The 60,948-nt window shown below is 45.3% G+C and overlaps 1 protein-coding gene across 1 annotated transcript; it reads right to left on the bottom strand.

Moving 5' to 3' along the window:
- Positions 1–31,746: 31,746 nt before the first annotated feature.
- LOC121006107 (40S ribosomal protein SA) lies at positions 31,747–53,888 on the bottom strand. The gene is made up of 8 exons (XM_040439033.1): positions 53,739–53,888; positions 53,425–53,590; positions 49,630–49,748; positions 48,043–48,288; positions 40,048–40,176; positions 34,709–34,865; positions 34,586–34,636; positions 31,747–31,903 (listed from the first exon to the last, which is right to left on the bottom strand). Exons 1-8 carry the CDS (start codon positions 53,856–53,858, stop codon positions 31,803–31,805), a joined length of 1,089 nt encoding a protein of 362 aa, XP_040294967.1. The 5' UTR covers positions 53,859–53,888; the 3' UTR covers positions 31,747–31,802.
- Between the last annotated feature and the right edge of the window lie 7,060 nt (positions 53,889–60,948).

The following is a 60,948-nucleotide window of genomic DNA, read 5'->3' on the forward strand; positions in this document are numbered from 1 at the left end:
TTTTTCTGGATAGTATTTGGGGGTATTGGGGAGCACAGAGAGCAGCAGTATAATACTTGTGGGACTTGAGGATGGGGAGAATGATAGAAAAGTGAGGAACCTAAGATGTCTATGTGTTAATCTCTGCAGAGATGAGGCATGGCTGAAATAAGTTGTCTAGGAGAAGATGAAAGAAAACATCTACATCAGAGTAGACGTCACCTGGGAGGCTCTGGATATGAGAAGTATGTGCTGCTGTATAGTCCTGTATGTTTGATAGTGTCTATGCAGCAAGTAAAGCAATTAAGGCTACTTTCACACTTGCGGTAGCAGGGTCCAGCAGGCTGTTCCAGCGGGGGAACAGCCTGCCGGATCCGTGCTAACGCTAGCCCACCATGCCACCGGAAGTCTACTCCGGCCCCAATCACTATAATGCCTGCTGGACCCTGCTACCGCAAGTGTGAAAGTAGCCTAAAATGTCTTTAGTGCTAGTGCGAGCGGTAGGGTGTCGACTGGAGCCATATGAATTGGGGCTTGGGCCCTGGATCTTTGGGACCCCTGCAATGGCCCTGATTGGTGGTGTTTTATAATTCTTATACATTTTTACATTTATTTTTTAACATTTATTTTAATTGCTGATTTCTCCTGTAACAGAGGCCAACCTATTAGCCCCAGCTAAGGGGGAATACTGCTTCTGCAGCTGCATGATGTCCTTGCAACTGCTAAGGCTACTTTCACATCTGCATTTTTGCTGGATCCGTCATGGATCAGGAAAAAACGCTTCCGTCATGATAATACAACCTTCTGCATCCATTACGAACGGATCTCTAAAATAGCCATGACAGAATATTTTTTTTTGTGTCAGAGAAAGCGAATCTGTCACAATTGTGAGTCATGACGGATCCGTTTTGCTCTGCATCCCAGGACGCACTCAAAAGCTCTGCTTGCAGCGTTTTTGTGTGCGTCATTGGAACACAATGAAATGGAACGGAATGCATTTTGGTGCACTCTGTTCCCTTCAGTTAAGTTTTGTCCCCGTTGACAAAAAAAAATGGGGACAAAACTGAAGCGTTTTCCCCACTTTTGAGATCCTATGACGGATATCAATAGCTGAAAGTGAAAGCGCAGATGGGAAAGTATCCTAACTCTGCAAGGACACTCAGAAATCTCCTTGTGGAGTTAAATGCAACACCCCCCCAGATGTATATAAATGGGCAGTCAACAACTGGTTAACATTGCCCACTTTAATGAAGGCATTCTTCATAAGATAATTAACGCGATCATCTAGTTCAAGTAGAATTGCCTCTCCACTCATTTTAAGGGTCCCCGCAGGGGATTACAATAAAGTTATATGACAATATATTGTAAGATTACAATATAGTCACATACAGCATGCAAAGAGCATGTAGTATTGAACATGGTAAAGAACTAATTAGAATGCGAGCAGTCATATTCCAGAGATATGTGTCCTTGTCTTCTGTCTTCTGTCTTCTTGGAATGTGGGGGTGTTGATGGTAGGCCCGACGGGTCCTCAAGATATGAGGTCTTCTTGTTAAAAAAGGTTTTATGCGTATATATGTATAAATTTCTCAAGCACAACAGAATATATTATTAATATGAATAAAATTAGATTACAGGCAGGCAGGGTATCAGAAATAATTTATTTCTTTAACGTTTTTCACCATTTTGATCATTACATTATCACACATATGTTTTTTTCATTGATTTATTAGCTAACTATCTATCCTACCTATCTAGAAAAGGCCCCTTAGACTGCCTGTACTGCATGAAGTATACAGATAAGCTGCATAGATCATGGGATGTTAGACATCCATTCCTGGCCGCCTCATAGTAGCCATTTCATCTGAACATTCACACATCTTTATGGAGTTGTTGACAACACACACACACACACATCATTATCTACCTAAAAGGATGACGACAGCCAGCCAGAGGTGCATCCCAACACAAGGACCACCCCGGAGTAATCCCCGGTGAAATCACGCTTTTAGGGCATTGACTCTTCTTGTAAGAGTGGTGCTCAAACTGCTAGGGTGCATCTGTGGGACCCTCTTTCAGAGATGATGTCCTCCACCCAACTCTCAAAAAGCTGAGGGGTCTTCAGGAGAGATGAGTAGTCGAGCTGGGCTATCAGACGGTCAACTCTGTAGCTGTGATGTCATCCTTCCTACAAAAAGGACATATCCACGCCCTCAACTAGGAATATAACATATTAATCATTTCCAGGCAATAATTGAATGTTATATCAATAGAGGAGAAGCAGGAAAGTGGAAAGAAACCAGACATGAACCAAAACCCTGATAATGATTGATACAAGAAATCAGAGTTAATTCTTTCCTTTCACATTTTCTCTTTTGATCATTACATTATAACTCATATATGCATTTCTCATTGATTTGTTAGCTAACTGTCTGTCCTAGCTGTCTAGAAAAGGCCCCTTAAGCTGGATGTACTGCATGAAGTATTTAGGTAAGCTGTATACATCATGGGATGTTAGATATCCCTTCCTGACCACCTCATAGTAGCCATTTCATCTGAACATTCACACATCTTTATGGAGTTGTTGACAACACACACATCATTATCTACCTAAAAGGATGACGACAGCCAGCCAGAGGTGCATCCCAACACAAGGACCACCCCGGAGTAATCCCCGGTGAAATCACGCTTTTAGGGCATTGACTCTTCTTGTAAGAGTGGTGCTCAAACTGCTAGGGTGCATCTGTGGGACCCTCTTTCAGAGATGATGTCCTCCACCCACCTCTCAAAAGCTGAGGGGTCTTCAGGAGAGGTGGGCAGTCGAGCTGGGCTATCAGACGGTCAACTCTGTAGCTGTGATGTCATCCTTCCTACAAAATGGACATATCCACACCCTCAACTAGGAATATAACATATTAATAATTTCCAGGCAATAATTGAATGTTATATCAATAGAGGAGAAGCAGGAAGTGGAAAGAAACCAGACATGAACCAAAACCCTGATAATGATTGATACAAGAAATCAGAGTTAATTCTTTCCTTTCACAATTTCTCTTCTTTTGATCATTACATTATCACTCATATATGCATTTCTCATTGATTTGTTAGCTAACTATCTGTCCTAGCTGTCTAGAAAAGGCCCCTTAAACTGCATGTACTGCATGAAGTATTTAGGTAAGCTGTATACATCATGGGATGTTAGATATCCCTTCCTGACCACCTCATAGTAGCCATGTCATCTGAACATTCCCGCTTCTTTATGGGGTTATTTATAGCACTCACTTCATTATCTACCTAAAGGATGACGACAGCAGCCAGAGGTGCATCCCAACACAAGGACCACCCCGGAGTAATCCCCGGTGAAATCACGCTTTTAGGGCATTGACTCTTCTTGTAAGAGTGGTGCTCAAAACTGCTAGGGTGCATCTGTGGGACCCTCTTTCAGAGATGATGTCCTCCACCCAACTCTCAAATGCTGAGGGGTCTTCAGGAGAGGTGGGCAGTCGAGCTGGGCTATCAGACGGTCAACTCTGTAGCTGTGATGTCATCCTTCCTACAAAATGGACATATCCACACCATCAACTAGGAATATAACATATTAATCATTTCCAGGCAATAATTGAATGTATATCAATAGAGGAGAAGCAGGAAAGTGGAAAGAAACCAGACATGAACCAAAACCCTGATAATGATTGATACAAGAAATCAGAGTTAATTCTTTCCTTTCACAATTTCTCTTCTTTTGATCATTACATTATCACTCATATATGCATTTCTCATTCATTTGTTAGCTAACTATCTGTCCTAGCTGTCTAGAAAAGGCCCCTTAAACTGCATATACTGCATGAAGTATTTAGGTAAGCTGTATACATCATGGGATGTTAGATATCCCTTCCTGACCACCTCATAGTAGCCATGTCATCTGACCATTCCCGCTTCTTTATGGGGTTATTTATAGCACTCACTTCATTATCTACCTAAAAGGATGACGACAGCCAGCCAGAGGTGCATCCCAACACAAGGACCACCCCGGAGTAATCCCGGTGAATCACGCTTTTAGGGCATGACTCTTCTTGTAAGAGTGGTGCTCATACGCTAGGGTGCATCTGTGGGACCCTCTTTCAGAGATGATGTCCTCCACCCAACTCTCAAAAAGCTGAGGGGTCTTCAGGAGAGGTGGGCAGTCGAGCTGGGCTATCAGACGGTCAACTCTGTAGCTGTGATGTCATCCTTCCTACAAAATGGACATATCCACACCATCAACTAGGAATATAACATATTAATCATTTCCAGGCAATAATTGAATGTTATATCATTAGAGGAGAAGCAGGAAAGTGGAAAGAAACCAGACATGAACCAAAACTCTGATAATGATAAATACCAAGAAATCAGAGTTAATTATTTCTGCCACTTTTCTCCTCTTTTGATCATTACATTATCACTCTATAGCATTTCTCATTTGTTAGCTAACTATCTTTCCTACCTGTCCATAAATGGCCACTTAGACTTCCCGTACTGCATGAAGTATCCAGATAAGCTGCATAGATCATGGGATGTTATACTCCATTCCTGGTTGTCTGATAGTAGCCATTTCATCTAAACATTCACAAATCTTTATGGGGTTATTGACAGCACACACCTAAATCATTATCTTATAGAATGATGATAGTCAGCCAGAGGTGCATCCCAACACAAGTACACCCGGAGTAATTCCCAGTGAAATCACTCAGGGCATTGACTCTTCTTGTAGGAGTGGTGCTCAAACTGCTAGGATGCATCTGTGGGACCCTCTTTCAGAGATGATGTCCTCCACTCGACTGAGGGGTCTTCAGGAGAGGTGGGTAGTCGAGCTAGGCTATCAGACGGTCAACTCTGTAGCTGTGATGTCATCCTTCTACAAAATGGACATGTGCACACCTGCAAGGAAGAATACAACATATAAATCATTTTCAGGCCAATTGTGGAGGCAATAGAGGAGAACTATAAAACTTGATATAAACTAGAAATAAACCAAACGATTGATGCAAGAAATTATTTCAACTTCTAGAACAATGGTCTCCAACCTCTGGCTCAGCAAGTGCTGCTGTAGTAATACAACTCCCATCATCCCATAATAGCCTGCAACTGTCAGAACATGTTTGGAGTTGTTTTCCACTCACCAAAATCTCAGGGGAGATTTATCAAGAGCAGGAGGGATTTATTATGAAGGTCATGCCTGATTAAAAATAAGTGCATCCTCTGATGCACTTCGATCATTTAGAGCAGAAAACTGGCATACATCAAGTAAATCTTCTGGGGCTGATGTCCAAGCCCACCCCTTTCAAAAAATGGAGCGGCCTGGCAGTAAAAAACGTCTTTTCACACTAGCGTTTTTCTTTTCCGGCGCTGAGTTCCGTCCTAGGGGCTCAAATCCGGAAAAGAACTGATCAGTTTTATCCTCATGCATTCTGAATGGAGAGCAATCTGTTCAGGATGCATCAGGATGTCTTCAGTTCAGTCTTTTTGACTGATTCAGGCTTTTCAGAAAACCGTAGCACCTCCGGCCAAAAATCCTGAACACTTTGACTGAACGCCGGATCTGGTCTTTTTCCCATTGACTTGCATTAACGCCGGATCCGGCACCGTGTGTTCAGTCAACCAGATCCGGCTTTTGCATGTTAAACCCGAAAAATGTAAAAAAGTGAAAAAAAAGTTAAAGTCCATAAACGGCGGATCCGTTTTTTCCAATGCATTTTTTCATTGTGATCAAATCCTGATCAGGATTCAAATGTAATCAGTCTTCACACGTTTTTCCGGATCCAGTGGGCAGTTCGGGTGTCGGAATTGAACGCCAGATTCAAAACAGATGCTAGTGTGAAAGTAGCCTTCAAACATTTTTAAACAGAATATGCAACTTTTGTTTATCAGTTTTGTGGTGTACAGGAATGATAAATCTCTCCTTGTGCTGTGAACTACCAAAAGCAGTGGACATAATAATTAGGCTACCTTTCACACTCGCGTTTGGTGCGGATCCGTCATGGATCTGCACAGATGGATTCGTTCAGATAATACAACCGTTTGCTCCAAAGAAGATACAGGCGGCACTCCGCTGTCAGCGATGCGGTGCGCGTGTCCAGGGAAGGTCCGCAGATACTTGTATAGAGAGGACCGGCACTCGCTTTAGTTATGATTTTCAAGTAATTTTAATGGTCACATACAAGTGGTAAGTGACGCGTTCCGGCTACTATGAGCCTTTGTCAAACATAATTATTACAAGCAGCAAACAAGTTTAAATAGCCCGCGATGGAGCCGGAACTGACATAGGTAACCATGGCAACGTCGTAAACAAAGGGCACAACAATACAGAAATACGATTTTTGTAAAAGAATGTCATTAGTTGTCAGGGCACCATGCTTTATAGTGCTGTATTTTGCTGCACATTGTTATAGTGGTGTATAATGCTAGAAGCTGCAAAAAATCGCTGGAAAAAATGTCATAAATTCACAAGGAACCATGCTTTACACTGCTGTAACATGCTAAGCATTATGTTGTAGGTACAGAATGTTACATAATAATGAATATTAAATACTTCATGCTGAATGGTAAGCTTGTGTAATACTATATTATACTTTACAGTGCTAAACACCATACTTTACAGTGCTATATTTTGCTGCATATTGTTATAATGGTGTGTATCACTACCCCGGAGAGGAGGGGACAGGCTTAAAATGCTTAAAAACGAGAAGCCTACTGGATTTCATCGCCCTGCAAACCTAGAACCTAAGGGGTTAAATCGTGACTATGATCTGAACAGTTTCCTTTAAGATATAGTCTGTAGTTACCCTTTCAACATGTTCCCTTATTCTTTCTTCCACAGAGAACTTGATGCATTCCAAATCTGTGTCATTTAGTGTCTGATCAGGGCGTAAGTTCACCGTTTAGCATATAGTGTTTAATATCTTATATCTTGTACCATCACAATAATGCTTTGTATGCTGCAGCACTGTAAAGCATGGTGTCCTGTATATTTATGACCTCTGTTCCTGCGAATTCATTGCAGTATGTAGCTTTTAGCATTTCACACCATTATAACAATATGCAGCAAATATAGCACTGTAAAGTATGGTGTTTAGCACTGTAAAGTATAATATAGTATTACGCAAGCTTACCATTCAGCATGAAGTATTTAATATTCATTATTATGTAACATTCTGTACCTACAACATAATGCTTAGCATGTTACAGCAGTGTAAAGCATGGTGCCTTGTGAATTTATGACATTTTTTCCAGCGGATTTTTTTGCAGCTTCTAGCATTATACACCACTATAACAATGTGCAGCAAAATACAGCACTATAAAGCATGGTGCCCTGACAACTAATGGCATTCTTTTACAAAATCTTATTTCTGTATTGTTGTGCCCTTTGTTTACGACGGTTGCCATGGTTACCTACGTCATTTCGGCTCCATCGCGGGCTATTTAAACTTGTTTGTTGCTTGTAATGATTATGTTTGACAAAGGCTCATAGTAGCGAAACGCGTCACTTACCACTTGTATGTGACCATTAAAATTACTTGAAAATCATAACTAAAGCGAGTGCCGGTCCCTCTCTATACAAATACAAAAGTTTGCATCCGTTCTGAACAGATCCGTTTGTATTATCTTTAACATAGCCAGGACGGATCCGTCTTGAACACCAGTGAAAGTCATTGGAGGACGGATCCATTTTCTATTGTGCCAGATTGTGTCATAGAAAACGGATCCGTCCCCATTGACTTACATTGTGTGCCAGAACGGATCCGTTGGCTCAGTTTCGTCAGACGGACACCAAGCGGAATGGAGACGTAACGAAGGCAAGCTGAGGCATACTGATCGTATCCTTTTCCATTCAGAATGCATTAGGGCAAAAACTGATCAGTTTTGGGCCGCTTGTGTGAGAGTCCTGAACAGATCTCAGAAACGGAAACCAAAACGCCAGTTTGAAAGTAGCCTTAATCATCGCCTCTCCTTACCTTTGGTGTTATCATGGTTGCTGTTGTTTGTGTGACCAGTGACAGTGACCAGTGAAATAGGTAAGATAGAGAAGCATCCAGGAAGATAGGGGAGATGGTAAGCAGTAAGATAGGACAGAGACAGTAAGATAGGATGAATAATAACCAGTATGATAGGGTAATGACCAGTAAGACAGGACAGTGGAAATGTCAGACTATTAGGACCACTGATACATACGATAATGGGCGATACAATAAATAATAATGGGTAAGTTGTGAGAGTCACTCACAATAAATATCATCCATAACCCCAATTGTAGTGTAAAAAAACGGATTTTACTGATTCGTGACCATACCCAAAAACAGGAAATTGAGATAACCCATAATTCCCAACATATCTTCTTTGGTGTTCTACATCATCAATCTCAGTGAATTGAAGATAGGAGAGTTAGCAGTAAAATAGGGCGGATAGAGACCAGTAAGGTAGGGTAATAACCAGTGAGTTAGGACAGTGACCAGTAATATATGGAAGTGAATTGTAAGATAAGGCAGTGATCTGTAAATTAGGGTGGGAAGTGACCAGTACAATAGAGGGGGCAGTGAATAGATGAACCAAAGGCACTTTCCAAATAGTCTGAAAGCTGGAACCTTATTGGGCTGCTATGAACAGCTCCACTCGTCTTATACAGAGGTTTAGATGAACCTCTTCATCCACATAAATCATCCCATACAGTTCCCTGGTCCAGTAATGATCCCCCTCCTGCAATGTCAGAACTTACCATGATCTAAAGAGGGGTCGCAGACCTCACTACAGACACACGGATGCTTCTCTCTTGCAGACAGAGGCGGGGGGGAGGGGGTGATGCAGCAGAGCTGGGAGACATCTTCCTCCTCCTGCAGCGGCAACCAGGAATGACAGTTGGTAACAGCAATTATCATTCATGTTTCTGAGGGGAAGTGCTGATTGGTTGATCAGATTCTAATCCACCAATCAGCAGCTCTCTGTTCTCTACAGCCTGGGACTGGAGGAGCACACAACAGCCCGAGCCCTGAGTGCAGCACAACCGATGTGTGCGACTGCGAGGTGGACCAGTTATTACCCCATAGCAAAGTGTTGGTAGGGCTGATGCAAATTACATTTCCCATTAGTGTCCATACTTTTGCTCTTTTTCCCCTGAAATACTTCAACTTTTTTGTTTATAGCAGGGTACATATGGTTAAAGAAAAACATTTTTTTAATTTCACTAAGCATTATTATTAATCCCACTAGATGGATTTTATTCCCGTTCCTGTTATTTTTCACCTTCCTGACAGAGCCTAGTTTTAAAATCTGTAACTTTGGGATGCTTTAATTTATCCAAGCCATTAGGAGACTCTTTTTCTAAATTTTCTAAATTTTTATTTCTCTGCTTTTGTATTTAACTTTTTTTGCAATATGTTTAATTTAATTCTGTGTTTGAGATAAAAAGCAAAAGAAAAGAAAAAAGAAGAATATCCAGGAGGCTCCTGAAAAAATGGAGAGATCTATTGCATGAGAAGGCTTTCTGGCACTTCCCGTACTACAGTCCTCCATGAACCTGTGTGTGGGATCAGATGCAGCTCTGGCACCCAAATGTACACGAGGGGGCAGTGCCATGTCATGAAAAGGACGTGTGGCCTATTAGAATTGGGCATGGTCTGCAGAAAGGGGCTGTGCATTGTGCCTGTGTATACTATGAAGGGGACATGGCAGACTCCAAGAAATCAAACACTGATGGCCTAACCTAAGGAAAGGGCATCAGAATTAAATTTGCAATAAAACTTGCTCTGCTATATGGCTGCCCAACTGCGGTGCACAGTACATTACACACCGATCAGCCATAACATTGGAACCACATACTGTAGGTGAACTGAATAACATTATATTGTGTCAATATCAATTGTGGATTATACATATAAGGTGACAAGTGAACATTCAGTTCCTGAAGTTGATGTACCTGGAAGCAGGAGAAAAGCAGTCAGAGTACACTGTGCATTACAGTTTGCTGTATATGTAATGAGACCCCAGACCTGACCTCTGAATTAATTCAGACCCAAACCAGGCCAAAAATGTATTCTAACCTCTGACCAGAACCCTAAATTAATTCAGACCCTCGTAGCAAACCCCTAAGTTAAGGAGCTGTCACTCCTTCACTCCTTGTTTACTGAAATGTGGCCGCTGGAGTCATCAGCTGATGTTCTCTCAACATCTCTAGAAAGCAGCTGATTTTGCCGGGGGGACGCCTCGACCATCCACATCCAGCCAGGTATTTCATTTCAGATGAATGGCTGTCCTGTAATAGAAGGGTGACCTAAGTCTGAATGAGTCAGGGATGCTCATACAAAGCAGCTCTCGTTTTAGCTCTTAGAGGGGAGTCTCAAGCCCTAATACAATGTCCTGATGCCAGGTTTCCTTGCTACTCCAAAAGAACGGAATTCCAGGCTCAAATACAACGTTCTGATGTCTTTTTTTTTTTTTGCTAGTCAGGAAGAACGAACTACAGTGTGTAACCCTATCAGTTGTGAGACACTGAGTAGAGGATGGAATGCTGGCAGGGATGGGCCACCTCAGGGCTCGAGTCGAGGGGGAACGGGTGAGAACGGCGTTCCTGCACTTTTTTCATGGCAGGAACGCCGTTCCCAAAGTTTCAGGGCAAAAGGACCAGGAAGGAAGCGGTGAATGCTTTGTACTCACCGCTACCTGGTCCTCGGCTGTCGGCTCTGCAGGCTGCGCACGTGCGCACAGGAGTGAGTCGCTCTGTGATGTGACAACGTCATGCTGTGCGCAGCCTTCACAGCACAGCAGACAGCAGGAGAAAGGAGCGTCTGCGTCCAGGAGCAGGAGAGGTAAGTGTTTTTTTTTTTCATATATTATGGGCAGTGGGCTGATGAGAGGCGCAGGGGGGCTGATGAGAGGGCAGGGGGGCTGAAGAGAGGCGCAGGGGGGCTGAGTGAGAGGCGCAGGGGGCTGATGAGAGGCACTGTGGGGTGATGAGAGGCGCTGTGGGGCTGATGAGACGAGGCACTGGGGGGCTGATGAGAGGCACTGGGGGGCTGATGAGAGGCCACTGGGGGGCTGTTGAGAGGCGCTGTGGGGCTGATGAGAGGCACTGGGGGGCTGATGGAGAGGCACTGGTGGCTGCTATGAGGCTATTGGGGGTGCTATGTGGCATGGGGCTATTATCTGAGGTCTGATTGGGGGTCATTCATATTGGGGTCTGATCTGAGGTCTTATTGGGGGTCTTATTAACATTGGGGATATTATTGGGGCTGTTAGCTGAGGTCTGATTAACATTGGGGGTCTGATTGGTGGTCTGACTGAGGTGTAATGAAAAATATTTTTTTCTTATTGTCCCCCCTCTAAAACCTAGGTGCGTCTTATGGGCCGGTGCGTATAATAGGGCAAAAAATACAGTACTTGCTTGCTCAGCCGACCCTCCCCTGCCTTTGCGAACGCCGCGTGCTGTGACATCACGCGGAGGCACATTGGGTGAGTTCCCACACTTTTTTTCCAGGACTTGACCCCTGGTTAGCTGATTGTGTTCGGCGGGCGCGGCCGCTATTCCCGGGCATGGTCGCTATTCCATTACCGGGCACGGCCGTTATGCCCGCCCACGAATGCAGATGTTGAGGTAGCTCCTCCCTCTCATTGCCATGCTCAGTTGCGAGCAGGCAGATGTAAACGAGCGTTGGTCATCTGAGCAGGCTGATGCATACTGCACTAGTACCTGACAGGACCGAGCGCTCGTTTACATCTGTCTGCTCTGCCTCTGATAACCATTTTATTAACTGTATGCTAGCTCCACATCTGCAAAGCATCCACCTGAGTGTCAGAATTCTCTGCTACCAACAAAGCTTTCAATTTGGAAGAGGAAATTGCGTATCTACAGCAGACTTCCCAGGCAATAGAGTATTGTCTTTGGACAGACCAGGAAAATGCTGTCAGTGAGGTGTGTTGTGGTTCGCCTGTGTACGGAATTGGTGGTATTTGCCAGAGTTGCTGGAGAACTGTGAGTGCTATTTCGGGGGCACTGACTGTACAGGGTGTGGAGGATGGAGAGGTTGAGATCCACTGAGGATATTATAAGACTTTTCTGTAGCCTCCTATATTGTTGCAAGGTCTGTATGTTGGTTGTTGCAAAGCTTGTGTGTTGGCTGAAACCTTCTATCTTACTGGTGGCTGGCCCTGCCCCCTCAATTGTGCTTCAGGTTTGGCTCCGCCCCTAGACTGCAAGGGGGTGGGGCCTGTTGGGGGTCATGTGATTGGGCTGCTCAGTCAAAAATGCCCAGGCCTATTTTTTGTCCAGTCCGGCCCTGGCCCCCAGGACAGGGATCCCGGCAACGACCTCTGCAAGGGGGGCAGTGACAGCCACACCGTTCCGCCGCACATCCACCTGGCACTTGCTCCAGTGCCCCAGCAGAGGTGGGCGGAGCCATCCGACCACCAACCATGCCCCCCTCGCCGCCCGCCCCGGGATCCGTCCTGTCTGGCGCCTCCTGTTTCTCCTCACCGCCCCTGTTACCGCAAACAGGGACGGCGTCCTGCGCCATCTTTGCCACGTCTGTCTCCCCACTCCTACGTACCGGTCCCACAGCAGAGACCGGGCCAGGGAGGATGGTGGCGTTCGTGCCCTGAGCTGGCTTTGCACCCGGTCCAGGGCACGCAGGGTGGGTCATATAGACATACCTCACCTCTGGCTTTACTGTCTATGTCTTTCTCCTCTTTCCTATTGGCTCATCTTCAGGTAATTCATTACCAAAACAGAAATCTTTACCAATTTTGCGGGACTCCAGGTGGCGAATTTTGGCCATAAGCTGCCCCCCCAACTCCGCTGCTCTCACTATACTCTATTTCCTCATCAGAACTAGTGAGGGGCAGGCATACCTGCTCTGCGGTGATACCTATGACGATACCAGTTTCCGCAGGTTGCCCCCCCCATGTCCAACTCTTCCTCCTCACTAGAGGAGTCATCTTCTTGCTGTTCTCGGCTTCCAGCCATTTCATTGAACCTTTCGCGTTCTTGAGCTTTTCTTTAAAGGGACCAGGCTCGGTCTGGCCCACAGGGGTACAGGGGAATCCCCCGGTGAGCCCCTGAGCAAGGTGGGCCCCTAGTCTCACACCCCTTCACAAGTGGCACATAACACAGTAGACTTACTGCACTACATACATATATTCAATGTATAGCACCTCAACCAGCTGGTGTTCATATAAAAAAACTTGTTAAATTATTTATTATTTTCGAATGTATCTGTATGGTGGGCACCCAAAATACATTTTACTGGTGGGCCCTAGGTACCCCAGTCTGACACTGAAAGGGACCACTGTTTTCCAGAATGGCCGCCCTTCTTTCTGGCAGCTCTTTAATAATTTATTTTAAGCCTTTTATTTTATTTGATATTCTAGCCTGTCTTTTCTTGCCGCTTTGTCAACCTTCCCCCTCTCAAGCTTTAAGTTCTCCCTAAGCTTCTTGAGGGTCCTATTCGCTTCCTCATACTCCCGGAGGTAGGCCGTGATCCGGGAGCTGTAAACGGCGATTAGTTCCTGGGACTTCATGCTGCCCAGTCAGCCTCAACCGAGCCCAGCCCACCCCCAGGAGCACTCTGCGTATCTCTTGGAGGGCTACTGTCCGCCCTCCTGAAAACTGCCGGCGATGGACACAGCTTCACCTCCGGGGGCTGCAGGGCCGCTACACCACGACTCCTGCTGGATCTTCTGACCCCCGGGGCGGAAGATGGAACTGAGGCCAGTAGCTCACCTCCTCTACCTCCCGCCGGTCTACCCTGGGAAGTAGGATCCTGGGTCTTCAGTCAATTCATTGCCCAGGACCCTACCACCACCCTGGGGAGAGAGAGGCAGGGCCTGGGCTGGGAAAGGTGGAAAAAATCCCTGGTAGCTTGTCAGCAATTAGCAGGAGCTCCTCCACACACAACCACACCCGTCGACTGGCTCCTGCACACTGAGAATTACACCCAGTATACAGGATGGGAGAAGTGGTACTGTGCAGTGTCCACATATACAGAATAACAGCAGATACTGAGGATTACACCCAGTATACAGGATAGGAGAAGTGGTACTGTGCAGAGTCCACATATACAGAATAACAGCAGATACTGAGGATTACACCCAGTATACAGGACAGGAGAAGTGGTACTGTGCAGTGTCCATATATACAGAATAACAGAGGATTACACCCAGGTTCCCAACTTCTTTGTAAATTTACAGTCCACAGTCCGGTATTTTTTTTCCTGCCATTCATAGCGTCTGACAGAATTAAAAACCCTGGGTGAGATTTATCAAACTGGTGTAAAGTAGAACTGGCTTAGTTGCCCATAGCAACCAATCAGATCCCACCTTTTATTCCGCCCTTAGAGTAGTGACACATGAAACCAGCCGAACTCATGCTGTGTTCAGGGCTGAATGGAAGTTGTGGAGCGGAATCCTCAGAAGCAACATCACTCACACAGAGTGTCCCGGACTGCAGTGGTAACTGGGAAGCACTGGCCACCGATCACTTTAGAGCACGGCGCCCGGGACCGCGGCGGGAAGCTGGGGAACAGCGTCGCACAGCAGTCGCTGTTACAATGTGCCATGCCCTTTAAATTGTTAGGTGGGTTATATTGGGAACAAATGCCATAAACGTGGATAGAAACTGCTGTTTCTGTTCGCTGCAAGGTTCAAAAGGAAAATACAACCTTTTGGCTTTTGCCATGCAGATTTTCCTGGACCCATTTACAAGCGCCATGTTGCTATTGAACAGCCTCTGGGGTACCAATACAGCCATTTTCTGAGATACTTTACTTTTCAATCAACGTGGGCTGTGTGAGGGCTTATTATTTCCTTGGATGAGTTGCCATCATTGGTTCTATTTTGGGGTACATACAACTTTTTGATCACTTTATTTTGCTTTTTGGGAAACAGGCAGCAATTCTGTCACTGCTTTTTGGGATTTGTTACTGTATATAATGACATGTTAACACTATTCTGCTTGTCAGTACGATTACAGAGACTTATATATTTATTTACAGATTTATATAGTTTTACCATTTTGGGGTACATAATACTTTTTTTTTTTTGTATAATTGTATTTTTATTAAAGTAATTATAAAAGTAGAAGAAACATACACAGTTTCATAGGAAATCCGCCGGCCATCAGGCGAGCAGTAAATATACAGGCTTTGACAATTCAAATAAGCCACATAAATGCAGAACAAGCAATTCTAGTTTCATCAATTACAATTCGTGCAGTGATATATCTGAGCAAAAACTGCCTACATAATACTTTTTGATCGTTGGATATTATACTTTTTGCAAAGCAAGGTGACCATGGCTGTTTTGGCAGTTTTTATTTTTTATGGCATTCACCTGATGGGGTAGATCATGTGATATGTTCATAGTCAGTGGTTACAGATGTGGCAGTACCTAATATGTCTATTTTTGACAATTTAGAGTGACTTGGTTATGGGAAAGGGGCACTTTTTAAAAAAACTTAAATACTTTTTATTTTTTGGGATCTGATCCCCTACATAATGCATTACAATACAGTGTAATGCATTGATACTTTCAGTACTACACTGAAAGTTGTCTCCGTATCCAGCAGGCCCCAAGGCCTGTGTAAGGCATCGAGCTCCATTGGGATCTGCCATCGCAGCACGCCTGATGAGGTGAGAGGGAGCCCACTCCCTCTAGAAACCCCTTAAAAGCTGCAGACATTAACTTTGGTATCTAAGGGGTTAATCTGCCAGCATCAGAGTTTTCAATCATTGCAGCTGATACAGCAGGGTCCCCCCACGGCTGATCAAGCAAGCTCAACTTCTCAGAGTCATTACTGATCAGCAAACATTTTCTAGATAAGTTCTAGAATTCAGTATCTGTATCGCCGTCCTCAGGACAGCGATACAGATGGCTGTGCTGAGGCAGGGGAGGGAGAGGCGTGTCCCTTTCCCTTCCTCTGATAGGCTGCAGGCACTAGACCGGCAGCCTATCAGAGGCCGGCGCAGGCCGCGCGATAACGTCATTGCGCCGCCTGAACCGTACAGCGCGGGACACAGGCCGGAAGAGGCCTGCATCGCATCGCTGACATGGAGGTAAGTATTATTATTTTTTTATATATACAATACTTTTACTGGCACATTGGGGGGGCTCGTTATTACTGGCACATTGGGGGGCTGTTATTACTGGCACATGGGGGCTGTTATTACTGGCACATGGGGGGGCTGTTATTACTGGCACATGGGTGGCCTTTTATTACTGGCACATGGGGGGGCTGTTATTACTGGCACATGGGGGGGCTGTTATTACTGGCACATGGGGGGGCTGTTATTACTGGCACATGGGGGGCTGTTATTACTGGCACATGGGGGGCTGTTATTGCTGGCACATGGGGGGGCTGTTATTGCTGGCACATGGGGGGGCTGTTATTGCTGGCACATGGGGGGGCTGTTATTGCTGGCACATGGGGGGGCTGTTATTGCTGGCACATGGGGGGGCTGTTATTGCTGGCACATGGGGGGGCTGTTATTGCTGGCACATGGGGGGGGGCTGTTATTGCTGGCACATGGGGGGGCTGTTATTGCTTGCACATGGGGGGCTGTTATTGCTTATAATTTAATTCAAATAGCCTAGTTGCCTAGACTAGTAAACTCCCGTTTCTGGTCGGTATAAAACTTAACATTTATTTCATTTTATTTATTAGAAAAATAACATAACGGGAGAACAAAGAATAGTTTAAAATTCTAGGTGTGGTAGGGCACTAGTGGCTGGGATAGGGGTTACTTCACCCATATAATCAACCCCATAGCATCCGTTTATCCCACTTTTTCCTTTTTGTCAGCAATAGTTTTACTTTGTTTGCCTAGGTGAGCATAATGCTAAGAATGCACTTATTCATTCACCCTAAGTCTCTGGAATGTCCAGTGATTTTCCTTTTGTGCAATTCTCAGCCACTGGTGTTCAGGCACGATCGAGTCTGCAGTTACTCCGTGCTGTAACACTTGGTCCTACCTACTCCTAATCTAAAAACTAACACAAGAGCTCCACCAACATGTTTCACCACTGGATGTGGCTTCTTCAGGGGATGGAGCTACTATGTTTGTTATATAAATCCTTTAAGTTAATTTTTGCCACTACTGACCTTGCTTTTATTAGCTTGATAGTTTTTATTGTTTTGATTAAAAATATTTGAAGGGGTTTCAAATTTATTATCCTTGATTTCTCATTTGGCTTCTTTACCAAAAACAGCCTGGAATAGAGACCCCTTCCCTTTCAGTCACAGGTTGAATTGCCCCAAGATTAATTCGATCTTGTATTCCATCTTTTGTCAATGAAAGTTGAGGGCCGTGAGGTTGTTTTGATGAACTTTTGAGGGAGGACAGAGTAAATCTATAACCATATTTTATTCACAGATTGGAGGAAATTTATTCCCAGATGAAAAGAAAGGAAATTGGTCACGTGAAAGACCAGACCAAGCCCACCTTCCGGGGGAAATGGGGGGGGGGGGGGGGGGGGGGATAAAAGTTAGCAGGAGCCAGCAAAGGGGAGACATCAGAGAATCCAGGAAAGCCACTACACCCAAAACAAAAGACACACAAGAAGATAGAGGAGAGATCAGAGGAAAAATAGGACCTGATCTGAACTCATTGCTGGACCTTGACGCTGATTTCTTCCAGACAAATTAATCCTAAATAGCTGGTATTGTATAAATTTTTATCTGTATATTAGGCAACTGATTGCCATATACATACACATTATATATATATATATATATATATATATATACTGTATATGTTGTATCCAATGTATTCCCTCTTTATACAAGCCTTTTAGACCAAAATGATTTCAAATGATCAAGGGTGGATGAAGTTTCTAATCATTTGAATTCCATTTTGTATTTGTTCATTAAAATTTCATTTTAAGACCTGTGAATGCAGGTATAAGGGAGTAAGCCTTTGTATACATATTTTCTCAAGGTTGTTTTGGGATTCTGACTCGCTGCGGATCTGGGAACTGGCCGCTCCACTAGGGAACGGTGCTTTTTGTTTAATTGGCATAAAGCTGTTATCCTTCAGGAAAGAAGTCAGAAGCTCATTTTTACGGGGGGAGGAATCGCCTCGTGTAGGGACCTAATCTGTGTTTTCCCGATCGAGACCGGTTTCGCTGAAAGGGCTTCCCAGCTGATGTCGCTGTCAGATGATGTTAACTCAATCGGTGATGTATGTACCTTGATCCTATATATAGTCTTTATCCTTTGTATATAGATAAGTGAAAAAGGACATTATATTGCTATATGTATATACAGTGCCTTGCAAAAGTATTCACCCCCCTTGACTTTTTTTTCGTATTTTGGTGCCTCACAACCTGGAATTAACATGGATTCTTTGAGGATTTGCATCATTTAATTTACAGAACATGCCCGCAACTTAAGATTTTTATTTATTTATTGTGAAGCAAACAACAAATAGGACAAATTAACGGAAAAAGTCAATGTGCATAACTATTCAACCCCATAAGTCGCTTTGAATAGGTCTCTATGAGCTTGCCACATCTTACCACTGAGATTTCTGCCCATTTCTTATTGCAAAACTGCTCCAGCTCCTTCAAGTTGGATGGTTTGCGCTTGTGAACAGCAATCTTTAAGTCTGACCACAGATTTTCTATTGGATTGAGATCTGGGCTTTGACTCGGCCATTCCAACACATTTACATGTTTCCCCTTAAACCACTCAAGTGTTTCTTTAGCAGTGTGTTTAGGGTCATTGTCCTGCTGGAAGGTGAACCTCCGTCCTAGACTCAAATCACGCACAGAGTGGTACAGGTTCTGCTCAAGAATATCCCTGTATTTAGCACCATCCATCTTTGCCTCAACTCTGAGCAGTTTCCCAGTCCCGGCTGCTGAAAAACATCCCCCCAGTATGATGCTGCCACCACCATGTTTCACTGTGGGGATGGTGTTCTTTGGGTGATGTGATGTGTTGGGTTTGCTCCAGACATAGTGTTTTCTTTGATGGCTGAAAAGTTCCATTTTATTCTCTTCAGACCAGAGCACCTTCCTCCATACATTTTGGGAGTCTCCCACATGCCTTTTCGCAAACTCACAACGTGCCTTTTTGTTTTTAGCTGAAAGTAATGGCTTTCTTCTGGCCACTCTGCCAGAAAGCCAACTCTATGGAGCGTACGGCTTATTGTCGTCCTATGTACAGATACTCCAGTCTCTGCTGTAGAACTCTGCAGCTCCTCCAGGGTTACCTTAGGTCTCTGTGCTGCCTCTCTGATTAATGCTCTCCTTGCCCGGTCTGTGAGTTTTGGTGGGCGGCCTTCTCATGGCAGGTTTGCTGTTGTACCATGTTATTTCCATTTGGTTATGATAGATTTGATGGTGCTCCTGGGGATATTTTTTTATAATCTAACCCATATTTCTCAACAACATTGTCCCTTACTTGTTTGGAGAGTTCCTTGGTCTTCATGGCAGTGCTTGGTTGGTGATGCCTCTTGCTTAGGTGTTGCAGCCTCTGGGGCCTTTAAAAAAAAAAAAAAAAAAGGTGTGTATATGTAATGACAGATCATGTGACACTTAGATTGCACACAGGTGGACATCATTTCACTAATTACGTGACTTCTGAAGGTAATTGGTCGCACCAGAGCTTTTTATGGGCTTCCTAACAAAGGGGGTGAATACATACGCACATGCCAATTTTCTGTTTTCTATTTCTAAACAATAGTTTTATTTATATATTTTTCTCATTTCACTTTACCAGCTTAGACTATTGTGTTCTGATCCATCACATAAAATTCAGATTAACAAAACATTGAACTTAGGGCAAGTAATGTAACAAAATACGAAAAAAGTCAAGGGGGGAGTGAATATTTTTGCAAGGCACTGTACTACTTAAATTTAATCAAATCATATTATAAACCTTCTTTTGAAGTGTCACTGTAGTTCAGTTAAGAGTCTCTCTTTAAAGAGTATCTGAACCTGAAGTCTTGCTCTTCTCAGCAAAACAGCTACATTGAGTTTCAGCTCCCTCCAAAGATTTTCAATTGGGTTCAGGTCTGGAGACTGGCTGGGCCACTCCAGGACCTTGAAATGCTTCTTACGGTACCACTCCCTAGTTGCCCTGGCTGTATGTTTTGGGTCATTGTCATCCTGGAAGACACAGCCACGACCCGCTTTCAAGGCTCTTACTGAGGGATGGAGGTTGATGGCCAAAATCTCACAATACATGGCTCCATCCATCCTCACTTCAATATGGTGCAGTTATTCTGTCCCCTTTGCAGAAAAGCACCTCCCTCCCTCCCCCTTTCCTAAAGTATGATGTTCCCACTCCCATGCTTCATAGCTGGGATGGTGTGTGGAGTTGATATCAAAAAGTTATATTTTGGTCTCATCTTACCACATGACCTTGTCCCATGCCTCCTCTGGATCATCCAGATGGTCATTGGCAGAGCTCAAATGGGCCTGGACATGTTCTGGCATGATTCCCCTTGCAGGATTTTAAGAGTGTTACCAGTGGCGTACCAAGGGGGGGGCGGCCCGCCCCGGGTGCCACTCACAAGGGGGGTGCCAGCCGCGACTGAGGATTTAAAAAAAAAAAAAAATGTGGCGAGTGGGCCAGGCGTGGCGCTGTGATAGGGGCAGGGCTCCAGATGGTCTCTCCCTCCCCCTGTGCTGCTGCCGCCGCAGCAATAAGAAGAGGGACAGGGCCGGGGGAGGGGCTGTGGCCACTGCGCCACCAATGAAGATAACTGAGCTGTTAATACAAATGCAGGAGGCGGGTGCCGGAATCAAATAGCGGCACCCGACCTCTATGACAGGGAGCTGCGATCAGCGGCAGTTAACCACTTAGGTGCCGCTCCCTGTCATAGAGGTCGGGTGCCGCTATTTGATTCCGGCACCCGCCTCCTGTATTTGTATTAACAGCTCAGTTATCTTCAGAGTGCCCCCCCCCCCAGTATAATAAACATTGAGTGCGCCCCCCCCCAGTATAATAAACATTGAGTGCGCCCCCCCAGTATAATAAACATTGAGTGAGGCCCCCCCCAGTATAATAAACATTGAGTGCACCCCCCCCAGTATAATAAACATTGAGTGAGGGTCCCCCCCCCCAGTATAATAAACATTGGTGGGCAGTGCCAATGAGGGTTAAAAAATAAAAAATTAACTCACCTCCTCCAATTGATCGCGTAGCTGCTGCCGGTCTCCTTGTAATTTCTTCAGGACCTGTGGTGACGTCACTGAACTCCAGCCTCTATCACATGGTCCATTACCATGGTGATGGATCATGTGATGAGCTCAGTGACATCACCACAGGTCCTGAAGAAAAAGTACATGAGACCGGCTGCTATGCGATCAATTGGAGGTGGTGAGTTAATTTTTATTTATTTTTTTAACCCTCATTGGCACTGTGCCACCAATGTTTATTATACTGGGGTGTTGGGGGGGGGACGACGCACTGCACCACCAATGTTTATATGTTTATTATGCTAGGGAGGGGGGCGCACTGCCCACCAATGTTTATTATGTTGGGGGGGGCACACTGCGCCACCAATGTTTATTATACTAGGGTGTTGGGGGGCACACTGCACCACCAATGTTTATATGTTTATTATACTAGGGAGGGGGGGGGGAGAACTGCGCCACCAATGTTTATTATGTTGGGGGGGAGCACTGCGCCACCAATGTTTATTATACTGGGGTTTAAGGGGGTGCAGGTTTTTATTTTATTAAGGAAGGGTTAAGGGGTCTATTAAGGGGTGGTTAATGGGTTTTATTAAGGGGGGGGGGTTAATGGGTTTATTTCGTTAAGGGGGTGTGCAGAGGTTTATTTTAATTTATAAATATTATTGAAAACATTGAAAAAAGTTTGTGCATGTTTTCTTAACTTTCTTGGGGGGAGGGGGGGACAAAACAAAGGGTTCGCCCCCGGGTGCCAAATGCTCTAGGTACGCCCCTGAGTGTTACTAATGGTAATCTTTGAGACTGTGGTCTCAGCTTTCTTCAGGTATTGACGAAGTCCTCCGTTGCAGTTCTGGGCCGATTCCCGACCGCTCTCAGAATAATCCTTACCCAAGAGGCAACATCTTGCATGGAACCTTGATAGTCATCTTGTATTTCTTCCATTTTCAAATAATTGCACCAACAGTTGTCTCCTTCTCCCCAAGCTGCTTGCCTTTTGTCCTGGTGCCCACCCCTGCCTTGTGCAGGTCTACAATTTTGTCTCTGGTGTCCTTAGACAGCTCTTTGGTCTTGGCCATGGTGGAGAGGCTGGAGTGTGATTAAGTGTGTGGACAGGTGTCTTAAACAGGTAACGAGTTCAAACAGATGCAATTAATACAGGTAATGAGTGCAGAGTAGGAGGGCTTCTTAAAGAAAACAGGTCTAAACCAGAATTCTTGCTGGTTGATAGGTGATCAAATACTTATTTCATCCTATACTGGGCAAGCATGGCCACGTTGCTGGATTGTAGGATGGTTGAAACCATGGATCAGGGCAGTGTGTAATGGAAAAAAGATTCCAACGAACAAAGGAAGCAGCCTGGACAATCAGAATACATTAGTAAGTGCCTTGTATTAACTTTCTCTACATAATAAATGCTGTTTGCTGAAGTGAGACAACCCCTTTAAGCTGTGCTCTATATACCTATGCGCAAGCAAGAGTCTACAGATGCCAGAAACAATATACTGATGCAAGCGCCATGGTAATTGGAATTGTGGTTTAGAATTAGGGCTGGACAATCAAATTAGAATTATCCTTTCAGTGCCTGACTTTTTTTTTTGTAAAAAACTCTTCTGGAGCACTGTAAGCCCAGCCAGTATACTCTTCAGTCCCTACCCGATTTGCATATAACTAAAATAACTGCAGAGAAAGGTCTAGTTTTAGTCAACATGATCAATACTAGGCAGTATGTCTGGTTTAATAGGGCTGCTCATGATGGACGCTTTAACCCCTTCAGGACACAGCCATTTTTCACTTTCAGGACCCAGCCTAATTTTGCAAATCTGACATGTGTCACTCTTTGTGGTGATAACTTTAAAACTCTTATCCAGGCCATTCTGTTTTCTCGTCACATTTTACTTCATGACAGTGGTAAAATTGAGTCAAAAGATTTCATTTTTATTTATAAAAAAAAATACCCCAAATTTACAAAAAATTTGGAAACCTTAGCAAATTTCAATTTCTCTACTTTTATAATAGATAGTAATACCTCCAAAATATTAATTACTTTACATTCCCCATATGTCTACTTCATGTTTGGATCATTTTGAAAATGACATTTTATTTTTTTGGGACGTTAGAAGGCTTAGAAGTAAATCTTAAAATTTAAGAAAATTCCAAAACCCCAATTTTTTCAGGACGAGTTCTGTTACAAAGTCACTTTATGGGGCTTACATAATAGAAACCACCCATAAATGACCCTATTTTAGAAACTACACCCCTCAAGCTATTCAAAACTGATCTTACAAACGTTAACCCTTTAGGTGCCCCACGAGAATTAAAGGAAAATGGGAATGAAATTTCGAAATCACTTTTTTGGCAGATTTTCCATTTTAATCAATTTTTCCCAGTAAAAAAGCAAGGGTTAACAGCCAAACAAAACTATTTGAAAAATGTATTACCCCGATTGTGTAGTTTACAAAACACCCCATTTGTGATCGTAAACTGTACGGGCACACGGCAGGGCACAGAAGGAAAGGAACGCCATATGGTTTTTGGAAGGCAGATTTCACTGGGATAATTTTAAGTTGCCATGTCACATTTGAAGACCCCCTGATGCACCCTTGGAGTAGAAACTCCCCAAAAAATTACCCCATTTTGGAAACCATGTGATAAGGTGGCAGTTTTGTTAGTACTATTTTAGGGTACAGATGATTTTTGGTTGCTCTATTTTACACTTTGAGAGGCAAGGTAACATAGCTGTTTTGGCACAGATTTTATTTTTTGTCATTTACAACATTCATCTGACAAGTTAGATCATGTTGTATTTTTATAGAGCAGGTCGTTAAGGAAGCAACAATACCAAATGACTTTGGTTGTTTTACATAAAGCATTTTTGAAAAAAAAAAAAGTGTCGCCATATTCTGAAAGTCATAGTTTGGATTTTTTGGGCGACTGTCTTATGTAGGGGCTCATTTTTTTTCGGTATGAGATGACAGTTTGATTGGTACTATTTTAGGGTACATATGACTTTCTTTGTGATGTAGGGTGACAATGGCTTTTTATACAGTTTATTTTATTTTTATGGTGTTCACCTGAGTTAGGTCATATGATATTTTTTATAGAACAGGTCGTAACGGACGTGGCAATACCCAATATGTGCACTTTATTTACAGTAAATTTTACACAATATTTTGAAACAAAATAAAAATCATGTTTTAGTGTCTCCATAGTCTGAGAGCCATAGTTTATTTTTTGGGTGATTGTCTTAGGTAGGGGCTCATTTTTTGCAGGATAAGGTGACTTAGATTGGTACTATTCTGGGGGGGGGGGGGGGGGGGTTATACGCCTTTTTGATCGCTTGGTGTCGCACTTTTAATGATGTAAGGTGACAAACTTTAAGCATTTTTTTTTACGGTGTTCATCTGAGGGGTTAGGTCATGTGATATTTTTATAGAGCCAGTCGATAGACACGGCGATACCCAATATGTCTACTTATTTTCACAATTATTTTTTTACTTTGGGAAAAGGACACTACTTTTTTATATATTTGTCCTGTGGGACTTTACCTTTTAAGGGTTTGATCCCTGTTTCAATTCAGTACAATACATTCTGTATTATACTGAACTGAACTGTCGGTGTCTTACACAGTAAGGCTAGGTCTACACTGTCGTGCGACAAAATGTCAATTTTTTATAATGATAGTCAAGATGGATTTTTCAGCGACTGTTGCGTCGCAGAAAAACTGTCGCGTCGCAGCATGACACCATAGACTACCATTACAAAAATTGATGCTGCAGTGTAGTTGTGCTCCGTCATCGTGTACACCTAGCTCAAGACGCTGACAGTTGTCTAGGAGACCCAGCCCTCAGACAGTATCTCCTGGGCTTCCGTAGCTGGCAGGCTCCAATGTCTGTGGAAGTCATCGGGGCTGCCATGGCAACCATCGGCCCCCTGCTGGGGGAGGGCGCGATGGAATCAGTGGGAGCCCCCTCCCTCTGTAAACCCCACCACGAGCCCCTGCTGCATCCGCCATCATAGCCGTATGCAGCTATGTCGGCAGATGCAGCAGGGACCCGGCTATCCGTAACAACCGTGCCGCGGATCGGGCAGGTGCAGCTTCTGCACCCGCCCGATCACATCGCGTACATGCACGTGGGAATGCGGTAAGGCACCACATTCCCCCACATACATGTATGTGAAAGTGCAGGAAGGGGTAAAGTGTCTAGACATGCAAATAAAAAATCCAGCATCAGCCACTGATGCATTTGGCACATCTTTAGACTGCTTCAGTTTATGCTGTCTACAGGATTAGTAAATCTGCCCCACTGTCTAGTTTCAGGAAACAGTATGGATGCTGGTTTCAGCTTCTCTGTACTAGAGACAGGATCACATCCATTCGGAAGCATAATGTAGGAGCTGGCTACAATGCTTTTCAATTACCCCAATCCTACAGCTGGTTAAGAGTAGGGTTGAGCGGTAAACTGGTGTCAACGATATACTGCGGTATTAAGAAACAGCGATATGGCGATATTGCTGTTTCCAAATAACCGCAGTATTTTGTGACGTCATAGGAGCAGTCATATGCACTCTGACCGCTCCTAAATCTGTCAGCCAGCCCCTACATCGTCCATATGCGTACCATACATAACATTAGTTCCAGCAGTGGCCGCCCTCAAAGTCAAGTCTCTGCCCACTGGCCGAGCACAGGAGTGAGGCGGGAAAAGTCAGTAAGCAGTCCATGTCCAAGCCAAGATGGGAGAAGGAGTGAGACCCCAACGGCCCGGGTGTCATAAAAGAGTATTACACTCACCGGTAATCCGGTTTCCTGGAAGTCTCCATGACACCAAGTCCTGAGATTGACTTCCTTCTGATTGGACAGGAAAAACACAGAGAGGTTAAAACCCCCACCCCCTCCTCACATCACCAGTGTATTTTAACGAAGAACCCCAGGATGAAAGGATAATAGCTAATAGCAGAAAAAAAGGGTGGGATATATGTGGTGTCATGGAGACTTCCAGGAAACCGGATTACCGGTGAGTGTAATACTCTTTTCCCCAGTCGTCTCCATGACACCAAGTCCTGAGACAATATCAAAGATACAATTAGGGGGGGGCGACTGCCGACAGGACCTTACGTCCAAATCTTAGGTCGTCATTAGCAGCTACATCTAGTCTGTAGTGCTTAGTGAAAGTATGAACTCTTTTCCATGTTGCTGCCCTGCAAATCTGTTGTAAGGAGGCTGAGGCTTTTTCCGCCCAGGAGGCAGCCATGCCTCTCGTAGAATGTGCTTTTAGGGAAGCAGGGACGTCTTTTCCCTGAGCTTTATATGCTTCGGAGATTGCCATCTTAATCCATCTGGAGATGGAACTTTTTGCCGCTTTCTTCCCTTTGTTAGGACCTGAAAATTGGACAAACAGATTTTTGTCTTTTCTCCAAAGGCTGGTAGCTTCCAGGTACTTTAAGACCGCTCTCCGGACATCTAATGTGTGGTAAGTGATTTCTTGATCGTTTTTCGGATCGTCACAGAACGAGGGGAGAACAATGTCCTGAGACCTATGGAAGGTCGAGACTACCTTGGGGAGGAAAGTCGGATCTAATTTGAAAATTAATTTGTCCTCAAATATTGCAAGGAATGGTTCTTGGATGGACAAGGCCTGCAGCTCACAGACCCTTCTGGCTGAGGTTATTGCCACCAGAAAAATCGTTTTAATGGTAAGCCATCTGATGTGGATAGAGTCCAGAGGTTCGAATGGATCGGAGGTTAGACCCCCTAGTACCGTATTAAGGTTCCATGGTGGCACCATGTTTCTAATTGTAGGTCTGATCCTATCTGCTGCCTTAAGGAATCTGGATATCCAGGGATGTTCCGTTAGCTTGGTATTATATAGTGCTCCTAAAGCCGATACCTGGACCCTAAGGGTATTGGGGGATAGACCTAAATCTAGCCCTTCTTGAAGAAAATCCAGGATTAGTGAGATGTTGGCTCTAAACTGGTTGAAGGAGGTCCCAGACAAATCAGCAAATTTCTTCCATATTTTTTGGTACTTGTCGTTGGTACTCTGTTTCCTGCTAAGGAGTAAGGTGTTCACTACTTTTTTTGATAGACCAAAGTTTAACAAGTTGGATTCTTCAGAATCCAGGCTGTTAACTTTAGTATTTTCAGGTCTGGGTGAGAAATGGGCCCCTGACTTAGAAGGTCCGGCCTCTGAGGTAGAAGGAGAGGAGCTTCCACGCTGAGGGCTTTCAAGAGGGAGAACCAACTTCTCTTGGGCCAGAAGGGGGTTATCAGGATTAGTGTACACTTTTCTTTTAGGAACTTCTGTAACACTCTGGGGATAAGCGGAAATGGGGGGAAGGCGTAGACTAAGTTTGTTGTCCAACTCTGGTTGAGGGCGTCTACTGCCCGAGGATGATCCCTGGGGTTGAGGGAGAAGAACTGGTTTAGCTGATGATTTCTCCTGGATGCAAACAGGTCTATCGTCGGCCTGCCCCATTTCTTTGTGATTAAATGGAAGGCTTCTGGAGCTAACATCCATTCCCCTGGGTCTAGTCTGTGCCGGCTTAGGTAATCGGCCTGAATGTTTAAAACTCCCTTCAAATGAACCGCTGAAAGAGATTGAATGTTGCCTTCTGCCCAGGAAAAGATTTTGTTTGCCAGGTTTTGTAGCAGGCGATGCCTTGTGCCTCCCTGGTGTTGGATAAAGGCCACGGCTGTAGCGTTGTCCGAGTAGACTAGGACGTGACGACCCTTTGCCAGCTGACTTGTGTGTTTCAGTGCTTCCCACACTGCCCTCAGCTCCTTGAAATTTGAGGATTGCTGGCTCACGTAATTCCCCCATGTTCCCTGGTAGGAGTTCCCCTGGACGACCGCTCCCCACCCGTGGAGGCTGGCATCTGTTGTGATGACTAGAGGGAGATCTTGTGCCCAGAAAATCCCGTTTTCTAGGTTCGAATTGCTGAGCCACCAAGTTAGTGATTTTTTGGTCTCTGCATCTAAGAATATTTTCCTCTCTAGGGTTAATTGCGATCTGTTCCATTTGTCTAAGATTAATTTCTGGAGTGGTCTTAGATGGAACTGTGCCCAGGCAACTGCTGGAATGCAAGCGGACAGACTCCCTAGTACCTTCATGGCCTGTCTTATTGAACAGAATTTCTCCTTCTTGAACTTCCTCAAAGCTGTCTGAAGTTTTACTATCTTTTGAGGTGGTAGAAAGGATCTTTGGGAGACTGTGTCTAGAGTAATGCCCAGAAAAACTTTCCGTTTGGATGGGATTAAATCAGATTTTTTCCAATTGATGAGCCAACCTAGGCTCTGTAGATGATCCAGGACTAACCCGAGATGGATTCCCATGGTCTCTATGTTGTCCGCCACTACCAGTAGGTCGTCCAGATAGGGGATCACACAAATTGCCTTTTCTCTCAAGGTTGTCAAGGCTTCCGCCATTACTTTGGTAAAAACCCTTGGGGCAGAAGAGATCCCGAAGGGGAGACACCTGAACTGGAAATGCTGAATGTTTCCCTCCAATTCTATTGCGAACCTTAGGAATTCCCTTGATGACCTGTGAATTGGGACGTGATAATAGGCGTCGCTTAAATCTATTGTGGCCATCACTGCATCCTTTTTTAAGAGTTTCACTGCTGACTTCAGGGTCTCCATTTAGAATTTTTGATATCTTACGTATTTGTTTAGATGTTTCAGATTTATAATTACCCTGGATTTCCCGTTTGGTTTCTTTATAATGAAGAGGCGGGAATAGAATCCCAGTCCTGTCTGATTTTTCGGGACGGGCTCTATGGCGTCCAAGGTTAATAGGTTTTTTATGTCGTTTTTTAAGGTCGCAATTTGAGATGGGGGAAGGGTAGTGATCACATATTTCTGTGGAGGGGAAGAGAGAAGATCTATCAGATAACCCTCTTGTATAATACTTAAGATCCACTGGCTGTTTGTTACATGCTCCCAAGATCTTAGAAAGGAGCTGAGTCTTCCCCCCACTGGTATGGCGTCATTGTTTGTTGTTGGATGAGGAGGCTTCGGCCCGATTTGGGTTGAAGAGGAAGCTTCTCCCCCTGCCTCCCTTCGCATAGCTCCACCTCCCAGTCTTCCCTTTATCTTTTTTATTTTCGGGTTGAAAAAAATCGGTCACGAAAGGGCTGCCTTTTTTGTTTATATCTTTCCTCTGGAAACCCTCTTTTTTTATTTGTCGCGTTGTCTAGGATTTTATCTAGATCTTCTCCGAAAACGTACTGACCGTGGAAGGGGAGTGCGATTAATTTATTTTTAGATGTGATATCTCCTGACCACGCTTTAAGCCATAGTGCCCTTCTCGCTGTATTTGAGAGAACAGCTGTACGGGCGGATAGTTTAACTGATTCAGCAGCTGCGTCTGCTAGAAAGGAGGTTGCCATCTTTAATAGAGGCAAGCTCTCTAGAATTTGATCCCGTGGTGTCTTATTGACCAGATGTATCTCTAGCTGGTCTAGCCAAAGGCTCAGTGTTCTGGCCACACATGTGGAGGCAACGCCCGGTTTGAGAAGGGCCGCCGTAGTCTCCCAGGTCTTTCGCAAGAGACTCTCCGCTTTCCTGTCTAGAGGATCTTTCAATTGTGCTGAGTCTTCAAACGGTAGGGCCGTATGTTTTGCTACCTTGGCCACTGGCGCGTCTACTTTGGGAATGGTCTCCCAATCCGTACAGTCCTCTTGGCTAAAGGGGTAGCGCCTCTTAATTCCTCTTGGGATAAAGGATCCTTTATCCGGTTTTTCCCATTCAGACCTAATTAATTTTTGGACACTATCAGGGACTGGAAAAACGGCCTTCTTCCTTTCACCTAGACCCCCAAAAATTTCTTGCTGGGTAGACCTAGGGGTTTTAGGCATCTCCATCTGAATGGTGGCCCTGATAAGTTCATCAATATCTTCAGGATTGAACAGGAAGCGCTTATATTCGCCCTCTTCATCTGAAGATGCCGGGTGTCTTTGGACAGATTCGGAGTCTGAGACCGCCAGCCCCTCAGAGTCGGAATCCAGGATAAGTGATTTAACACTACGGGCGTCCTGAGTGGGGGGAACTTTGGGGGGAGTAGGTTCTCTGGTAGTTAAGGCTAACTGAACCTCTTCTTTTACCACTTTTCTAATGTCTTCAATTAGACTAGAAGACTCAGACTTGATGACACTGGCAGTACATTCTTTACACAGGGGCTTGGATCCAGTGTTAGACAATCTTTTGCAGCAAATACCACATTTTCTAGTTTTTTTGGCTGCAGAAGCCGAATCCTTTTCTCCCTGAAATGGTAAGGGAGGAAAGGATGAGCAGACTGAACCCACCATACAAAGCATGTACCTGAGAACAGGTTACTCACTGTCCCAGGGTTTGATGCAGGCTCGGTTCCAGAGCCCGGCGTGAGGGGGGTGCTCATCTTGACTCCCGACCGCTTCAGAGATGCTTCACCAAAATATGTGAGCCGCGCTATGCAGGGCGCCGTTACACAGGTCCTGAGCGTTTTTATAGTGTCTCCATGTGCTTCTCATGCTGCAGGACCTGTGGCGCATGTTGATGACGTCAGCGCGCTTAGCTCCGCCCCCGGCGTCTGACGTCATCTGCCTGCCGGCCGGAAGGGACACATCACAGTGCCGATCCGCCGTGTTCCTCCTTCCCTCTGCATCAAGCCCTCCGGGACCGCCGCAGAGGGAATCTTCGCAGGGGCACTACCTATGTGCCCGAGCCCAGGCCTAACCAAACGGAGGAGGGAGAGCTGCACTGCAGATCCGACCTCGGCCCAGATGAAAAAAATAACTCCAGGTGAGCCCAAACGAGCTCCGTGCACCTCTCCTGCTTCCTATCCTGATGGGACAGGAAAAACACTGGTGATGTGAGGAGGGGGTGGGGGTTTTAACCTCTGTGTTTTTCCTGTCCAATCAGAAGGAAGTCAATCTCAGGACTTGGTGTCATGGAGACGACTGGGGAAATAAAGGTTATACTGTCTGTATGTCTTCTACGACCCTAGCCCTGCCTGCAAGCTGCTCTGCACATGGTGATGGCACTTGATCTCTCATAGCAGGCATTACAGTATAGTTCCTGAGTCCAGACAGTATATAATCTCTCCTTGTGGCCCCCATACAGTATATAATCTCTCCTTGTGGCCCCCATACAGTATATAATCTCTCCTTGTGGCCCCCATACAGTATATAATCTCTCCTTGTGGCCCCCATACAGTATATAATCTCTCCTTGTGGCCTCCATACAGTATAGTGTCTTCATCCCCATAAATGGGTATTTCTCAATATATAGTTATCTCGATAAAATTCTTAATATCGTTATCTTGGGAATATTTTTGATATCACCCAACCCTAGTTCAGAGAAGTTGAGCATTATCAAAAGGAGCCCTCATCTGTGTACCAGAACGGTTGTTACAATGCATTAGGGCCGACTCCTACACCGTCCTGACTTTGGAAAGGAACACAACCACTAACAGTTTTTACTAATCAGACACTGTCCTGCAGCCCGGAACGTATAGGAGCCAGCTCCAAAGCTTTGCAATGGCACGGATAGCTCTCCTGGTACACAAGAGCATACCACATCTACAAGAGTAGCAGTGTAACAAACCTCAATTTTTAGTGAAGAGACAAGATTCCTTTATTTTGAAAACATGTTTATTATGGGCCATGGTAGGCATTGAAACTAGAGTGACTTAAGACCATTCGGTGGTTGTTCCGACCCACTCAGAAGCTTGCGCAGTTGGGGCAGCAGACCAGTCATCTGTGCTAGCAGGCTGAGTACTCCAGTCTTCTGCTACAAATGAAAATAGGACTTTAGTATTTTATATAGTGTTACACACTTGTAAAAGGGTTAGTCTGAATTCTGTAAAAGCACTGTAAACCTGATATCAGCAAAATACACAAGGTAAGCAAAAAATACATATTTACTCATTTACCTAGTTCTGTTCCTTTGCTTACATGCAGTTGCAGAACTGTCGGTGCATGTAACAGTGTAAGGTTTACCTCAAAAGTATTTGTGGGTGTCAGACTGCTATTCTGCTCCCCTTTTCTGCAAAGGGGTGAATAAAATTGCTGCCTTGTCTGCTGGGATACTCATGTTGTATGTGTGGGACTACAAGTCCCAGCCGTACAGTACAATGACACTGCTGCTACACAAGATCTTCCACCTACCTGTTCTTGTGCAATGTTCTTCAGACACGTCACAGCCCGCATAAGAGCACAGAGGAGAGGACTCCCCCAGTCTGTCAACTATGTGTTTGCAGGGGGAGGAGGGAGGCAAGATCCTGTGCACAGCGTTTATCTTCTGTCTGCAGAACAGGAGACCCTGCAGCTGCCCAGTACCCGAGGCATAGCCTCCAACCCCTAAAGGGTTGCTTCCCCTAAAAGAAAACCTTTGCTTCTACTTCAGTTTTTTTTGCCTTCCTCTGGGTCAACTTGCTGGACAAGAGGCTAAAATGGATGGACGAATGTCTTCAGCCATACAAACTATGTTACTATGCTACATCACTATTCTAGCAGTGTAATCTGTCAACATATGAAACCTTTTCATTATGGGAGCCTGGTCATGAGTCTAGAGCTTGCTCTAATCATGTGTAGCTCAGGCCCCTCTCCAGCCACCATGTTCTTCTGTAGATAATGTCTCCCCATCTAAAGGACCAGAAGTGCAGGTATACAGAAGTGTGGTGTATACTGCCATCTGCAGCAGTTCTATAAACCTCCTGCCATCTGTGTGCTGACTCCAGAGCAGAGGGCGCAGGCTTACACTCACAGGAAAGCATGGAGACCCTGCAGTGTAAGGGGCAGCAGCCGTGTCACTGATCCGTCATGGCTGCCCTCAAAGGACTCTGCAGTACTGTAAGGTCTCATTCACAGACCGTTATCAGTCATTTCCATCATTGACTGAGCCAAAAATCAGACGTGGGTCTAAATACAGAACAGGCACAGATCTTTCCCTTATTTCTATGTAGCCTCCACCTCTGGTTTTTGCTCACAATCACTGATGCAAAAACCACTGACAAAACATGGATATTCTTTGATGGCCTATCCCACCGCACTATTTAGGCAAAAAATAAATAAATCCCAGAGTGCTTCAATAATTGACTTTCAGATGTGGCAATGACAATTGTTTAAAATTTTTTTTAACCCCTTGTCAACCACTACCATACATGTACAGCCGAAGTCTGAACAGAGTGCCATAGCCACTGGGTACCTGCCATTTCACACAACAGAAGCCAAATGTGACCATGGCATCTGAAAGCAGATAACTGGGAGCACTGCACTCCTGGGGTTTGAATAACTCCAGTGATTGGAGGAGCTGTTTCTTGTATCTTAAAGCCCCGCTCTTAAGAAACCTGGGATATCAGAGCTGTAGTTCCTATGGAGCCCTGCAGGTGGCAGGGCTCTATAAGAACATAATCTTGCAAATGAATTGCAAAGGCAATCTAATGATTGCTTAGTCATCTAGGTCGAGTTTATAAAAAAATGTTTTTGAAAATATAAAACCCAAATCACCCACCCTCCTTTCATCATAATCTAAAAATGAAGAAAAAAAAATGCTAGGCACTGCCATATCACAAAATGCCTGTACAAATCTAATATTTATCCCCTACAGCAATTGATTTAACAAATCAAAATGGCCGATTGACCATTGTCATCTCTAACTGTGCTAAAAAAATAAATAAATAGTGATGTCACAAAAAACTACAACTCACAAAAAACAGTTGAGGGTCAGATTTTTCTTCAGTATTAAAGAGGTTCTGCAGTTTTTTAAAACAGATAATCTATCCTCTGGATAGATCAGCATCTGATCGGCAGGGGTCTGACACCCGGGACCCCCGCCAATCAGCTGTTTGAGAAGGCAGCGGCAGAACCCCTTTAAGCCTCATGCCCACAACCATATTTTCAGTCTGCATTCGATCCACATTTTTGGTGGATCAAACGTGGACCCATTGATCCCTGCAGAAAAGGAAAATGCAGGATGCACATGGCCAGTATCTGATTTGCAGATCCCCATATGCGAAATTGACTGACTCACCCTAAACCAACAGGTTCAGCATATTTCTGTATAGGCAGATAGGGGCCTTTAGGTTTTCTTAGATTACTTTGAAGTACACAGTATAATACTCAGACATTTATATCTCCGTTTCTGAAACAATCTTAAACTTCCAGTTTAAAGGGGTTATTCAATTTTTTGAATTTATATCCTGCCCAACAATTACAGTACGCATGCGCTGTGGGTTGTAACCAGGCTAGGATTGTTACGGTGTATGGCAAGTGTTTGAGGAGCATACAGTTAGATCGGGAGCCCAGAGCTGGGCAACAACTTTATAAGAATCAATTAAAACAATACCACTAATCAAGGGGGGGGGGGAGGGAGGAAAGAAAGCAAAAAATCCAATAACCCCTTTAACTCCAATTTGATTTAGAAAGTTATGTATCATTTTATTTTTCATGTCATCAATATTTTTCTCCTTACCAGCAGGAACTTTGGGAGCTGCCGCTGCTGCAGCAGTAATTTCAGGACGATCTGAAATGAAAACCGGATTAAAAGGCATCCAGAATTATAAAGCAATTTTACAAAAAACAAACAGCCACATACCTGCAAACGGCTGAATGGGCACTGAAGGAACCGGAACTCCCTCTGACCAGTCAGCAACTTCAGTTGTAGTAAATTCTGCAACAGGTGCGGTCCATTCACCCTGGTATTCCTCCTTTGTGGTAGCCTTTTCAGCAGCAGCTTGCTCCTCTTTCTCAATCTGAAAAGTGGAAAAAATGACAGTGACTGGCAAATACGGATTAGTAAATTTAAACCAGATTTAATAAAATCCCACTCCATATTAACTAGCCTTGCCAGTAATACTTTGTTAAATCTACACAATGGATATTCTGGAAGCCTCCCAGAGTGTGTGTGTGAAAAAAAAAAAGGTTGCCCATCAGCCCAGACATGTTCTTTTGGGCGCACTCACTACAGAGGAAAATGTTCTGTGTGCATACACTGCGGCTTTGGTCTCTCCAGTTATCCATTGTCTGGTGGATTTAACGGTTCTTTGTTTAGCTCAGTTTCATGCCAGTCCCATGACAAATATGTGAACATGCCCTCTGTGGAACATTCAGCACTGTGTTCACACATGCAGACTGAAGGACATTACCAGCGTCGCTACTAGGGCAGAGTCTCCAAGCTTATTAAAAGGAGCTGAACATTGGCTTATAGGATAGCTGCCTTACATCTGGTGGCATTAGAGGCATTTGCATCCCTTTCTTACTAGGGCAGGGTAGGCAGATTGCATGGCTTGTCACATTAGGAAGCAGCAGCGAGTTCGCTGCATTTTCCGCTCAGGGAACGGTATATTGGGCTTTTACATTTTTTGGCAGCGCACAGAAGCATGGCAAGTGTTGAGGCTGCAGCTGATCTATGCCCACAAGGTGGAAGTCCAGAGGGAGCACAGAGATTAAAGTTAGGACTCAGGAAAGTTGATAAAAGGTACACCATTATACTGTGCAGGAGACTAGACAACGTTTACACAATTCGATTTTTAGGATCCGGCACAACCCCTTTAAAGGGTTTGTCACCCCAATTTTCGCTATTAATTTCGCTATGTCACCTGAATTTAACTCTGCATCTTTTATTCAAGTATGCCCCTGTTTTCGTGTAATTTTAACTTTTATTATATGCAAATTAGCCACTAGGAGCAGGGCACCTGCTCCTAGAGGCTCCATTCGCCAACCTCATTTCCACACCCTTCTGTCTTGATTGACAGGGCCAGACCAGCGGTGGTTCTCCTGCTAGCCCCGTCTGCCGTGTAAATCGCCGCCCCGTTCAGTATTTGGCGCAGGCAGAAAGCCTGCCATCCGTCAGCGAGGCTTAGCGTATTCAGAGCAACTACCGACAACCCCATTGGCTGCAGGAGTTGACGGTAGGAAGTTCCGGGTTTTTGGGCATTTAGAGGACGTGAACTCACTTGATTACAGTAATTAAAGGCTTTAGATGATGTAATCAGCATTATTGCCGTAACTGTAATTAGCCACAGGTCTCTGCTGTTTGAAACTCCACATGCGAGGGGGCACCATGTCTACACATCACTCCAGTGCCATACATGTACAGTGCTGGTAGAGATAGGGTTAAGGGTGGTGTTCTCTTTAAACCTCTTAAGTACTGGGCCCATTTTGTTTCCCCCCTTATGTTACTGTAGCCACAACTTTAATTTTTGGTTCATATAGTCATAATGAGAGCTTGTTTATGGGATAAGTTATATTTTTTTAATGCCATCAATTAATTTACCACGGGTCGTATTGGAAAACAGCAAAAAGTTATTTGTGGGGTTAAATTGAAAAAACCCACAATACTGACAAGATTTTTTAGGTTTTTAAATTATGGCGTTCACTGTGCAGTAAAAGTGACAAGACATGCTTATTCTGTGGCTCAATATGATTACGAAGACTTTAAATTTGTGTAGTTTTTTTGTTTTACAACTTAAATAAACCTTTGGAAAAAAATATAAATTCTTTGCATCGCCATAACTTATAATTTCATTTAGAGCTGTACGTTTGTGGGTTGAACGTTTTCATTGGTATATACAATTTTGATCACTTATTCAAGTTTTGGGGCAATAAGGTGACCCAAAAAATTGTGAATTGCACATTTTTATTTTACATTATGGGTATACCAGACAGGAAATTTTTTTATATTTAATAGTTGGCATTTTCAGACACTGATACCAGTTATTTGTGTGTAAAACTGGCAAAGCGAGGGGGATTCAAATAATTGTTTAACTTTTGAAACGACTTAAATGACAGGCCTGAGAACCTTCAACAGGCCCTAGACCAAGCATGTCAAACTCAAAGGCTAACATGGGCCAAAAAAACTAAATTTTAGTTTGTGGGCCGCATCAAAAAAAAAATAAATTTTTTTTACAATATAATGCAGACGGATCCGTTCTGAACGGATCCACCGTCTGCATTATATGAGCGGATCCGTCTCAGACGGATCCGCTCTGAACGCAAGTGTGAAAGTAGCCTTAGGGGCGAGAACCTGGGATCTTTCATCCCTTGTCCTATTCAGCTCTATCAGGGTGAATAGGACTTCACACTGTCCCTGCTGCTCTGTGCCTTGTGCACACAGCATCAGGGATGTTACCATGGCAACCAGGGCTTCTGAAGCGTCCTGGCTGCCATGGTAACTGATCGGAGCCCCAGGCTTACACAGCTGGGGCTCCGATCAGAAGCTGCCACTGCACCACCAATGAGGGGGAGGGGAGAGGTCCCTGTGGCCACTGCCACCAATGATTTTAATACTGGGGGGGTTGAGAGGGGCTGGCGCACTGTGCCACCAATGATTTTAATGGGATGGGGGGTACACTGCACCACCAATGATAAATTACCCCTTTATACAGGAGGCTGGTACTGGCAGATCAGCAGTTAACCCCTCAGGTGCGGCACCTAAGGGGTTAACTGCCTCTGATCGCAGCTCCCTGTCAGCGGCAGGGTGCCGGCAATGCGATTCTGCTGCCGGCACCCGCCTCCTGTATTGTGTTAAAGACTGACTTTCACCATCAGGCCACACAGAGCGGCGCCCAGCGATGTCTCAGCACTCACCATTAGTCCTGGGCGCCGCTCCGTTCGCCTGCAGTGCTCCATTACTGTCTCCTCTCCTGCTCCACATGCTGCTGATTACTATCGGAGCGATGGGAGGAGACATCAGCTTCACTAGTGGGCGTTCCTTCTTCCTGGCTGTAGCGCTGTCTAATCGCAGCGCAGGGAGAAGGAACGCCCACTAGTGAAGCTGATGTCTCCTCCCATCGCTCTGATAGTAATCAGCAGCATGTGGAGCAGGAGAGGAGACAGTAATGGAGCACTGCAGGCGAACAGAGCGGCGCCCAGGACTAATGGTGAGTGCTGAGACATCGCTGGGCGCCGCTCTGTGTGGGAAATGGGAATAGTCCTATCATTGGTGGCTCAGTGCGCCCGCCCCTCCTCCTCCCCCCTCTCTTCTCATTGGTGGCAGTGGCAGCAGCACAGGGGGAGGGAGGACAGCTTCCTTCTCCCCGTGCTGCTGAGAGAACATGAGCGCGCCGATAGCAGCGCGCTCATGTTCAGAGATACTAGACTGCCGGGCCGCAAAGATATTCATTGCGGGCCGCATGTGCCGCGGGCCGCATATGTTTGACACCCATGCCCTAGACCGTCATGTTACAGATTGGAATCTTCTTAGTTATAGTGACACCTCAGCACACGTCTAAATTGAACGGCTTTTGTGGGTGCTCGTCTCCTGTTACCTCCTTCCACCCGCGGAGTGAGATTATAGCTATAAATAGGTTTTTCAGAAACAGCACACCGATGTAGTTAGTTATTCAACCTTTATTAACCAGTGGTACATTCTCAGATTATTTTATGACATTTATTGCTATCTGCAACGTTTCGGGCCCATTCGGTGCCCTTTGTCAAGCTGGATGGCCGGTCTGCGTGTTTCCACGTGGAAACACGCAGACCGGCCATCCAGCTTGACAAAGGGCACCGAATGGGCCCGAAACGTTGCAGATAGCAATAAATGTCATAAAATAATCTGAGAATGTACCACTGGTTAATAAAGGTTGAATAACTAACTACATCGGTGTGCTGTTTCTGAAAAACCTATTTATAATGTTACAGATTGGAGCCCTGCGATTTCACTGCAGGTGTTCCAATCGGAAGGCAGAGGGGGCCACATGCCTCTGCCTAACCTCACAGATGCTGCAATAGATACTGAACGCAGGTTTAAATGAACAGTTTAGGCGTCATCACCGATCCCACCATTGCAGCCAGGTGCCTACCATATTATACAGCTGGCACCCACTGCATATGGAGTGCGTTCAGCACAGCAGCCCGCTCCATACATTCTCTCAGCCACTGATGTACAGGTACTTAATGGCTAAAGGGGTTAAAGAGGGTTTCTGGCCTACAAGCCAACTCCAAGGGTGGTCATCCAGTTAGCACTAATGAAGGCTCGCTTTAACAGTGACCATATTGAGACTCAAAAGAGAATACACTAATGATCGTACGGAGATGAGGATTGCAATGAAGATGCTTTATGTAGATGAGGGGATCGGGTTCAGTGAAAGCAGGATTAATGGTTCGCTCTTCGGTGCGCAGTTTATCAATTTGGACCTCCATGTGCATCATGTTAATAGTAAGTAACCCCCAACATATACCTCAGATTAACTCTGTATCTTACATAATAGTACCACTTAGGGAGATGCTATATGAATCGGCACTGCAGGAACTGCTAAAGGTTGTGTTCATTGAGGTTTTTCAATGGGGTGCTTTCCAGCAAAGTCAAACAGCTGTTTCACCCACAACACAATTCCACCAGTATCTCATGACTAATGTAAAAAAATGAAGATCAAACCTCATAGGACATGACCATCTCTTTCTAACAAAGTTGAACCAGCCCTGTACTTCACATGGGTCCAGAGAGCTCCCTATTCATTGCTCTGCTATTTATATCAGGCTGGCAGCTCAAGGGGAGTGTCTTCTGCTGCAGCTCAGGGGGCGTCTCAGCTCTCCCTATCACAGCTCAGGGGGAGTGTCTCAGCTCTCCCTATCACAGCTCAGGGGGAGTGTCTCAGCTCTCCCTATCACAGCTCAGGAGTCAGTTGAAGGATGAAACTGAGCATGTGCGACCATCTCAGTGAGCAGGACAAAGAAATAACAAATAGCAGTTGGCGCTATAAAGATAGATTTCAGTGAATAACTTAGTGGCTATGCTAAATTTTTAAATGACAAAAGTATTCAGATCACTGTGCTAGTTTGAAAACTAGAATATTTTTCGTGGACAACCCCTTTAAGAGATCCTCAGTTATTTTATATGTTGAGCAATATAAATATTAATCATTCTAAAGACTCAAAACTAGCCTATGACTCAAAACTACATGAATATTAAAATTTTGCACATTAAGTACAGACCTCTTCTGGATCACGGTAGAAATACAGATCAGGCATGACCTCCCATGGATGCTCACGAGATATGGTGCCTCTCATGCGAAGAACTTCACGAGCCAACATCCACCACATCAGGCCAACTGAATGGGCTCCCTAAAGAAAATTTAAGAAACATTTTAATTAAGAACAGCCTTTTCTATATAAAAGTGGTTGTAGCATTGAAATCATTAAAGGGGATGTCCAACTTTTACTACGCGATTGTCTACCCTCAGGACAGGCCACAATGATTGGGTGCAGGATATTGGACCTCCGCCACTCAGATCAGCTTTTCAGGTGTAGTTCAGTCACTGATGTGGCAGACCTTCCCAGCCTGCCTACTATACAGCCATGGAAAACAGGAACCGCAAGAGGCTTGCTGCATCTCCAGAATGAACTCTTACAGTCAAGTCTGTTTATTGCATATCCTTAATGCTTCATTGTTTTCTCCTTAAGCTCAGGTCTCAATTTTCTACTATAGCCCTCCCTTTCTGAGATGCCGATGATCCCCATCTAAGTTGGTGCAGGGCAGGCTCTGTGCCCAATCCAGCGACACTGCGCTTCCCACCCCTCCCCCCTACCATTTCCCTATTTACTCTCTTGGCGATTTCTTCTCTCTCCCCTCTTTCGCTTAACTACATTACTAAGCTAATATTCTGCACTACTACTCCTTCCAAAAAGGAGTGGCACATTACTTTTGTACATCTTCTACTGTTTAAGTTACTTGTCAACAGGAGGGCAGTGCCGTCTGGAGATCATTGTTTTTGGGGACTGGAGGAGCAGGCTTCCACTCTATTGTATTTTGTTCTGATCTGTACTCATGGTATTTGTAATCTATTTTTCATTGACTTTAGTGGAGATATATGACCGCTATAAAATGTGGTCTCATGGAATGTACAGGGATTGAACTCGCCAACTAAGATCTCGGGTTCAACTGCTCATCATACTGATGTGGGTCTCTTGTAGAAGGGCTTCTATAAACAGGGTAAACTTCCCAGTCTAGCTAGGAAATACTTCTCAATGGTTCCAATTCCTGTTACCCAGATTCCAAAACGAGAGGCGTAACCATTGCAATTCTTTTCCCTTCACTCTAGCATCCAGTCTTAGAGATCCAGATGGGAGATTTCCATTTCTAAAAGGCCAGATAGCGAACACTGCAATCCCAATGTCCGGTATCTACGCTCCTAACTCCAAGCAGATGCCCTGGCTGGTTAATGTACTACTACAAGGTCTACAGTCTTTCCAAGAAGGAATCTGCGTAGTGGGTGGAGATCTAAATGTTACTCTAGACCAGGGCTGGCCAACCTGCAGCCCTCCAGCTGTTGTAAAACTACAATTCCCACCATGCCCTGCTGTAGGCTGATAGTTGTAGACAGTCTGGGCATGCTGGGAGTTGTAGTTTTGCAAAAGCTGGAGAGCCGCAGTTTGGCCATCCCTGCTCTAGACCCATTACTCAATTCCTCTAACCTGACTCATCCTATAGAAAACTTAGGGCATTAAAAACAGCCCTAGTCTCCACAGCACTTAGATGCTTGGCGGACTGTAGCTATACTAGAGATGAGCGAATTAACGCTTATGAAATTTGTTCACACTTCGTTTGTTGGTACAAAGGGATTTGTGTTATGGATTCCGTTACCATGGACCATAACACAATTCTATGACAGAATGCCTTTAGAGGCATTGCGTTATAGTAGAAGTCTATGGCCTGCATAACAGATCCGCTTTGTTTTAGTTATGCAGGGGAGTCCTCTTCTGCATAATTTAAACGGGGCGGATCTGTTTTGCAGCCCATAGACTTCTATAATGACTGAATGAAAAGAGTATTACACTCACCGGTAATCCGGTTTCCTGGAAGTCTCCATGACACCAAGTCCTGAGGTTAAAACCCCCACCCCCTCCTCACATCACCAGTGTATTTTAACGAAGAACCCCAGGATGAAAGGATAATAGCTAATAGCAGAAAAAAAGGGTGGGATATATGTGGTGTCATGGAGACTTCCAGGAAACCGGATTACCGGTGAGTGTAATACTCTTTTCCCCAGTCGTCTCCATGACACCAAGTCCTGAGACAATATCAAAGATACAATTAGGGGGGGACAACTGCCGACAGGACCTTACGTCCAAATCTTAGGTCGTCATTAGCAGCTACATCTAGTCTGTAGTGCTTAGTGAAAGTATGAACTCTTTTCCATGTTGCTGCCCTGCAAATCTGTTGTAAGGAGGCTGAGGCTTTTTCCGCCCAGGAGGCAGCCATGCCTCTCGTAGAATGTGCTTTTAGGGAAGCAGGGACGTCTTTTCCCTGAGCTTTATATGCTTCGGAGATTGCCATCTTAATCCATCTGGAGATGGAACTTTTTGCCGCTTTCTTCCCTTTGTTAGGACCTGAAAATTGGACAAACAGATTTTTGTCTTTTCTCCAAAGGCTGGTAGCTTCCAGGTACTTTAAGACCGCTCTCCGGACATCTAATGTGTGGTAAGTGATTTCTTGATCGTTTTTCGGATCGTCACAGAACGAGGGGAGAACAATGTCCTGAGACCTATGGAAGGTCGAGACTACCTTGGGGAGGAAAGTCGGATCTAATTTGAAAATTAATTTGTCCTCAAATATTGCAAGGAATGGTTCTTGGATGGACAAGGCCTGCAGCTCACAGACCCTTCTGGCTGAGGTTATTGCCACCAGAAAAATCGTTTTAATGGTAAGCCATCTGATGTGGATAGAGTCCAGAGGTTCGAATGGATCGGAGGTTAGACCCCCTAGTACTGTATTAAGGTTCCATGGTGGCACCATGTTTCTAATTGTAGGTCTGATCCTATCTGCCGCCTTAAGGAATCTGGATATCCAGGGATGTTCCGTTAGCTTGGTATTATATAGTGCTCCTAAAGCCGATACCTGGACCCTAAGGGTATTGGGGGATAGACCTAAATCTAGCCCTTCTTGAAGAAAATCCAGGATTAGTGAGATGTTGGCTCTAAACTGGTTGAAGGAGGTCCCAGACCAATCAGCAAATTTCTTCCATATTTTTTGGTACTTGTCGTTGGTACTCTGTTTCCTGCTAAGGAGTAAGGTGTTCACTACTTTTTTTGATAGACCAAAGTTTAATAAGTTGGATTCTTCAGAATCCAGGCTGTTAACTTTAGTATTTTCAGGTCTGGGTGAGAAATAGGTCCCTGACTTAGAAGGTCCGGCCTTTGAGGTAGAAGGAGAGGAGCTTCCACGCTGAGGGCTTTCAAGAGGGAGAACCAACTTCTCTTGGGCCAGAAGGGGGTTATCAGGATTAGTGTACACTTTTCTTTTAGGAACTTCTGTAACACTCTGGGGATAAGCGGAAATGGGGGGAAGGCGTAGACTAAGTTTGTTGTCCAACTCTGGTTGAGGGCGTCTACTGCCCGAGGATGATCCCTGGGGTTGAGGGAGAAGAACTGGTTTAGCTGATGATTTCTCCTGGATGCAAACAGGTCTATCGTCGGCCTGCCCCATTTCTTCGTGATTAAATGGAAGGCTTCTGGAGCTAACATCCATTCCCCTGGGTCTAGTCTGTGCCGGCTTAGGTAATCGGCCTGAATGTTTAAAACTCCCTTCAAATGAACCGCTGAAAGAGATTGAATGTTGCCTTCTGCCCAGGAAAAGATTTTGTTTGCCAGGTTCTGTAGCGGGCGATGCCTTGTGCCTCCCTGGTGTTGGATAAAGGCCACGGCTGTAGCGTTGTCCGAGTAGACTAGGACGTGACGACCCTTTGCCAGCTGACTTGTGTGTTTCAGTGCTTCCCACACTGCCCTCAGCTCCTTGAAATTTGAGGATTGCTGGCTCACGTAATTCCCCCATGTTCCCTGGTAGGAGTTCCCCTGGACGACCGCTCCCCACCCGTGGAGGCTGGCATCTGTTGTGATGACTAGAGGGAGATCTTGTGCCCAGAAAATCCCGTTTTCTAGGTTCGAATTGCTGAGCCACCAAGTTAGTGATTTTTTGGTCTCTGCATCTAAGAATATTTTCCTCTCTAGGGTTAATTGCGATCTGTTCCATTTGTCTAAGATGAATTTCTGGAGTGGTCTTAGATGGAACTGTGCCCAGGCAACTGCTGGAATGCAAGCGGACAGACTCCCTAGTACCTTCATGGCCTGTCTTATTGAACAGAATTTCTCCTTCTTGAACTTCCTCAAAGCTGTCTGAAGTTTTACTATCTTTTGAGGTGGTAGAAAGGATCTTTGGGAGACTGTGTCTAGAGTAATGCCCAGAAAAACTTTCCGTTTGGATGGGATTAAATCCGATTTTTTCCAATTGATGAGCCAACCTAGGCTCTGTAGATGATCCAGGACTAACCCGAGATGGATTCCCATGGTCTCTATGTTGTCCGCCACTACCAGTAGGTCGTCCAGATAGGGGATCACACAAATTGCCTTTTCTCTCAAGGTTGTCAAGGCTTCCGCCATTATTTTGGTAAAAACCCTTGGGGCAGAAGAGATCCCGAAGGGGAGACACCTGAACTGGAAATGCTGAATGTTTCCCTCCAATTCTATTGCGAACCTTAGGAATTCCCTTGATGACCTGTGAATTGGGACGTGATAATAGGCGTCGCTTAAATCTATTGTGGCCATCACTGCATCCTTTTTTAAGAGTTTCACTGCTGACTTCAGGGTCTCCATTTTGAATTTTTGATATCTTACGTATTTGTTTAGATGTTTCAGATTTATAATTACCCTGGATTTCCCGTTTGGTTTCTTTATAATGAAGAGGCGGGAATAGAATCCCAGTCCTGTCTGATTTTTCGGGACGGGCTCTATGGCGTCCAAGGTTAATAGGTTTTTTATGTCGTTTTTTAAGGTCGCAGTTTGAGATGGGGGAAGGGTAGTGATCACATATTTCTGTGGAGGGGAAGAGAGAAGATCTATCAGATAACCCTCTTGTATAATACTTAAGATCCACCGGCTGTTTGTTACATGCTCCCAAGATCTTAGAAAGGAGCCGAGTCTTCCCCCCACTGGTATGGCGTCATTGTTTGTTGTTGGATGAGGAGGCTTCGGCCCGATTTGGGTTGAAGAGGAAGCTTCTCCCCCTGCCTCCCTTCGCATAGCTCCACCTCCCAGTCTTCCCTTTATCTTTTTTATTTTCGGGTTGAAAAAATCGGTCACGAAAGGGCTGCCTTTTTTGTTTATATCTTTCCTCTGGAAACCCTCTTTTTTTATTTGTCGCGTTGTCTAGGATTTTATCTAGATCTTCTCCGAAAACGTACTGACCGTGGAAGGGGAGTGCGATTAATTTATTTTTAGATGTGATATCTCCTGACCACGCTTTAAGCCATAGTGCCCTTCTCGCTGTATTTGAGAGAACAGCTGTACGGGCGGACAGTTTAACTGATTCAGCAGCTGCGTCTGCTAGAAAGGAGGTTGCCATCTTTAATAGAGGCAAGCTCTCTAGAATTTGATCCCGTGGTGTCTTATTGACCAGATGTATCTCTAGCTGGTCTAGCCAAAGGTTCAGTGTTCTGGCCACACATGTGGAGGCAACGCCCGGTTTGAGAAGGGCCGCCGTAGTCTCCCAGGTCTTTCGCAAGAGACTCTCCGCTTTCCTGTCTAGAGGATCTTTCAATTGTGCTGAGTCTTCAAACGGTAGGGCCGTATGTTTTGCTACCTTGGCCACTGGCGCGTCTACTTTGGGAATGGTCTCCCAATCCGTACAGTCCTCTTGGCTAAAGGGGTAGCGCCTCTTAATTCCTCTTGGGATAAAGGATCCTTTATCCGGTTTTTCCCATTCAGACCTAATTAATTTTTGGACACTATCAGGGACTGGAAAAACGGCCTTCTTCCTTTCACCTAGACCCCCAAAAATTTCTTGCTGGGTAGACCTAGGGGTTTTAGGCATCTCCATCTGAATGGTGGCCCTGATGGCCCTGATAAGTTCATCAATATCTTCAGGATTGAACAGGAAGCGCTTATATTCGCCCTCTTCATCTGAAGATGCCGGGTGTTTTTGGACAGATTCGGAGTCTGAGACCGCCAGCCCCTCAGAGTCGGAATCCAGGATAAGTGATTTAACACTACGGGCGTCCTGAGTGGGGGGAACTTTGGGAGGAGTAGGTTCTCTGGTAGTTAAGGCTAGCTGAACCTCTTCTTTTACCACTTTTCTAATGTCTTCAATTAGACTAGAAGACTCAGACTTGATGACACTGGCAGTACATTCTTTACACAGGGGCTTGGATCCAGTGTTAGACAATCTTTTGCAGCAAATACCACATTTTCTAGTTTTTTTGGCTGCAGAAGCCGAATCCTTTTCTCCCTGAAATGGTAAGGGAGGAAAGGATGAGCAGACTGAACCCACCATACAAGGCATGTACCTGAGAACAGGTTACTCACTGTCCCAGGGTTTGATGCAGGCTCGGTTCCAGAGCCCGGCGTGAGGGGGGTGCTCATCTTGACTCCCGACCGCTTCAGAGATGCTTCACCAAAATATGTGAGCCGCGCTATGCAGGGCGCCGTTACACAGGTCCTGAGCGTTTTTATAGTGTCTCCATGTGCTTCTCATGCTGCAGGACCTGTGGCGCATGTTGATGACGTCAGCGCGCTTAGCTCCGCCCCCGGCGTCTGACGTCATCCGCCTGCCGGCCGGAAGGGACACATCACAGTGCCGATCCGCCGTGTTCCTCCTTCCCTCTGCATCAAGCCCTCCGGGACCGCCGCAGAGGGAATCTTCGCAGGGGCACTACCTATGTGCCCGAGCCCAGGCCTAACCAAACGGAGGAGGGAGAGCTGCACTGCAGATCCGACCTCGGCCCAGATGAAAAAAAAAAAAAAAAACTCCAGGTGAGCCCAGACGAGCTCCGTGCACCTCTCCTGCTTCCTATCCTGATGGGACAGGAAAAACACTGGTGATGTGAGGAGGGGGTGGGGGTTTTAACCTCAGGACTTGGTGTCATGGAGACGACTGGGGAAAAAAGGAATGCCTCTAAAGGCATTCAGTCATAGAACTGCGTTATGGTCCGTGGTAACTGCATCTAAAACGCAATTCAGCATATACCCCAACTCGAACTTCAAAATATGAAATTAGCTCACCCCTAGTCACCTTCAAGAGCAATTATGACTGCATTTAACTCATTTATGGGCAAAGGTCATTTAATATTTTTTAAAGATTATGAGCTCTCATGAGTTCAGATATGGGCTATACATTAGCCATGAAAACAGCATGCCTGGACTCCATGTAGAACTAAGGCTAGCGTCACACTAGCGCTTGAGAACCAGCAGGCTGGTCTAGCAGGGAACAACCTGCTGGATCTCTAGCGCTAGTATAAAGTTAGCCCAAAACCACAGTACTCCGCAGCAAGGTTGAAATTTAAACAAAAACTATTTTTTTTTTTTTATATATAGAAGAAAATGGAAGTGGAGAAATGATCCGCCCCAAATTAGTAAAATGCAATACAAAAATTGCCACCTATAAGAGTGATTTCTCCTTATAAAATTCTGGGCTCACCCTAGAAGTTAGGCTACTTTCACACTCGTTTTGTGCAGATCCATTCAGATAATACAACCGTCTGCATCCGTTCAGAACAGATCCGTTTGTATTATCTTTAACATAGCCAAGACGGATCCGTCTTAAACACCACTGAAACTCAATGGAGGACGGATCCATTTTCTATTGTGCCAGTGAAAACTGATCGGTCCCCATTGACTTACATTGTGTGTCAGGACGGATCTGTTTGGTTCAGTTTCATCAGACGGACACCACGACTGATGCATTCTGAGCGGATCCTTTTCCATGCAGAATGCATTAGATTGCAAACGGATTAGTTTTGGACCGCTTGTGAGAGCCCTGAACGGATCTCACAAACGGAAAGCCAAGTGTGAAAGTAGACAAGCTCCTTTTCAGTAGAATTTTAGAGCAATACTATATATAATTACAAACAAGCTTTTAGAATACATTTGAGGGTACAGAGTATATTGGAGATTTGTGCCTGACGTTCTCTGTACAAGCCCGTTTGACTAACCATTTCTCACCTTGTTGTTACAGGGAATAGCAATATCCACATAGCGTAGTGGAGAATCTGTATTACAAAGGGCAATCGTGGGAATATTGACATAGGATGCCTCTGTAAGAGGTTGATGATCAGCTCGTGGGTCGGTTACAACCAGTAGACGTGGCTCACGGAAAGCAGCCTGAATCTGGTTGGTGAAAGTACCAGGAGTGAAGCGTCCTGCAATTGGTGTGGCTCCACATGAAGATGCAAACTTCAACACGGCTCTCTGAAATAAGACATCAGGTGCGTTATTTTTCTGAATCAATGCTGGACAAATACTCAATACTCTTTGCAGCAGCAGCTCACTCCTCTGGCTAATAAAGCAACCCTTCCCATGCAGCTCGGGCTCTGTTCACACTGCACTCCACTTGAGGCAGCAAGAGTTGATTCCCAACATATTGCACGGGTGATAGTTTCCTAGACGTTTATTAGAAATCTATGACCTGCACAAGAACAGATACGAGTACTGCACTGAGGCTTCATCTGTGCTCAGCATAAACTAGCAGAGGTGCTCATCCCATGCCCCTCCAAAACTAACCCTTTTCTGGCTGCAGTGGCATGCAGTCAGGACAAAAGGTTTGGTTAACAAGGCAACGGGCCTTCACAATTAAGGAAACAGCACTCCTAAAAGTTCTAAATTAATTGCATATACTCCTCTTTCCTCACATTGTCTGTTTAACCAAAGTGGACAACCTTCAAAGCAGTGACCCCTAAATGGCTCCACTGTTAATACTGAATTTCTTCACCGTCTCCAAGTAAAGATCAATTTATTCTAGCCGACATGTGATGAAATATTTTATTTGAAGCATGTAGGTTGCAGGTCTCTGCCCACTCTGGAGCAACATATCAGGGTAAACCATTAGACCGAGCCTGCAGAGAAGTTACTGAAATACTGAGGGCATACATGTGTTAGGGCTCATGCACACAACCGGTGACTGTTTTGCAGTCTGCAAAACACGAATACTGGCGGTGTGCATTCTGCAGAACGGCCGGCACCTAATAGAACAGTCCTATCCTTGTCCATAATGCGGACACCTCTATAATTTTGTGAACAGCACGTAATGGACATGTTGATAGCACACGGAGTGCTGTCCGCATCTTTTGCTGCCCCTTTGAAGTGAATAGGTCTGCATCCGACCTGCAAAAAAATGCAGAGCGGATGTGGCCCCAAACCAGTCGTGTGCATGAGGCCTCAAGTGTTATTTCTCATTTACGCAGTTTTTACGGCTCGGGTGCGGACCCATTCACTTCAATGGGGCTGCAAAAGATGCGGATATTCTTGTCAGTTTTGCAGACAATACGCAGTTCTATTAATGGCTGTCCGCGCATTACTGAAAATTGCGGAACGCAGACGGACGCCATCAGTGTTATGCGGATCCGCAAAACACACAACGGTCGTGTGCATGAGGCCTAAGGCATGTGAAAGTTACACCTATAGCAGATTACATGGAGCCCAGTAAACATAAGCAGATTATTGCAAGGATTCTCAGGTTAGGCATTTCCTCCTAATGTATAAAAACTTTATAGAAACATTAGTTTCTGATATTTATAACAATAGTTTAAGTACCTGACCAGTGTTCCTTGAAGAAATGACACACACATCAGCTGGGTTCTCAATGGCAACGATGGCCCGTGCAGCAAGCAGCAGTTTTTCCCATGTGCGCTTCAGGTTTATAATATAAATGCCTGAAATAAATCGGTCACATCCAATATTTATGTTATCACAATGTTAGGAACTTTACACCTGATGAGCGGTTATAGCAGTGTACACTGTATGAACTGGTATCTCTGGTGGCTCAGTATCATGGTGGTTGTATCACCACATCTAAAAGCATCTGAACTACTAACAAAAAATGTCCCTGCACAGTGTACACCATAGTTCAACTTTTTTTTGGGGGGGGGGGCGCGACAAAAAATGTCAGTGGTCAAAAAGTTGTATGTAACCCCCCAAAAAACAAAACACTAGTTTGATCCTGCAAAAAACAAGCCTTCATACAAATCTGTAGACCAAAAATAAGTCAGGTTTAAAAGTATCAAAATAAAAACTTGCTATTGCTGTAATCGTATTGAGCCCCCACCACAAGGTTAATATGTGGGTACTTAGATTTATTTTTTTTTTTCAAATAATATCAAGTATCACAATACTTTTTCTTGGTATCGAAACTCTAAAGATTTTGGTAATGTGACAACATAGGGTACTTTCACACTAGCGTTATTCTTTTCTGGTACCGAGTTCCGTCCTAAGGACTTGGGGCTCTTTCACACTTGCGTTGTCCGGATCCGTCGTGCACTCCATTTGCCGGAGGTGCCTGCCGGATCCGTAACACCGCAAGTGAACTGAAAGCATTTGAAGACGGATCCGTCTTCAAAATGCGTTCAGTGTTACTATGGCACCCAGGACGCTATTAAAGTCCTGGCTGCCATAGTAGTAGTGGGGAGCGGGGGAGCAGTATACTTACAGTCCGTGCGGCTCCCGGGGCGCTCCAGAATGAAATCAGAGCGCCCCATGCGCATGGATCACGTGATCCATGCGATCACGTCCTCCGTGCACATGGGGTGCCCTGACGTCACTCTGAAGCGCCCCGGGAGCCGCACGGACGGTAAGTATACTGCTCCCCACTACACTTTACCATGGCAAACAGGACTTTAGCATCCCAGCAGCCATGGTAACCATTCAGAAAAAGCTAAACGCCCATTAATGCCCATTGCCTTTCAATGGGCATTGATTCCGGCTCCGGCCTTGCGGCAAGTGTTCAGGATTGCGGCAACGTTCCGGTCCTGTACTGAAGACATCTTGAACGGATTTCTCTCCATTCAGAATGCATTGGGATAATCCTGATCAGGATTCTTCCGGCATAGAGCCCCGACGACGGAACTATGCCGGAAAACAACAACGCAAGTGTGAAAGAGCCCTAAATACCAGAAAAGAACTGATCAGTTTTATCCCCATGCATTCTGAATGAAGAGCAATCCGTTCAGGATGCATCAAGATGTCTTCAGTTCAGTCTTTTTGACTTTTCAGGATGGAGATAATACCGCAGCATGCTACGGTTTTATTTCCAGCAAAAATTCCGGAACACCGGCATTTTTCCCATTGAAATGCATTAATGCCGGATCCTGCCCCGAGTGTTCCAGGAAAATGGATCTGGCATGCAGTCTGCGCATGCTCAGACCGCAAAAACAAATATGAAAGAATGCCGGATCAGTTTTTCCAGATAACACCGGAGAGACTGATGCGGCATCTCAGTGCATTTGTCATACGGATCAATATCCTGATCCGTCTGACAAACGCCATCAGTTTGCACACATTTTGACTGAATCCTCTGCTGCAAGTGTGAAAGTACCCTAAAGATGAGCGAATTGACTTGGGATGAAACCTCTGAAGTTGATTCGCATAAAACTTCGTTCTAATACTGTACGGAGCAGGAGCTCCGTACAGTATTAGAATGTATTGTCTGCGATGAGCCAAAGTTATTACTTTGTGAAGTCCTGCGAGACTTAACTTCATAAATGAGGGTACTTTCACACTTGCGTTGTCGGATTCCGGCAATCTGTATGCAAACGGATACCATTTGTACACGGATCTGGATCACAAATGTATTGCAATACCGGATCAGTCTCTCCGGTTGTCATCCAGAAAAACAGATCCGGTATTTATCTTTCACATTTTTAAAGGTTTTTTTGCAGACCGCAAAACTGGATCAGTTTTTCCCAAACACTTGGGGCCGGGGCCGGATCCGGCATTAATGCATTTCAATGGAAAATAATGCCGTCAAGTGTTCCGGAATTTTAGACAAAATACCGCAGCATGCTGCAGTATTTTCTCCGTCCAAAAAATGCACAGTGACTGAACTGAAGACATCCTGATGCATCCTGAACGGATTGCTCTCCATTCAGAATGCATTAGGATAAAACTGATCAGTTCTTTTCCGGTATAGAGCCCCTAGGACGGAACTCAGTGCGCCTGCGCCGATGACTTCTCTTTCGGTGATGTCATCGGCACAGGCGCACTGAGGGAGTTCTGAGGAGACTAGCCTCCTCATCTCAGAGCGCCTGCGCCGAATGAACAGAGGCGCGCGATTTTTGAAATACTGACAGGGCCGGCCGGAGGAGGAGATCACGGCTGGCCCTGTCAATCAACACTGCGAGGGGGCGGTTTTCTGCTGCGGCTACCAGCAAGTAGACGCCCTACTTGCTGGTAGAGACTGGATTTACATATTATAAAACTTCGTTTTCTAAAGAAACGGCCGCATGAAAGTAAGACCATTATATTCTCCTATATCGCGCTATAAGGAATGTAACTATCCCAACAAAAAAAAAAGACTTTTGTGGGGTGACAGAAGCCCTTTAAAGCTGCTTTCACACTTGTGTTAATTCTGGTATTGAGATCCAGCAGAGGATCTCAATACTGGAATTAAATGCATCAGTATTGATTTTGCACATCACAAACCTTTGCCGGATTTCAATACCGGGGAAAAAAAATAACGCCAGTGTGAAAGTACCCTTAGGCCTGTTTCACACTGGCGTTTACAGCCTGCCGGATCAGTACTACGGTGTACACCCGTGAGCAGCCAGAAGTACGCCCAGCCCCGTGCTGCTGCTCCCCATTATAGTGAATGCGGCGGATTGCCATCAGCTCACAGATGTACTGTAGTACAGATCCAGCAGGCTGTTCCCCTGCCGGACCAAGTAAACACCAGTGAGAGTAGCCTTAAAACACGTGTGAGGCTATCCATGAGATGTAATCTATGACATTTTCCATACACAGCTATGGTCCTAAAGAAGAGTTACCAAAGCTTTAGAAGAGGCTTTTTTGGTAAAGGCTGCTCTTGGAGATGCAATCAACCCACTCTTACTGGGCAAGCAGCCTTGGGGGCAAGACAGTCAATCCTGCCACCACTACCCACTCTTACTGGGCAAGACAGACAATCCTGCCACCACTACCCACTCTTACTGGGCAAGACAGACAATCCTGCCACCACTACCCACTCTTACTGGGCAAGACAGACAATCCTGCCACCACTACCCACTCTTACTGGGCAAGACAGACAATTCTGCCACCACTACCCACTCTTACTGGGCAAGACAGACAATCCTGCCACCACTACCCACTCTTACTGGGCAAGACAGACAATTCTGCCACCACTACCCACTCTTACTGGGCAAGACAGACAATTCTGCCACCACTACCCACTCTTACTGGGCAAGACAGACAATCCTGCCACCACTACCCACTCTTACTGGGCAAGACAGTCAATCCTGCCACCACTACCCACTCATCAGTGAAGGTACAGAGAACCTGCACAGGAGGCGGTATTGCCGCCATCCAGAGGCGCTCACAGAAGGGGCACGCTGCACTGACCGTCACTTTTTCTTTTATAGATGTACTGCTCCATTTGGAAGTCGAGGTTAGTGCCACCCAAGTGGGTCCCTGCGGCCAGGAACTTGAGGACATCTTCCTCCTTCATCTGCAGGACATCGAGGCCTCCGGACATTGTTAACACCCCGTGAAAGCTACGATGGGGAACCTAAGGGAGACACGCGCTCGTTAGAGACCCATGAAAGGCTTTAATAACTTATGTCGGAGCCTACACCACACACAGCAGCATTGGGTCATAAGACCGCGCTATAGCTATGTCACCAGCCCGCAACGCTCTCCGTTAGCAGAACACTCACAAGAGACAACGCCGTATGGAGGCTCCGGCAAAAACCGTAGAGTGAAAAGGACTGGGCGCGCGTCAGCAGCGTCCTTATATAGCCCAGCTGCGAGCTAATCACAAACCGCTTTACATACATGTAAACAGCAGCCAGCCAATGGGAGATGTGCTTGTTCGCTGGGTAACGCCTAGAATGTATTGGCTTCTTTGAGGCGCTGGCGTCACAAGATCACGTGACTGCTTAGCACCGCCTCTCACAGAGCGCGCGCATGGTAGATGCTATCTCCTAGCCAGCTAAAGGACCTCTGATGATGTCATGCCCGTGTGACCAGACTTCTTGAGTAGGCGGAGCTAGTCTGGAGTCTGCAAGAAGCAGAAGAATGAGAAGTTGTTTTCTGGGGCTTATGAGTGGTTTGCTGCTAGCCAGGAAAAGGGCAGAAGCCCCAGCACCAGGTGTGAACTACATCCTACAGGACGCAGGACCTTTGGGGACGTCATTGATCATGTGATCGGTCACATGCGTGGGCGGGGTCAGCTGCTCTAGTCGTTGCTGCTTAGCGGCAGTACGCTGGGCTGTGTATGGCACAGCAGAGATGTGTGTGTAATGTACCTCATGCAGAGAATCGTAGCGTTGTGGAGTGTGTGTAATCGTGTGCAGCAGGACCCCTCATCTCTCCTAACATGTCTGGTTTATTAACTACTTGTATCCCCCATATAACACCAGTTCTGGAGCATTTATGAGTCATTCCTCTGTTACCCCTGCTAGAGGTTAGGAATTAAAGGGAACCTGTCACCTCCCAAAACCATCCCAAGCCCCAGCAGTGTGTTTCTGATGATGCAGGGGCGTAGCTATAAGGGAAGCGGCTGCTTTGGGGCCCGAGCTCAGAAGGGTGGATGAGAGCTAAAAGATTTTATTGTCAGGACATCTCAACAATCTTATAAAATGAAATTATAGAGGGGGCATGACCGGAAGTCGAGGAGAGAGGCTGCAAGTCTGCACGGCTCCGCTCGTGACGGCACAATCCAGGGACATACCATACCTGGCGTTTTGGTCACCCTCCCCACCTCACACTATGACGGGCTGATACCGCTGGGGTGTGGGGCGCCTGACAGAGGTTGAGACTTGTACACACTAAGAAGACAGGTTGGCATTAGCAGGAGGTGCTCAAACCCACATGCAGTTGTGCATATATATAGGGGAGCAAATCCTGCACTTGTGGCCCGTTGCTAATGGCAATCCCCAGCAAAATGCATACAATGGAGGATGCCCGCGGCGAACCACAAGTACCACAATAGACATCCTACACAAGGTAACAAGTGCGGATGTCATAATTAATATAACAATATAACAAAACAATAACAAACACAGGTGCACTCTGCAGTCTCACTAAATCCTCAAACTGATTTTAAAGTTGAGAGATTAGTCAACATGTCCTACGGTGTAGAACATGTCTAAGCCCGGACACAGACTTGTACACCAACTAATTATAGCAGTGCCCACATGGTTGGTACCAGGAAAAGCTCTAGATTCAGCTCACCTCAAAAGGAGAAACCATCAACTCAAAGAGGCCTACGTCGTTATTTTACAGCGGGCGATAAACTCCAAAACTCAACATCGGGGCGCTGCCATTTGTCCCAGCTTCATATCAACCCCCAGCATCTGCCCCGAGACAAGGGGACACAGCAGTTTTTGAGCACTGGCGGCGAGACCACCAGATATCTACATCAAACAATCTCCGCTTTCAAAAACGGCTCAGACGGGTCCCAAGACTAACCGCCACACGCCGAATCCTCCCTCGTCGCCAACTTCAGAGCCTTCCATTCCTCACAACGCCACCTCATCTCCAAGCAGAAAAGGCTCCACAAGCGGAGACCCTATAAAAGCACAGTGGGACTGGAAGGAACATAGGAAACTTCTTCCCACAAGGCAAGAAATGGAGAAATTCATTGAAAGATTGGAAACTTCCTATAAACAAGAACTGTCTGTAATCACAGAGAATATACAAGCCATAGAGGAAAGAGTAGAAGAGGCGGCTACTATACAAGATCATACCGCGGTGGGAGACCGTCATATCTGCCAACTATGCAGATTACACAGAAATAGAAGGAACAATATCAGAATAAGGCCTCTTTCACATGACCGTATGGTTATTTCAGTGTTTTGCGGTCCGTTTTTCACGGATCCGTTGCTCTGTTTTTTTTTGTTTCCGTTGTGTTTCCGTTCCGTTTTTCCGTATGGCATATACAGTAATTACTTAGAAAAAATTGGGCTGGGCATAACATTTTCAATAGATGGTTCCGCAAAAACGGAACGGATACGGAAGACATACGGATGCATTTCCGTATGTGTTCCGTTTTTTTTGCGGACCCATTGACTTGAATGGAGCCACGGAACGTGATTTGCAGGCAATAATAGGACATGTTCTATCTTTCAACGGAACGGAAATACGGAAACGGAATGCATATTTCCGGAACCATTGAAATGAATGGTTCCGTATGTATACGAAACGCAAAAAACGGCCCGCACAACGGTAGTGTGAAAGAGGCCTAGGAGGTCTTCCTGAAGCTACTTAAACAGAGGACTTGATCCCTACACTACAAGGCCTATTCAGTTCCATACTAGAGAAACTGGTTTCGGAGCGCCTGGAAATAGATAGAGCTCATAGAACCCTGGCACCAGTTAACCCGGATCCCATAGAACCCTGGCACCAGTTAACCCGGATCCCATAGAACCCTGGCACCAGTTAACCCGGATCCCATAGAACCCTGGCACCAGTTAACCCGGATCCCATAGAACCTGCCACCAGTTAACCCGGATCCCATAGAACGCTGCCACCAGTTAACCCGGATCCCATAGAACCCTGCCACCAGTTAACCCGGATCCCTCTAAATCGAGAGACGTCATTTGCTGCCTCCACTATTATTCAGTGAAGGAAGAAATTCTGAGAAAGGCCCGCAACCTCACTTCCATTGACTTTGATGGTGCGTCTCTGTTACTACTACAAGACCTCTCGCGTGCTACGGTACCTCAGAGAAGAGCTCTCAAACCTCTGCTAGACCTCCTAAGAGCCCACGACACCCCATACTCTTGGGGGTTTCCCTTCCAGCTTGTGGTGCATAGAAATGGCCAACGTATGGAGCTCCGAGACCCCTTTCTCAAAGCGCTTGACCTACCATCTCTTCACCTGCCGGAATGGCAATGCATTCCTCTGTTACCATCAGGTCCACCCTTCCGAAGAAATAGACCTGATTCTATGAGACGACAAGATGGCAACCACCGCACCTGAATCCGTAACCTAACTCTCTGGCGTTATGTTTTCATTGCAGTATTTTTATGTATACCTGCCCATACTTAGGAGTCCTCACACCTGAGGTTGACCTCCACTGTTAGAGCCATTTTAGGGCCTTGTTCTTGGTCACCAGAAGCCATTCCTGAAACAACTTTAGCTTACCTGTGTACTACTCTGTCTCGCAAGTGTCATAAGACAGAGTTTATTAAGATGGTCATTTTAAGTGCCAGGGAAGATTTCTCTGTGTGCAATGATTCTTTGACACTCTGGTATGGATTATCGAGGTTCCTGCGAGTTCCTCTATTGATTTGTGCATATTTTACTGGATTGTTTATGCCCTGTGTACATCGTAAAATTCAATAAAATCTGAGTAAACATAAAATGAAATCATATACAGAGACACTGTAGGAAACGGACAGAGCGGCTGCTGGGCCTGGTCTAAGAGAGCGATTTTGACTAGCCACAGAAGTGGGGGTTGCAAAGGAAGAGGGGGTTGCAAAGAAGTTGCTTGTGGGGGGTTGGGGCATTAAAAAATTTGCTGTGGGGCCCAGTCATTTCTAGCTACGCTACTGTGATGATGCCTTTCTTCCTGAAGGCAGATGCAGCAAAAGTACTGAAAACGCTGTTTTATCCCCTGCCGGCGCGCTTCTCCGCACGTGCTTCAAGTCACGGTAACCGCGCCCCCTTCCCTGTGACTGACGGCGCTAATCAGTTATACACCCCTGCCTGTGTTTATTTCATACTTATTATTTCATGTCCTCATGGCGTCCGGTTTTTACTCCTAACTAGGGATGAGCGAACCTGACGTTTTCGGGTCAGGATGGTGGAGGAATTCCATTATGCAGGATGGAAAACCAAGTCCTGTATAACGGAAAAACAGAGGGATCCATTATGCTGACTTAGACTTCTATTATGACGGAATGCCTCCTAAAGGCTTCCGTTTTGCATTCCGTCATAGAATTCCGTGCTAATGGAATCCATAACGGAATTCCTCCACCGGCCGAACCCAAAAAAAAGTCGTGTTCGCTCATCCCTACTCCTAACCGGTATGACTGATCTGGCTTCAAACAGAATCCAACTAAGGCCTGCTGCACACGACCATATCCGTTTTTCGGACCACAAATCGCGGATCTACAAAGTACGGATGCGGTCTGTGTGCATCCTGCAATTTTACAGGATCCACTGTTAAAAAAAAAAAAGCCTGTTCTTGTCCACAAAATTGACAAGAATAGGACAGGTTCTATAATTTGCAGTCCAGATGCACATGGATGACATCTGGGAGCTAGCTGTCCATTTTTCCCCCCCAGACCTATAGAAATGAATGGGTCTGTGTGCGATCTGCAAAAAAAGCAAAAATACATTTGTGTGCATGAGCCCTAATCCTGATGTATCCCACTGAATTGGGGTCAGGTTTCCAAGAGGGTTTACAGTGTTTTTGATTAAAAAGAATGATGCCGCAGACTGGGCTATTCTTATAGCCCGGTCACAACCAATGCTAGTCTACAGCTACAGTACTTCATTATTATAACTATAAGTTATTTATGACTGTTTGTACATGAACCCCTGATTGTAAAGCGCTGCGGAATATGTTGGCATTATAGAAATAATGAAGTAAAGAGGTAAGCAGGCACACTCTTATATGGGTAAATCTAATCTGGTTTATTGATAAAATATAGGATGTAGATAAAAAATGCTGGTTGAGATGTAGTCGTAAAATAAGAGATGAGTAGGATCGATAGTCCAAAATGAGAGTCAATAAAAATGTCCCTTGGAGTAAAAAATGAAAATAGAAATAAAAAATTATAAAAAATAAAATAAAATAGCCACTATGGTAAAAATGGTAGATAAATACAGTGGTTGATGCGCCTTATTGTGAATGATGCGCCTATTTGTGGGATAGTCCTTCACAAGACAAGTGAAGATATGCGGTGATAATCTCTGATTTTATAACAAGACACGGAGGCGAGTATTGCATTACTCCTTCTTTACTGAAATTCCACAGCAGCAAAGAATTAACATAAAAAACCAAGGACAACCCCAAATAACCCCTCCCATTAGTCAGTCCATAAATAGGTCCTCCCCTGTCATCTCTTCCTCTTTCTTTGCTGCTGCCCACAGCAGATAAGTGTCTCTCGGTTTTTACTATTGGGGTTATTCTTAATTCGTATTACTGTTATGAATTTCTATCTCTTATAACCTATGAGACTTATAGCCTTATGAGATTACGTTGGTTCTTTTTTATTTTGTCCTATATTTCTTTCATTGTGCCTATGAGTTTAATGTTTCCTTCCTGACATACTTCGTGTGGTTTTGGTTTTACTTCTGACCATATTTTTCTTTATATCGAGTCCTCCGTTCCGTTCCCCTCTTTTCCCTTCCCTTTCTTACGTTTTTCCCGGCGCCATTCCTCCCCTATTCGGCTAGCCATTCGCGCTTCTTGCCGCCCGAAGTCGAAAAGTATTGCATAGTCCTGGGATATATTCTGCGATTACCGTGAAGCCTTTGTCCAGGCAAAAGGACCAAAACTCCTTCGCCAGATGGGTTAGGATCGATGAATGGGTGCCCCCCATGGCATTGACATAACGCACGGCTGACACGTTGTCTATCCTGAGCCTGATGCATGCCGAGATTCTGTCGTTGGTGAAGCTGCGGATGGCGAAAGATCCCGCCAACAGTTCCAGAGCGTTTATGTGGAGGTGAGATTCGTTGCCTGACCAGGGTCCTCCGGTGGAGACCCCATTGCATTTTTTACCCGCTTGGAACCGTGTTACCTCCGATCCGTGGGTGCTAGCCACGGTCCAAGGGTTTCGGATAGATCTGGTAGTTTCCCATCTGTCACTTCCAGACTCTCACCCACTAGTCCTAACAGAACCGGCCCGGTCTTACATGAACCAAGAGCTCCGTTCCCTTTTGGACAAAGGAGCAATAGAGAGGGCTCCTCCCCATTCTGTCGGGGTTGTCAGCAATGTGTTTTTGGTGGAAAAGAAGGGAGGCCAATTCCGACCAGTAATAAATTTACGGAATCTGAACAGGTTTGTATGTTACCGCCATTTCAAAATGGAAGGGATTCATTTACTCAGGGACCTTCTACTTCCAGGAGACTGGATGGTGAAATTGGACCTGAAGGATGCCTACCTGACGGTTCCTGTGTCCCCTCAGTCCAGATTGCTCCTCCAGTTTCGCTGGCGCGACCTCCTCTGGCAGTTCACGTACCTACTGTTTGGCCTCTCGTCAGCCCCTTGGTGTTTTACCAAATTGATGAGACCAGTGGTGGCTTGGCTTCGCAGTCAGGGTATTCATCTTGTGATCTATCTGGACGATATCCTCTTCATGGCTCAATCCCCATCGGAGCTTCTAACTCACCTGCAATCAGCGATGTCTCTTATTACAGGACTTGGGTTTGTCATCAACACCGAGAAATCCTGTCTACAGCCTTCCAGGTCGATGGAATTTCTGGGTTTTGTGGTGAACTCCAGCGAACAGACCCTATGCCTCCCAGGGCCCAAGGTCAGGTCCATACGCAAGGAACTACGTCACGCTCTGAAACTTCCTCAAATGTCGCTACGTCACCTGGCACTCATTATCGGTCTTCTCTCCTCTATCCAGGCGATTTTTCCGGCACCTCTTCATTATTGAGCGTTGCAACGGCTCAAGATCGCCCACCTGCAAGCGGGAGCATCCTATGCGGACGTGGTGACCCTGGATCGCGAGACGAGGGACGAACTCGTGTGGTGGATCTCCAACCTTGACGTGTGGAATGGCAAGGCCATCGTGGGGCCTCAACCGGACCTGATTGTGGAGTCAGATGCCAGTCTCCTTGGCTGGGGTGCATACTGCAATGGGGTCTCCACCGGAGGACCCTGGTCAGGCAACGAATCTCACCTCCACATAAACGCTCTGGAACTGTTGGCGGGATCTTTCGCCATCCGCAGCTTCACC

The sequence above is a fragment of the Bufo bufo genome, chromosome 6 (assembly GCF_905171765.1).
Source record: "Bufo bufo chromosome 6, aBufBuf1.1, whole genome shotgun sequence".
Lineage (NCBI taxonomy): Eukaryota > Metazoa > Chordata > Amphibia > Anura > Bufonidae > Bufo > Bufo bufo.

What these genes read in the sequence shown, in the direction of transcription:
- LOC121006107 (XM_040439033.1), bottom strand. Translation starts at nt 53,858, where the DNA reads ATGTATGTAAAGCGGTTTGTGATTAGCTCGCAGCTGGGCTATATAAGG. An exon ending in TCCATACGGCGTTGTCTCTT is followed by an intron (nt 53,591 to 53,738) that starts GTGAGTGTTCTG and finishes TGTCTCCCTTAG; the next exon opens with GTTCCCCATCGTAGCTTTCA. An exon ending in CTTCAAGGAACACTGGTCAG is followed by an intron (nt 48,289 to 49,629) that starts GTACTTAAACTA and finishes GTCTTATTTCAG; the next exon opens with AGAGCCGTGTTGAAGTTTGC.